General features: G+C 34.9%; 3 protein-coding genes across 7 annotated transcripts; 2 read left to right on the plus strand and 1 right to left on the minus strand.

Annotated features, from left to right (window-relative positions):
* The first annotated feature begins 28,372 nt into the window (after positions 1–28,372).
* On the plus strand, positions 28,373–39,197 carry LOC131050790 (large ribosomal subunit protein uL22y). Of its 2 annotated transcripts, XM_057985056.2 has the most exons (8): positions 28,417–28,568; positions 28,675–28,711; positions 37,212–37,252; positions 37,634–37,864; positions 37,960–38,062; positions 38,200–38,267; positions 38,586–38,655; positions 38,737–39,197. In XM_057985056.2, exons 1-7 carry the CDS (start codon positions 28,566–28,568, stop codon positions 38,652–38,654), a joined length of 552 nt encoding a protein of 183 aa, XP_057841039.1. In that variant the 5' UTR covers positions 28,417–28,565; the 3' UTR covers position 38,655; positions 38,737–39,197. The 2 variants fall into 2 exon arrangements, with proteins under 2 accessions (XP_057841038.1, XP_057841039.1); XM_057985055.2 differs by having other exon boundaries at positions 28,373–28,568; positions 38,586–39,197.
* A 7,361-nt stretch (positions 39,198–46,558) lies between these two features.
* LOC131859340 (serine/arginine-rich splicing factor RS2Z32-like) lies at positions 46,559–54,629 on the plus strand. The gene is made up of 3 exons (XM_059212966.1): positions 46,559–46,588; positions 53,937–54,196; positions 54,443–54,629. The coding sequence occupies exons 1-3, from the start codon at positions 46,559–46,561 to the stop codon at positions 54,627–54,629; spliced, it is 477 nt and encodes a 158-aa protein (XP_059068949.1).
* A 12,496-nt stretch (positions 54,630–67,125) lies between these two features.
* On the minus strand, positions 67,126–70,529 carry LOC131050800 (putative leucine-rich repeat receptor-like serine/threonine-protein kinase At2g24130). Of its 4 annotated transcripts, none has more exons than XM_057985073.2 (2): positions 68,128–70,529; positions 67,126–68,030 (listed from the first exon to the last, which is right to left on the minus strand). In XM_057985073.2, exons 1-2 carry the CDS (start codon positions 70,376–70,378, stop codon positions 67,570–67,572), a joined length of 2,712 nt encoding a protein of 903 aa, XP_057841056.2. In that variant the 5' UTR covers positions 70,379–70,529; the 3' UTR covers positions 67,126–67,569. The 4 variants fall into 4 exon arrangements, with proteins under 4 accessions (XP_057841056.2, XP_057841055.2, XP_057841057.2 ...); XM_057985072.2 differs by having other exon boundaries at positions 67,126–68,041; positions 68,109–70,529; XM_057985074.2 differs by having other exon boundaries at positions 67,733–68,041.
* Between the last annotated feature and the right edge of the window lie 1,560 nt (positions 70,530–72,089).

Raw genomic sequence — 72,089 nt, forward strand, 5'->3', positions numbered from 1 at the left:
ATTTTGAGAAGTGACCCTTTTCTTAAGGAATGTGCAAATGTTTAAGGGGTAATTAGGCAAATAGGAAGTGATTAGAAGAATCTAGAAGGGGTTTAGGCATGCAAGTGGATTTTGTAGGAGAATGCAAGTGGGAAGGATTTTAGGATTTTAAATAAATATTTATTTATTTAAATGTGATAGATAGGAATTTATGGATTTAAATAAATGTTGATTTATTTGAATGTGGAGAGGGGTTAATTAAACAAATATGTTTTATTTTATTAATTAATTGTCAAGACATGGTTTAATGATTTAAATCAAATAAATTAAATAATTTATTTAATTAATAGGAGAAGAGGGTTGGGGTAAATTAATTAAATATTAATTTAATTAATTATCGATCGAATAATCAAATAAATGCTAAGTATTCATTTAATTAAGTGGACACATTTGGGTGTCTACACTATGTATGTGTATGTGTATGTGTATGTGTATGTGTATGTATATGTATATGTATATGTATATGTATATGTATATGTATATGTATATGTATATGTATATGTATATGTCTGTGTGTGTGTGTGTGTGTACATGTACATGTATGTATATATGTATATATGTATATGTGTGTGTGTGTGTATCTATATGTATATGTATGTATATGTATATTTTTACATGCATACATACATATAGATACATATATATACATACATATATGTATATGTATATGTTAATGTATATTATGTATATGTATATGTATATGTATATGTATATGTATATGTATATGTATGTATGTATGTATATGTATGTATGTATATATATGTATGTATGCATGTATGTATGTATGTATGTATGTATGTATGTATACACACACAAACACACACACATTTTACATATACGTTGAATTATGTTTTTAATAATAAACAAATTACTTCAAGAAAATTCCAAAATTATAGGGGACATATAGAGTTAAGACAAAGATCTCAAAATGGTTTGGGCAAAAGAAATGAATATTAAATCCAAGACCAGGATGGTAGAAATCCTAATCACCTACACTGATCGGTAGAGATGCCTAACATGACACTGGCTGACAATAACAAGCTAAACACAACTTTGCATGTTTCAACTTGCATATAGGATTACAGATGGCATTGCATCATTCCTTTGTACCTCTGGACCTAATGATACTTCCCCTCCCTTCTCGAAGGATGACAATCTCCTGTACACACTAGGTCAAATTCATGTAATTAGTCTAAAATCCCGACATATCTCTATTATTGCATTTATTGATAGAAGCAAACATCTCATATTCCATAATGATTAAAGCTAAATCATCAACATATATTTTGTGAATCATCATTCCACAATACTGAGCAAAAAGTATCAATGCATAAAATAACATCAAAATATAGGGGCACAAGTGAGATGTAACATACTTGCTAGTAAAGGATGATAAAATTGGGTGTATTCACAAAATGCAAAAAATGTTAGATTTGAGAGATGTAAAGAAAATAAGTTTATAGAATGATATGAAGAATTGATGTAAGAGAAAAAATCTCTTGCTACCAAAATTCAAAAATACAAAAACACAAAACACTACAAAGACTCTCTGCACTAAATTTGAATTATCTATTAGACTGAGACTGCAGCACAAATAAATTTTTTATATTTCACATCAAATTTGAAAACATACCTTTCATAATTTGGGCCTTTTCGTTTCCCCCCCTCTCTCTCTCTCTAAAAAAAAACATGCCTCTCAAACTACACTTTGCTCAAACTCTCTATTTCTTCTTCTACACATTTTGCACGTGTCTAGAATTCCTCTTCTCAAAGTGTAGCCATACACCATAATCCTCTTTCTACTTGATTAATGTCCCTGTATTGGGTAGCCCCTTCATTCCTGCGTAGACCCACCACTCACACCTAGGTTGATTCTCCTTACTCTCGACCTCTTCTCCTCTAATGCATAGGCTCCCTTTGCTTACATCACATTATTTGTATTTGTAAGGATAGATTTCTATTTCTCTTATATCATTTTGATTCACCTTTCATTAAAGGCTTGTTCATATATAAAAAAAAATTATCCTTTCACCTTTCGACGTCTGCTCTTATCACTCAAGTCATTTCTCATAATGTTCAAATCATTTCATCTTTTGGCTTCTTCATTTCACTTCATCACTTGGGAGCTAGATGGTTTGTAAACACGTAGAAATTGCATTGGTTTGAAAGTTTTTAAATTCTTTTCAACAAGTTTCTTTTGTGCATACATACGTGTCAGGTCTATGCTACCATATTTTGTGTACATGTCTACATTAAAAGAAAATAAAAGAACCATTAAGATTTGATGAATGTCGTGTTCATAGGCTATGTGGATGTTGACCGGTCGATTGTATTTGCTTGACAAAAACTAAAACTTGTGTGACAAATCCAGTTTTCAAAAAATCTTGCAATCATTGTGTTACATGAGATGATTTCTCTTTAAGGCATTCTGTAAACAATTAAGCATTGTTTATAGTTTCACATATTGCAAACATGTATTCCAAGGTAGTTGCAACTACAACACCTGACAAAATTTGCATCCTTTAGGACTTGATGGATATCCATGCTTTGTTCCAAATCTTATACTTCATAGACAACACCGAATAGTTTATCACAACCAATCGAGCAAACAGATGCCAAACCAAACAAAATTGAGAAAAAAAATAAAATTGACAATTATTGTTGGTTGTGTTGATCGCCTATTCACCTATGTGCACTACACCAGATATAATGAATAAGAAAAATTTTGTGAGTAAGACTCAAAAAATGGAGTTAGGTAGTTTAACTACCCTTTTAGGTTATAGACAACCTCTAGTGAACTCCATAATCAGCGCAGACAGAGATAGCTTCTTCCTCTGCCTCTTCCAGCACTTAGTTGGGATACTTGTTGACCTCCTCCACCAAGTGTGTCCTATTCCCCTCTTCCCTCTCATGGAATAATGTCCATCACAGTCTAACCTCTTCCACCAAAAACTCTCTCCTCTCCTATTTTCCTTTGTGGGATCCAACCCACCACTAATTGACCTCCTCCACCAGATAACCTCTGCACTATTTTCCTATTCATGGATTTCAATCCACAATGAACTGACCGCCTCCACCAAATAACATTGACACCATCCTCTATTATTTCTACACACAAACATATCACAACCACATATAAATTTGCAATATGCTCATATGCAACTAACTCACTTTTGGCTTTCTCTTCTTCACAAAACTTAGAAAAATCAATTGCCTTTGATACAACATCCTCTTCGACCTCTACTACTACAATGCCTTCCCCTTCACCTCTACTACATCTACAACTTCCTCATGTAGATTTGCTACATCTACATCCAAGGCGAACAACTCTTCAATTCTCTCAAATTCCTCTCCAAGCAACACACCATCCTCTTATGGTCCCTGATCAAATATCAGGCCCTCATTAACCTCTTTCACTACCTCAACTTGCAAGGTATTTTCTCTATTGCATTATTGGCTTTCGCTCACCAAATGATGATCCTCTAAAACCATTCTCTCCTCTCTTTTCTCTTCATCCACGTAGGCTGCTCTTTCTTCTTTCACCTTTTGGATACACCTATTCTTCTTCAATGGGTTCCTCTCTATCCCATAGCTCTCTTCCTAATAACATTCTAAAAATAAAATCAACAGGGACCTCTTTATGACCCACCTCATCCTCTTCTTAAAACTCATCATTTATGTTTCAATCTTCCACTCTACAATCTGCAAAATATTGCACGACTTCAAGCTCTCAACCAGTCAGGACTCTACACTCTTGCAACAATCCTTTCAAGCCTCCACAAGGTCCTTTCACACTCTCAAGTGCAAACTGCACAACTCCACTATTCACCTGTAGGTCTTAATGATAGATTGCCTCACATTTGACACTTTGTTTGCACACTCAGGAACTCCAACTCTGATACCATTTGATGTAAGAGCGACAACCTTTTCCTACCAAAATTCAAAATACAAAATGGTGCAGGAGCACCTAGTTTTGAGTGCATTTTCTACATTTTGATGTGTTAGTCTATAGTTTGGTTTTGTATTGTGAATAAGGGACTACTCATAGGTCCACATGTGTTTGTGATATGCATTGGTAGGTTGGATGTCAATGGGATCATGCATTTACTCAATTTTGGCTTATAAGCCCTTATAAGCCTAAAATGGCAAAAACGTGCATTTTGGTGTAAAACATCTTGAAAATCCTTATTTGGCATTGATACATGTCATGTTAGTGGTTTTTAGTCATCCTAGGTGGTTTAGAATGAGAAACAAAGCATGAAATGCAAAAATGCACTTTTTGGCAGAAGTTGTCAATGTTGCTCGACAACATTTTGCAACGTTGAGCAACTTTTTGCAAGTTTGAGCAAATCGGTGGTTAAGAAACTCATGGAGAGTTAGTTAGGATCAAAATGGCATATAAATACCCTGAGTATTAATGTAATGAGGTTGGTGAATGCCTGGAGCATATCATAATACATTTTGAAGACCATTTTCCAAGTTTTACCTTGTGTTTTCTCAAATTTGGAGCAACCATCCGTACTTCATGGATTGATTGCATCGTTGTTATTTGATAATTGATTTGTAAATGTTATTTTAGTGCTCAGGAATCAATTGAGTTAGTCTTGTTGCAGGTTTGAATTGAGTTCTTGATTTTGATAGCTCTCGACCTGAGCAAGGGTTTTAGAGGCCCAAACATGGTTCCACCTTGAAGTTCTTTGAGTTTCTCTCTATAACCCTTTGGAATCGAGCCATGGAACCTTTGTACAATTTAAATAGTACTTTTTTTATTTGGAGGTTATTGAAAGGCTATTGGACATCATTTCCTAGGCGAGCTCAGTCATAGCCTGGTTAGGAAGTGATTGAAATTTTGTAAGTGTTTGCAGGGATGAGCAGGTTTGAAGTTGCCAAGTGTTTTGCATGATAAAGTGGGGTGTGGTAGAGCCTTTGTGATATTTTGGAGGTGTGGCAGGTCAGGGAAGATATTAAACCCTTGGAAGAAGACCAAAAAGACCCAAAAACCCTTTAAAACAAGCTATTTTTGGGTTTTGTACCTGTATGGTCATACCTAGTTTCCTCACTTCGTGGATCTTAAAGTTCTTCCAAAAGGGTACTCAAATCATAAATGATTTTGTCTGGTTCTTTGGGATAATTTTGAGTTATTCCTCAAAAACCGGTTAGGTAGGGCTAATTGGGGCTCTAGGGCTACTAGGCCTAGAAAATAGGAAAAGGAAAGAGCAATGGAGAAATGGATGAAAACCAAACACAAAACTAGTTGATTGGCCTTGGAAAACCTTATGGACACCTAATACAACCCCTGCAAGCATATGTTGGGAGCTTGATAGAGTAAGGTTGGATTTACCCTTGTGAATTTCAACCATGCTAGAGCAACTAGTGAGCACATACTGATTGAGAGCACTCCTAGAGAGTTTGGATGTTTAGTTTGGTTGATAGACTAGTGTATAATGAAGGGAGCCCACTAAGACATCACTTGAATTCCTTTTGGAAAAGGATTGACTCTCTTTGAGTACCCCTCCCCATCACAAAAATACAAAACACTACAAATACTCTTTGCACTAAATTCAAATTCTCTATCAAACTAAGATTGCAACACAAATAAACATATTTACAGTTCACATCAAATCTGCAAACATACATATGATAATTTGGGCCTTTTCATTGACCTTTTTCTCTCTCTATAAGAAAACTTGCCTCTCAAACTACACTTTGCTCAAACTCTCTCTTTCTTCTTCTACACATTCTACACTTCTACAATTCCTCTTCTCAAAGTGTAGCCACACACCATAATCTTCTTTCTACTCGATTGATGCCCTTGTATTGGGCTGACCCTTCATTCTTATGCAAACCCACTACTCACACCTGGGTCAATTCTCCTCACTCTCAACCTCATCTCCTCTACTGCATAGGCTCCCCTTTACTTACATCACAATTTCTCCTTGAGACATTCAATAAACAATGAAGCATTGTTTATAGTTCCACATTTTGCAAACATGTATTCCAAGGTAGATGTGTTCCAAGGCAGTTTCAACTACAACACCTAACAAAACTATGCATCCTTCGGGACTTGATGGATGTCCATGCTCATTTTGAAAGCTCATAGTTCATAAACCAACCACCAAATAGCTTATCACAACCAATTGAACAAAGAGATGCCAAACCAACCAAAATTGAGAAAAACAAAAACAAATTGACAATTGTTGTTGGTGGTGTCGATCGGCTATTTGCATGTGTGCTCGTGCACCAAGAACCAAAATTGTAAATGTATAGAAAATATTGAGATGGAGATAAGAATGACTAAGAGTTGATAGAAATGAGATCTGGTATGAAGGATTAAAACAATTTGTGGAAAATGGCAAGTTGGTATGGAGACAATTCATGTATGAGAATGAGATGATTATTTGTCTAATAAAAATAAATTCAAGATGAAAGACGTGGTAGATATGATCATGAGAAGGTTGTTGAATAAAAGGAAAAGAACACTCGTTGAATGTGAAGAAATTGAGTTTTATATAAAAGTAAAAAATAGAAGAAATAATGAATTCGAAGAACCATGTGGACAAATGAGAAGACAACTTGGAGTTGTAAATACTAAATTCAAAGTAGGAGGCCCAAGAAAATAACTAAAGCTAAAGTTTTATGGTAACACAACTAATATGTTGTACAATGGTCATGGGTAAAAGAAAATAAGATTAGAGTGAATGCTACTAGTGCAAGATAAAAGGGTAAGGAAATTGATAAAAGTACACAAGTAGCACGATGCTCAAAAGTAAAGGAAATTGATGAAAGATAGAGGAATAAAAAGAATACTTGCATGCAGTTAAATTGAAGTCCATAAAATGGTACATGTTTTTTTTGCATAGGAGAAAGATCCAATCCACAAACACGAGAAATGTATCTAAACTTGGAAAAATTGTCTTGGGAGATGAAGGTAACATGGTATATTCTAGATGTAAGATTTATAAAGAATGATGTGAATGACGAGGAGAAAAAATTAATCCCCTACCACCATAGTGAGACATTGTCAATTTGCATTTGGTTGTTAAACACGCTGCCTGGAATATATATTAGAATTGTCAAAAACTTGAGTATGTGGTACCATAGTGAGAAATTGGCAATTACATTTGGGTTGTTAAACATGTTGCCGGGAATATATATTAGTGTTGTCAAAATTATTAGAGTATATGGTGACTTTCATACCACAACCAAATTTGTCTCAAAGATTATTGGAAGAGAAATTGTACTTAGAGATGCAAATTGTTTCCACCAATTCAAACATGGACAATGCTCTTGTGGATATTACTAGTGACAATAAATAAAGAAAATAATCAAGAAGGAAAAGTGGGTAAAAATTATTTGTTCTAGATTCTATAAAGGTCTTTATCTAAGATTTATATATCAAAAGGTGCAAATAATCAACTTAAAGGGGAAGTGAAAAAGGACATAACAAGGTTGTGGATAACAAGGTTGTGGATAACTTAACTAAAAACCAAAATAGTGTCTAGAGGAATGGAGAAATTTATAACTTATTTTATGTTTTCAAGAAAGAAATCTAGTTAAGAATTTTATCTAGAAATTGAAATTAATTAACTACAAGGTAAATAAAAAAGAATAGAAAATGGTTTTGGATAAATTAGCTAAAACCAAAATACTCTACATTAGTGAAGGCGTAGATGACTTCATTTTATTTTTAAAGTGTCAAAGAATGGAGATATCTATAGGCCTACTCATCTTTCTCCATATCAACTTGTTGATGGTTGGAAAATTATTATTAAAACTGATTTATGTATACTAGGGTGATACGAGACTCTTCTGAGTGTGATTCAATCATGATTTCAAAAATGGCTAGTCTAGAGAGAAGAAAGATGGATTGTTAGGACACTAAAACAAAATCTAGACAATCAAAACTCAAGAAGAATCTCAAGATTCCTTTCTTCCATGGATGTTCTTGGAGGAGACTCGAGATACTAAGAAGGCACCATAAAAAACTGAGTGAAAAGGTCTCTATCTACAAAATCATAAAAGGAAACAAACTTACATGATTTGGTCTCTATCATGACTTATTTTCTTCCCTTTTGGGATATTGAAAGTATCTTTCCATACAACCACACTTTTAAATTTAATACATAGGCTTAGATATTCATATTCTCGTAGTATAATAGTAGAGATAATTAGGCGTTGACAAGTTTAATTTAATTTCTTGTTTTCATGTGTTGCAAGAGCGAAGAAGTGTTTTATAATATATTAAATATATTGTACAACTTTTAAGTGATTAGTTAAGCAGTATAATGGTCTGATTTCATTTTCATTTACATAATATTCTTTGCTTTGCCTTTTGATAGTAAGTGTAACTTTTGAAGGTGTATTATGGTTTGAAATATGAAATTTTATGGTCGTTTAGTCAAGGCATTTGACAAGTTTGACAAATGAATTACAATTATGATCTCTATTATGTTACTTCTTATAATTATCCAACAATTTTGGTTTTAATATTTTAATTTACTTTTATTTGAATGTTGTGTAGGTTGCATGGGTTGTTTTCTTTGTGTTTTAGTTATACCAAAGAAGCACTATCAATATTTATAATAACCAAAGTAACATTTTTAAAAGACCTAATGAAAATTCATTTTTAGGGTTAGCTCTAGTTGGAACAATTACTCCTTGAGTGCTATATGATAGTAATGTTGAAAGATTGAGCTTATCTCTTGGGGCTTATGCCAATCACTACTTATCATGCATTAGCCTTTATCTCCTAAAAAATTCTGATTTAGCAAGAATTGTTAATTTTAGAGTGCTTGGAGTGCACAAACACCATCCAATACATTAGCTATTTGAGAATCTTTAGGGAAAATTTTAAAGATAACCAAGATACACAAGATTTATAGGACTAGAAACAAATCACACAAATGCCAAACCTCACATCCTCATAGCACAATAGTAGCTACCAAGCTTCTTATACAAATTTTCCTCTATGGGCTCAAAGCTCTCCCATTGTTGATCTTTCACGTATAGATTCCCTAAAAACTCACCTAAACCATGGCAATTAACTTACCTTAAAATTCTACAAATCAAAAAGGGCATATCACACATCAAAACTTAGATTGAAGAATAATGAAAAAACTAAAAATGCACTACAATCCACTAAATACATATATAGAAATGAGGAAGTTAGGAAGCTTGATTGTCACATTTTGAATTGGCTGGTCCATAATACACTCACTTTCAAGACCACCTTAAAAATCATAGCAAGCCTCAACTTGACTCCATGTACCTTAAACAAAGTTAATGAAAGAAAGGCCAAAAATAACTCATCAAAACCATGGTAGATGACTTACATTAAGATTATGAAATTTTTTTATTGTCTTCTAAACCATGTCGATGAGAAAAAATATACAAAATTTACAAGAAAAATATTATGAAACCCTACCAAAGCATAAATTTTATAAAAACAAGACAAACCCAAACCAATCTTCCTACATCGGTTGCTTCAATCTATTCAAGATAAATAGAAAAGTAGATCTAAAAACAATGAGGTTCTAGAGGTAGTAGATTCTAGAGCTTGAGAGATGATTTTGGCATCCTTATAAATGAAAATATTGGTTGTGATTGAAAGTTTATTTTTAGGAATGGGGAGAGGAATATCTCATCTGCTTGATAATTGTTTGGTCAAACACTAGACAACTTTCCTAAGAACCATGCCTTCATTTAACATATAACAAAAAAACCATTTTAGAATGAAATAAAATACAACAAAAGATGATCTCATCATGTACAAATTTTGAAAAATAACTGATTGAGACCATGAAAAGTGACTCACTTCAAGACTCTTCACAAATTGTGCCTTATTATCAATGATGTTGATGAGTAAAATGGGTAGAGTTTACACAATTTTTTTTATGAAACCCTACTATGAAAGAATTTTTTAAAAATGAGATGAACCAAAAAGTGGACCTAAATATATTAGGGTTTTAGGGTTAACCAAGATTTTAGATGTGAGTCAAAATTTTGTTTTCAAGGGTGAGGGAATGAATGTTTCAGATTTTCCTTAGATTTGGTATCATAAGTTTATCTATGTAAAAGTGATAACTAGTGAAGTTTAACAATAATTGACATTAGTTTGATAGTGTGAGAAAGGTGTTAAATTAAAATCCACACAACATATAACCACTAGCTAATAAACTAAAATTGAACGAAAATCCAAACGTGAAAGGTGCATATTCAATTCAAAAAGCTTGGAGTGCATTCCATAGAGCTTGGAGTGCATCTACACCGCATGTTTGGGCAACTTTACACAATTCTAAAAATAATAATATCTTTGCACATAAAATAAAAAAATAAATAAAATATGCACCTTATGTTAGGCCTAAGTGAGTTCACACACTTAGGCTAAAATATAAACTTAATGTTAATGGTAATATTCAATAAGTAAAAATGAGTGTACACAAATACTCAAAGCAAAGCTCTATAAAATGTTATACCACTTTCATTCTCCATGAAAAAAAGTCACAGTGCGGATAAGCTCCTCCATCCGGTTTCATCAACGAGAGTATAGATTGACACATGATTTTTTGGAAATACCTCAACTCTTAAGTTCTTTGTGGACTTTTGAACTTTCACCCTTAGGACAACAAGAAGATTTTTCAAAGAGTAATTTAGTAAAGTAAACAAAAAAACCAAAGACAAAAAAATCTTAGGGGCTAAGGCAAATAGGGTATCAATCCTTGTAACAAACATGCATAGGGACCTTGTAGCAGATTGAAGATCATCTAGTTGGTGGAACTTCTCTTTAATTTTCAATTACAACTTCTTCAAATCTTCTACAGAACTAGGGGACACCCATTGAACCTTAAAAAGAAGAAGAAAAGAACAAAGATGGCTGGGGAAAATAAAAAGTTTAAGTTGGTGAGGTGAAAAACAATTTTAAAATACTTCTTGCCTATGGTAATGATGATATGGTGAATTATGTACAGAAGTAAAACATGAGTAAAACAAAACCATGTATAAAAGTTAAATAATAAACAATGAAATAGCAAATTACTACAAATATTTGTATAACACTAATATCTACATTTTTCGATGTGTTGTTTGTTGCATTTATTTTGTATTTACTCCACATAATTCATTGCATTTATAGACAACTTTGGCAGTAATGATCTATATTAAAATATAGATGCATTTGACAATTGTAATTGTAGTCACATAAATTTGTCCACTTAATTAAATGAATATTTAGTATTTATTTGATTATTTAACCATCAATCAATAATTAATTAAATTAATATTTAATTAATTCATCTTAACCCTCTTCTCCTATTAATTAAATAAATTATTCAATTTATTTGATTTAATTCACTTAACCAAATTCAAACCATTAATTAATTAAATAAATCATATTTGTTTAATTAAATCTTCTCTCACGTTTAAATAAATTAATATTTATTTAAAACCCCCAAAATCCCATCTCTCACATTTAAATAAATTAACATTTATTTAAATCACCTTTATCCTCTAGCCACTTGCATTTTCCTACAAATGCAAGTTGCACAACCATTTTAAATATATTATTTATTTAAAATCCTATTTATCCTCACCCACTTGAAACCTTTAATGGTTTCCCTTGAAGTCTTCAAACTTAATGGCTTCCCTTAAAGTCTTCTTAAGACTTTAATGGTTTCCCTTAAAGTCTTCAAAATTAATGGCTTCCTTCTAGAGTCTTCTCAAACCTTTAAAGGTTTCCCTTAAAGTCTTCAAGCATTTAATGCTTTATCTTCCTTTTTCTCATTTAAATAAATTAATATTTATTGGAAATGCAAATTACACCATTTAATTGAAATGAATGATTTTATTTTAATTGAAAATCCCAAAATTCCTCCCACCTGCATTCTCCTACAAAATCCACTTGCATGCCTAAATCCCTTCTAGATTCTTCTAACTCCTAATTAGCCTAATCCATCCCCTAAATATTGTCACATTCCTAAGCAATTTGGAGTCACTTCTCAAAGCCCTCAAAGTCTTTGAAAGACATTTAAGGCTTTATGTCTTCAAATGGTTAACCTCTAAAGTCTTCTAAACCATTAAAGGCTCTTACATAACCATTTATGGTTAACTCACCTTTTACCTTTGGTTAGAGACTTTCCTCTAACTTAACTATCCTTTTGACTCATGGGTCTCTTCAAAGCATTTATTTCTTTGACTAAGGTAACCATTTAACCCTTGCACATTCATTTATCCCTTGGATAAAAGGAATATCCATTAACCTAACCCTAACCCAAACCCCTAGGGTAGCCATCATGTCCCCTCAAGCATTTAATGTTCCTTATCTCTCCTCTCAAGGCTCCTCATGGTGACACTTGTCAACATGGGATTGGGTTGAAAGTCTCACATGGATTGAATATCTTTCAATCCTAACCCTTGTTAAGATTTCTCAATCTTAACCCTTCATTTCCCTATTTCTTCTATAAATAGAACACTTCTCCTCAAGCAAATAAGGAAGCATTAGAGTATTGTTGTTATACTAGTATTAGCATAGAGCTTTTTCATAGCATCACTATCTACACTTGCATAGCATTTATTTATCATTTTCAACCATCTTAAATCTTCATATGGCATCCATGGCTAGTGCTAAAAGCTTAGAGCTACATTCATGTGGAACTTGGAGAGGAGAGGAACAAGGGAGGAGCAACTATGAGCATCTTGATTAGCATTTGGAGGAGTATAGTTTATCTATTCTATGTTTGTATGCTTTCTATTTCATGCTTAATATCTCTCTTGATATGCCTGTTTAGGATAATTTTTTGTTGCTAACACTAACGTTTGTTTCTTGTGCTCTTGTGTGTGTTGCCATCAAATAGATTTTCTAATCCTTTTGGCAGAGCATCATTTGGTGAACCCGACGTGAATCCAACACAAGATTTCTCTACAAAACTACTAACTTTTTTTTGTTTAAATTGCCACACAGGTTGCGCTTTAGCACTTTCGTGTTAAATAGTGCTTCTTTGTTTACACAGAGTGGCGCTATTGTAACAGAGAGTTGTAATTTTTTTTTATTGTAACCGAAAATCAAAACCTAGGCTTGTAGAAGCCCACCAATACCTCATTTTATTTTATTTTTTGGATTAACTGTTTGTTTGTTTATGCAGGATTGGAGGAGTTAGATTGGAAAGCATTGAATTATTTCTTTCACTTTGTTTTCAAAGTTGGATTAAAACAAATTCATTGTCTCTTTTGGCTTAAAAATTGAACCTCACATTTTCATTTTGGATCATAAAAAGAATCACATCTTTAGTTTTGGTTTGTAAAAAGAACCCCACTTGCAAATTAAAAAGAACCACAAACTTCAAAGTTTATTTGCAAGTTAGGAACAATCTTTATTTTGGTGCTTAAAATCAACAACACAACTTTCATTTCTTGCATCAACTTAAGGAAAATTACAATCAACATTTCATTTTGGGGCCAACTAAAAAGAACAAGCCATTTTTTTTCTTCAAAGTTCATAAGCGATTTTACTTCAAGCAAAAATGTGTTTTTCAATTCAGTTGACCAGGATTTCAAGTTCCTAGTTTACAACACATTTTGCCTTTGAAAGTTAAAAAGAACACCATGATTGTTGGAGCAACATCTCCAAATAGTTAGATCACATTACAATGAAAATCAGTTAAAAAGAACAAGTGCTTTTCGTGATTGGCACACTTGTGCAAAGTTTGTCAAGTGGTCCTACTTCTAACACCCACTATCCTCTCCCTTGGCTTTTGTGGTCCTAGGTGCAAGAGAAAAGTGTTAGTAACACTCATATTTTATATTTTTAAGAGAGGCCTGCCAAGAGACACATCACTCTTGGGGACGACCTCGCGCGGTAAATCCTTCGAGCTGCTATAGAAATCAGGTGTGAGCGAAAGCCGTAGCCTTGGGTATAGTTGTTCCTACAGTGTAACTTGCCGAAAGGACAAATGGGCCCCACCACAAGTTACAAGGCTCTTAAGTGAGTCACTGCAGAATGAACTTATGTCCAAAAACATCGAAAATTACTAAACACCTTTATGTAGTGGCCCACCCATTCTATTGATTAAGGATATTTGTGATAAATTCAGTGCAAGAGCATAGATGGTTTTGCTCCCAAGATACTCACCATACATATTTCCTTGAGTAGAAACATAGCTTTTTGAAAGGTTACTTGTAGCTCGATAAAAGTGGTGACTCCCCCATCATAGGGATCATCTATTTGTTATGCTCATGCAAGACTTAGTATATCACATCCTTACTTTCCACAACGGGATTCATAAGGTATGTAGTACCAAAGTCGAAGAAATATCAAGATGTGGGCTGAACTTATCGCAACTGGCCATTTGACCTTAGGGATAAAGAGTGTTTGAAGTGTTTTCATTTTGAGTCAAGACCAGTGCAAATTGAGTTGACTTTAGGCTTTGGAAAACACCTAAAATACATTTGAAGGAAAGGGTCATAAAAGTCCAAGGATTGGGTTGATCTAGACCCACACTTATTTGTACCTTTTTTTAGGCGACATTCTTGTGTTTGTGTGCTTGCTTCGTTTTCTTGTCAAAGAAAAATAAAAAATCAATTCCAAAACAAGTATTCATCCAACACAAACATTTTTCAAAAACAAACAAAGGATCAAAATCAAACAGCAAAAATATCAAACTATATGACCATTCTTCACATTTTGAGAAAGAAGAATCTTCATCAACACATCAACTTGAAGAAAAGACCATTGAGCTCAAAGACTCTTATCAAAAGGAGGAAATTCTTCTATCTTAATAGACAAATCTTTGTCTCCAATAGAGCTTTTCTACGTCACATGCGTCTCTATCTTCAAGGGAAATCAAACGAGTTTGATCAAGAGTCATTAAACCACCGAGCTTTTATGCAATATCACGCTTTGAGTTATCACAAAAACAAAAGAGGCAAGATCAATCCTGACTTCTTTCCAGATATTTGCATCACATATAACGTAGCTCGGGAAGAACCACCAACTCCCGAAAGAGAAGAAGAAGAATTTGTCCCATATGTGACACAAAGCTTTTATTGAAGTTAACATTTTATCCATTACCGCATTCACATCTCATCAATCCATTCCAACTCTCAAAACATTAAAGAGGTTTTTGTCCTAAGTTCTATTTCGATATTTCTTGAATCAAACACAATGCATCACTTTTTAGAGTGTCTCTACATCTAGGATAAACTCATCCTAAGAGGCATTTCTACGCAGGTTAAAACTAGTCTATGAGTGAATCCTCTCATTACTAGGTAGTTGAGTTTGTAATACATCTCAGATTTCTCTAAACCTTATCACATCAAACTTTGTCAATCAACACAACAAGCAAATCAAGAAAGAACTTTTGGTAGCATCTACCTTTAGTACTAGAGATTCATATGCAAAACACCCCACCAAACATCAATCTCTCATTTCATCAACAACTCATCATCGTTTTCACCCAACTTCAACAAAAACTTGTAAACAAAATGGCTCAAACCAGATCTAGAACAAGAAAAATAGAAATTGAAGAAGAAGAGGAAGACAATATCAATGAATTCCAAGAAGCCCTGGGAGGAAACATAAATGACGAAAATCCAAGTACTCCTACTCCTGCGGCAATAGAAAGGGCACAACACAACCCTCTCTTTAATAGACTGTTTGATGAAATACTCACGAGCAATGCTGATGCTTAGTTTTTAAAACTTGCTCAAGAAGGAGCCAAACTACCCTCGGACTTTGATATTGCACAACTAAGGCAAGCATCAGAATGACAAAGTCACAATGAGGAAGAAAGAGGTCGAGATCCCATCAAATACAACCTTCATCAAGGTAATCCACCTCCTCCTCCTCCTCCAAATGAAATAGAGATGTTGAGGCAACAAGTTGAAAATCTCACCCAACAACTTCATAGTGGTGTGAAAACTAATCAATTTTCACTCAATGACATTTGTCCCTATCCCTTTGATAGGAATCTTCATATGCCACCTTTTCCACGAGGGTTTGAAACACCCAAGTTCGAAAAGTATAGAGGAAAAGGAGATCCTCGTGATCATGTTCGAGAATTCCATTCAGCTTGCCTCGAAGTGGCATACGAGGATACGTACCTAATGTGGCTTTTTCCCCAAAGCTTGGGAGGAACAACCACATCATGGTTTTCCCGATTACTAGGTGGCATTAGGACATTTGAAGAACTCGTCCATAAATTCCTGGCACATTACTCACACAACATTGAACGTGATATCACCATGGCTGATCTATGTAACACTAAACAAAAATCGGGTGAACTATTTTCAGTCTTTCTGCAATGATGGCGTCAAATGTCTAGCAGACATTCTCTTCACTTACCTAAACAAGAACTAGTGGAAATATTTATTTCCAATTGAAACGAAGAAATAGAATTTCACCTAGACGTAAAAGACACAAATTCTTTCAATGACATGAACACCAAAGGTTTAAAATGTGAGCGGGCTCTCATCAAGAAAGGGCTTATCAAAATCTACAATGAGCCAAAGGATGGCTCTCACCCCCGCTTCAATAGTGACAAGCCTAACTTCTGGAACAAAAAGAAAAATATCATCAATGACGGTGTTGTGGATGCAAGAACTATCAAAAGTGTACAACCTGTGGTTCGATTTGTAGGACAAAACCCCCCACCCAAGAATAACATGGTTGCTCCTCCAAGTCAAGGACACAACACATCTCAAGAGGAACCCAGACAACGTCAACAAAATTTTAAACCAAAATGAACATGCACTCCCTTAGGGGAACCCATCAAAACAGTGTTATGTCAATTGGTTTCTCAAAATTTGGTTACCTTACCCAAAACATCAAATTATGAACCTCAAGTCAAAACTTCATGGTGGAGGGATACTGAACATTGTGATTTCCATCAAGGAAAAGGGCATAAGACAAGCAATTGTCACAGATTGAAAGATCTTATTCAAGATCTTATTGACCGAGGTGATATCGAAATCGAAGGACACGACCCAAAGACAAAAAACAATGATCATCTTCAAAAATCCACTTCCTTCACAAGATCAAAGAGGTCCTTCCACTATAGGGAGAAACACAGATACCACTGATTATACGCAAGCTGTGTATAATTACACTGTGAATCACCTATGCGATGCCAGCGAACAAATTGCAACTATAACCATAAAAAATCCCAGCTCCACTTGCAATGTTGTTACACGTCGTAGCAAGATTACCATAAAAGCAGCTCCACAAGGCACCCCATCTATCCCAAAGAAGTATAAACTTGTGGAACAGTTAGACAAAACGTCCGCACTGATATCTATCTTAGAGCTATTGCGCCTATCTCCATCCCATAAAACAATCTTGGATCAAGCTCTCCAAGAGGCGTCAGTCCCTGCAAACCTAAATACAGATCAGTTCCAAGCCATGGTTGGAAATCTAAGGTCATCACCTTGTCTCACTTTCTCTGAAAGTGACAACTCATCCTTCCAGCAACCTCACAACGCTTCACTCCACATTGAAGGGTTTATCAACCAACATAGGATCAAGCGAGTCTTGATCGATAATGGAGCAGGCCTGAATATCTATACACTACAATTAGTCATAGCTTTCAGATATGCAATTGAATCAATGGATCCCCACAAGAAGATCACAATCAAAGCTTATGATGATGCAGATCATTCATCCAAAGGAGTTGTTGTACTACCAATCTGAGTGGGCCCTATGGTGAAACACATCACCTGTCAAGTCCTGGACCTTCCTCTGCCATACAATTCGTTGTTGGGAAGACCTTGGATACACGCCATGCAAGCCGTTCCATCCACTTACCATCAGTGTATCAAGTTCCCGCATAATGGTGTAGAAATCACAATCTTGGGAGATGCAAATCCCTTTGCATATTGTCATAATATAAGTCATCAACCAAAGATTACCGTTCCCAACAATAGAGAAGCCATCTCCTCCACCTCATACATAAGTCCAACCTCTCTTTCCAGTTCAAACACCACTATACCCAAGCAAGAGAAGCTCAAGATGAAAATAACAGAAGAAGGTCATGGAGATTACAATCTAAGCCAAATCTTTTGTGTTGGACAAATGCACACTTCTCCTAGAACACATGGAAAACATCAACAGGTACTTCAATCACAATTGGTCAAATCAACATGTACTTTGACACCTTTTATCCTCGGAAAGAGTCAAGAAGAGGAAACCAGAGATGAGGACTTAGCAGAATGGATCTATAAAGATCCTATCACCACGAACATCGCACAAGCTAAGCTTCCCATAGATCAATATGAAAAGGGCCTTCTCATTATGAAAAGGATGGGTTATGATGGTCAGAGTGCTTTGGGACCTTACAAGCAAGGATGACATGAGCCTCTGCAGCCAAAATTAAAGCCTAAGGATAACATAGGACTAGGCTTTCAAAAGGAGATCCTGCCTAAGCTCCGATTCAAAGGGAAACCCAGCAAACCTCTATATCAACCTACTATAAAGAGGCCACCTTTGATCATATCAGCAGCACCACACACCATCACAACTGCCCCACTAAGGCTAAAAATCCAAGCAAGATCATCCCCAGCACCCATCATTCCACCAATCAAACCAGCAACCCTATCAGCATCAGCAATAACATCAAAAACACCATTAGCAGCAACAACTATATCAGAATTCCCAGCAGTATCAACAACACTGGTAATTCCAACAGAAGTAGCAGAGTCAACAACACCGATGCTCCCCGTATCGGATTCACTGATCCCCATAATCCTTCCTGTAGCATCGATCATTTCATCTACAATGGTACATTAGCCAATCACACTTACAGTGTTTAACTCAAAAGATATCCCAATATGGTATAGCAATCGGATACTGGAAAACAAATCAGAGACCGACTCACATGAGTGGGAGTTTGATTTAGTACATCTGAATACTTCATATGAGGAAGACACATCACCCCTTCCACCTCACAAAGACATCCCTGTTTATGGAGAAGCGCAAATTAAAACCTCTTGGGTTCCTGAACTAGAAACATCTTCCACAGACCCTACGTCACATCCTACGCCCAATTCTGACAGGGAGAGTACCATCAATGACCTTGACCACAATGTCTTAACCCTCGCTGACACATCTAACAAACTTAACCTAATTGATGAGGTAATGCCCATTATCCATCCTGAACTCATCGAATGGAACCAACCTAATCCCCCATGCCTTGACCACTTCCAAAATGATGAGGCGATCATTGACTTTTTGGAATTACGGGATAACATACCAAGTGGGGATCACAAAGCCGGATTTTCCATAGAACTTAATAGCGCAACATACTTTGGGGCGGATGCCAAACCTTTCAGCTACAAAAATATAACAATAAAACATGGATCTTCCAGTGAAAACCACACTGTGGCACTGTTTGATCCCATAAAAGTAAAAATAAAGAGTGTATCCAATGGTGAAAACCTCTCTGAGGTGCCTGAGGATGAAAGGTTTGACATCCTCCCCTCTAGTACACAGCGGGAACAATCAAAGATTCTCATTGAGGAAACAAAAGAATACAACGTGGGGACTCCTGAAACTCCTCACCACATACATCTGGCATCTCTTTTGACTTCAGAGGAACAACCCAAGTTTGTTGAATTCTTCCAGAAACTCCAGATCAACTTTGCATGGTCATATGCAGACATGCCTGGTCTTGATCTGGATTAGTCATGCATCACCTCACCGTAGCAGAAGGAGCCAAGCCCATTAAACAAAAACTTCGCAAGATGCATCCCCAGATCGCAATACTAGTCAAACCAGAACTTAAGAAACTCCTAGATGTTGGTTTCATTCGACCAATTGATTATGCAGATTGGATATCCAACATTGTGCCCATCGGCAAACCAAATGGGGGCATCCGTATACTGACTTCAGAGATCTGAACAAAGCATGTCCTAAAGATGACTTCCCCCTACCAAACATCGACATAATAGTGGACCTAACAGTAAGACATGCCATGCTTTCTCTCATGGATGGCTTTTCAGGATACAATCAGATAAAGATCGCACCAGAGGATCAACATAAGACAACCTTCACATGTCCATGGGGAACATACTGCTGGAATGTAATGCCTTTCGGTCTAAAGAATGCAGGAGCGACCTATCAACGAGCAATGACCACTATCTTCCATGATACGATGCATACCATAATGGAAGATTATGTTGATGACTTATTGGCAAAATCACTAACAAGAGAAGGTCATCTAGAAATATTAGAGAAAATCTTTGATAGACTGGAACAATATCATGTTCGACTCAACCCAAAGAAATGTGTCTTTGGAGTAACCTCGGGGAAGCTTCTAGGGTACATTGTCTCAAGCAAAGGCATTGAGGTTGATCCTGCAAAGGTCAAAGCAATCATGGACATGCCACCTCCCAAGAATATCAGTCAGCTAAGGACATTACAAGGACGGCTACAATCCATTCGAAGATTCATTGCACAACTGAAAAATATGTGTCACCCATTTACACACCCGCTACACAAAAACATCTGCTTTCAATGGGATACCAGATGCCAGCAAGCATTCCAGATGCTTAAAGACTATCTCATGAATACACCATTGCCGATCCCACCAGATCCGAGCAGACCTCTGTTACTCTATATTTCAGCAACTAATATAGCATTGGGAGTGCTACTGGCTCAACACAATGTAGAAGGGAAAGAGTGCGTTGTTTACTACATCTCTCACACATTGGTTGGCTATGAACTCAATTATACACCTATTGAGTGAGCTTGGCTAGCAGTAACCTTGGTAGCCACTAAATTGAGGCACTATTTGTTGACACATAAAGTATGGCTCATTGCAAAGATTGATCCACTCAAATACTTACTCAACAAAGCAGCATTGACAGGCTACTTGGCCAAATGGGTGATGATTCTAAGTGAATTTGACATCGAGTATGTGGACCGTAAGGCTATTAAGGGTCAAGTTATTGCAGATCAGTTGGCCGATGCTCCACTCATCGGTGATCATCCTCTCATTTCCAATTTTCCAGATGAAGAGATATTCCTGATCACGACATCACAACCATGGAAACTATACTTTGATGGTTCATACACTAGGCATGGCTCAGGGGCAGGCATTCTATTTATCACACCTCAAGGTGACAGCATCTCGAAATCTTACAAACTCACATTTCCATGCACCAACAACATAGCAGAGTATGATGCCTTGATCACAGGACTCAGGCTATCCATACAATGGAAATTACAAGAACTACAAGTATATGGCGACTCCCAACTAGTCATTCGATAAGCAACTGATGAATATCAGACTAAAGATGACAAACTCATGCCATACAAACAAATGGTGGACAAATTAAAGGCATCATTCACTACTATCACCTTTGAACAGATACCCAAAGATCAGAATCGAGCTACTGACGCTATGGCTACCATTGCATCTCTCCTAGATCTTCCACATAATTCAACACGCTATGAGTTCTTGGTAGAACAGCTTTGGATTCCCACTTATGATATCCCTGAATCCGAGATGATATGTCGCCTTATCGGTTCCAAATCCCCATGGTACGGTGAGTTCTACACCTACCTTCGCAATCACACACTTCCTCCTAACCAATCGAATAACCAACGCAAAACTTTCATTCGCCAAACCGCTCGATATACCATTATTGCTAAAACCCTATACCGACACACTCTTGATGGTACTCTCCTTCAATGTCCGAAACATGATGAGATAACAAAGGCCTTGGAAGAGGTACATGAAGGAATTTATGGAACTCATGCAAGCGGTCCGTCACTAGCCAAGAAACTCATGCGCACTGGATACTATTGGCCATCCATGGAAAAAGACTCCTACTACTTTGTCAGAAAGTGCAAGAAATGCCAAGTTCATGGAGACCTAATACATGCACCAGCTCAGGAATTGCAACCAATCACAACACCATGGCCTTTTTGTCAATGGGGACTTGACCTTGTGGGTAAAATCAATCCATCCTCATCCAACGACCACAAATTCATTATTACCGCCACCGAATACTTCACAAAGTGGATCGAAGTTGTTCCACTTACCCAAGTCACCGACAAGCAGATCGCCTCATTCATCCTTAATTACATCATCTGTCAGTATGGTGTACCCATGTCCATCATCATAGATAACGATCTTCCTTTAAAAAACCAGGATGTCCGTGAACTCTGTGAGAAATTTCACATCCAACACCGCTTTTCCACTCCCTATTACCCACAAGGCAATGGTCAGGCCGAAGCATCAAACAAGAACATATTAAGAATCCTCAAGAAAACAATCAATGATACTGGTTGTGATTGGCACGTTCAATTGAATCCAGCACTATGGGCGTATCGAACTAGCATTCGAACCCCTACAGGCGCAACTCCCTACTCACTAGTCTATGGCGCAGAGGCTATCTTACCTATCGAGGTTGAGATACCATCTCTACGGGTTTCCTTGCACAATCTCATCGATGATGAAGCATGCAGAGTATCCCATCTCCAAGACTTAGAGCTACTTGATGAGAAACGACAAGCTGCATACAATCACCTCAAGGCATATCAACAGCGCATGAGCAGAAGCTACAATCACAGAGTTAGACCTCGTACATTTGAGGTAGGTGATCTTGTTCTTCGAGAGAATCCTCGTAACCAACCCAACCAAGAACATCAGGGAAAGTTTGAATCAAACTGGCTGGGTCCATATGTTATCACTGCTGTCTTTGGGTTTGGGGCATATCAGTTGGCTACTTTAGAAGGAGAACCGCTAGCAAATCTGATCAATAGTATGCACCTCAAATGGTTTTATACATAAGCTACACAGAGCATTAGGCTCCCCTACATACCGACAAAAACATCAAAAAACATTTAGATAAATATCCTGAAGAAAATACAACAAAAAAATCAAAATAGTAAAGAGTAAAATCATGCATCCAAGCGGTGAACAAACCACTCCGGTGGCACCTTGGGTAAGTGCAATGGTGAAAACCTGGCAAGTAGGTGCCACTCGTAAAGGCTATGGCTCCATTGTCTTTCAGAATTGTTGTGATCACATTCACTACATTCACACATCCATCCGCCCAAACCATGGCTTGTTATTGATCTGCAATCAAGAAAAGTACTTCATGCATCTTGCATCCTGCTTTTTCATAGTCATGTCTAAACTGGGGGCAAAACCCTTAATCTAGTTTGATGGAAGTGGATACTAAATTCTTTTGTGATTCACTGAGTGCTTCATTCAAAACTGTCTCACAAAATACCAAAAACATTCAAAACTATCTCACAAAATCCAAAAACATGATAAAACATCAAGACAAACAAAAACATGGCAACACACTATACATACGTTTTTTTCAAAACAGATACCAAACAAAACATTGTGAAATACTCCAACGATGACCACTTATCACATCGACCAAACAATCAACATCAAACATGCAAACTGTCTAAACAAGGATACATCCTTCCTTACCAAAACAAAGACAAGATGGCATTTTCTTTGACAAGAAAATTTTGTTTAAGCTATCAAGTACTTGGTTGATTTGTAGGTTATTCATTCGTTTATATATATATATATATATATATATATATATATATATATATATATATATATATATATATATATATATATCAGATTCCTACAACATTGTTTGTGTATCTTCTGCGAATTGTTCCGATGAAATTCTGGGGCATTTACTAATGGTGTCTACGTGGGAAGTTCACTAAGCTACGTGATCATAGGTAAAATATAGTCATAGATCACTACGGCTTGCTAAATACAACGTATACCTCGACCATATGAGCATGAACCATTATCGAGGCTCCATATTCTTTATTCTTTATATATGTTGTTTGCTTACAGATACAATACTCCATCTTTGGTTCCTACTGCCTCGTCCAAGCTCGATAATGGTTTTATCTCTTACTACGGTATGAACTTATCTTAGGATATGATTGGCAAAAGATCAAGGAGCACGTTCCAAGTCATGCATGAAAGGAGATAATCCTTGTCTGTTCTACAAGCAATACTCAGGTCAACTTGATCCATTATATGAAGTTGCTTGTATTAACTTGCTATATCAAAATCCATGAAAGGAATACTCAGGTCATCTTGAATCATTATGTCAAGTTGCTTGTATTTTTCTTACAACATTTTAAAGCTCAATGATGAAAATAAAGAACCATGGATCGTCATTCCATCTCATCTGTATATATTGCATTCTGTTGCATTCCATCCATCCATACATTCATAAATATCTGCATATCATTCATACATAGTAATGATAATGGATACTCTATTTTCCTCTTCTTCCATAGGAATGCGTCATAGGTCCTCCATTTATTTTATCTAACATCAAACCCCACCCTCACCCTCCCCATCTTGGTAATTAGCATCACATACCCTACATCATCTCCCACCAACCCAATCAAGCTAATTACTCTGTCTACACAGGCACATCGACTCACACACACCTAGACTATTAACAGACACTCTGATCAAGTATCTTCGGGTCTCAACAGGTAATCGATTATGGAAAACCTAGACTACAACATACATTTATCATAATGACCTAGTCTCAACGGGGCTGCTATGATTCACCACAACCATCCATCACACACACACACTATCAATTGATCAACCAATCAAACACAATCATAATGGACAATTACATCAATTGTCTAAGTCTCAAAGAGTATTTTGCTTTAAATACCTTGACTTCATCAAGCAAATACATCAATTGTCTAAGTCACAACATGTCACTTTGATTCACTTACTCAAACTTTATCCTGTCCAGGCGAACAACTGACATCAACTGTCATGCTTTGACTCGACCGAGCCAATTAAACTGATTGCACCAGATTGTCCAACAATTTTGATCAATTGTACAGTATCAATCAAAAACGCAACACCACACTTGCACTGTATCTCCTACATAACCTACGGGTACTCACTGGCTTGTCATTTCTCCATATTCACTCTGTTTTCTTCCATTCTTTCACTGTTATTGCTAATTTCTTTTATTCTACCTCCCCTCCACTTCTCGTTCATTTTCGAGAGATCGTCCGATTCTTCAAAAAAAATTGGCCCATCTCTCGAGGGGGGATATCACCCACTAAATTAACATTTATGGGGCATATTTTTTCACACCTATTTTTCTTTCTTTAAAACGACGTGATAAAACTGCACCGTCTCAAAGAGGGGCAAATGTAGTCACATAAATTTGTCCACTTAATTAAATGAATATTTAGTATTTATTTGATTATTTAACCATCAATCAATAATTAATTAAATTAATATTTAATTAATTCATCTTAACCCTCTTCTCCTATTAATTAAATAAATTATTCAATTTATTTGATTTAATTCACTTAACCAAATTCAGACCATTAATTAAATAAATAAATCATATTTGTTTAATTAAATCTTCTCTCACATTTAAATAAATCAATATTTATTTAAAACCCCTAAAATTCCATCTCTCACATTTGAATAAATCAACATTTATTTAAATCACCTTTATCCTCCACCCACTTGCATTTTCCTACAAATGCAAGGTGCACAACCATTTTAAATAAATAAATTATTTAAAATCCTATTTATCCTCACCCACTTGAAACCTTTAATGGTTTCTCTTAAAGTCTTCAAACTTAATGACTTCCCTTAAAGTCTTCTTAAGACTTTAATGGTTTCCCTTAAAGTCTTCAAACTTAATAACTTCCTTCTAGAGTCTTCTCAAACCTTTAAAGGTTTCCCTTAAAGTCTTTAAGCATTTAATGCTTTATCTTCCTTTTTCTCATTTAAATAAATTAATATTTATTTGAAATGCAAATTACACCATTTAATTGAAATGAATGATTTTATTTTAATTGAAAATCCCAAAATTCCTCCCACTTGCATTCTCCTACAAAATCCACTTGCATACCTAAATCCCTTATAGATTCTTCTAACTCCTTCTAATTAGCCTAATCCATCCCCTAAATATTGTCACATTCCTAAGCAATTTGGAGTCACTTCTCAAAGCCCTCAAAGTCTTTGAAAGACATTTAAGGCTTTATGTCTTCAAATGGTTAACCTCTAAAGTCTTCCAAACCATTAAAGGCTCTTACATAACCATTTATGGTTAACTCACCTTTTACCTTTGGTTAGAGAATTTCCTCTAATTTAACTATCTTTTTGACTCATGGGTCTCTTCAAAGCATTTATTTCTTTGACTAAGGTAACCATTTAACCCTTGCACATTCATTTATCCCTTGGATAAAAGGAATATCCATTAACCTAACCCTAACCCAACCCCCTAGGGTAACCATCATGTCCCCTCAAGCATTTAATGCTCCTTATCTCTCCTCTCAAGCCTCCTCATGGTGACACTTGTCAACATGGAATTGGGTTGAAAGTCTCACATGGATTGAATATCTTTCAATCCTAACCCTTGTTAAGATTGCTCAATCTTAACCCTTCATTTCCCTATTTCTTTTATAAATAGAACTCTTCTCCTCAAGTAAGTAGGAAGCATTAGAGTATTGTTGTTATACTGGTATTAGCATAAAACTTTTTCATAGCATCACTATCTACACTTGCATAGCATTTATTTATCATTTTCAACCATCTTGAATCTTCATATGGCATCCATGGCTAGTGCTAAAAGCTGAGAGCTACACTCATGTGGAACTTGGAGATGAGAGGAACAAGGGAGGAACAACTATGAGCATCTTGATTAGCTTTTGGAGGAGTATAGTTTATCTATTCTATGTTTGTATGCTTTCTATTTCATGCTTAATATCTCTCTTGATATGCTTGTTTAGGATAATTTTTTGTTGCTAACACTAACGTTTGTTTCTTGTGCTCTTGTGTGTGTTGCCATCAAACATATTTTCTAATCCTTTTTGCAGAGCATCAGTAATAAAATGCATTTATAACAAATCTAATATTTGATATGAACAATAAACTAAAATGACATTTGATATATGTAGTAGTGACTATCAGCACTGAACGAAAATATTTTGGATTTACTTGAACCTGTTTTGTGATGAAGATTCATAGTTTATGGATAAAGATTTACGGTTTCTCAAAGCAAGACTAGTTTCTAGTGAAAAGCTAACAAAATATGTAGTCTATCAGATAATAAGATCTAAACACAAATCTTATTTGAATCCATTAAACATTGTTTGATCGATTTCAGACTAGTTGGAAGCTGTTTCCAAAGACGAATTTTTGATATGAGATACGTTTGGAGTGAAAAGCCCACACAAAGCCTATCGACTAATAAATTTATTAGATATATAAATAAAACACACTTAACATAAAGAGCAACTTCAATATAAATAAAACACACTTAACATAAAGAGCAACTTCAAATTGATACCTCATGAAATATTTACTTTAAGCCCATTTCTAAATGAAACAAGTGCCACATAGTGGCTAGTACTTGCCTTGTTTTTAGTATAGTTTTAATAATAATTATAAAAATACATATTTTTCTTAAAAGCATAATCCTTATTTAATTCAAAAATATAAAAATTATAATTATAACAATAAAATTAATCTTAAATTTAATTATTAATTATTAATTTAATATTATATTATTTTAGTTATAGTTTTAGAATATTATTTATAATTGATCTTAATAAAATAACAATTAATAATTATTAAATTATATCATATAAATATTTAAATATATATTAAAATATTAAATTAGTTTGTTAAAATTATTAAAGATGAAACTATGGTTTTCAAAATGTATTAAAAAATACAATGATTTTAAAAAATTATACACAATTATAACTATACAGAATACATAAAATAATTGATTTTAAAAATAGAAATAATTAATTTATAATGTAATTTTTTATTTAATTTAAATTTAAAGTGTGAATAGAATCCTTGTAAAATAGTCAATTCATTTAATTATCTATATATATCACTTTATAAACAATATTATAAATAAAAAATATTTAAGATAAATATTTCTTAAAACCAAATTTATTTTGAAAACCATTCCGAAATATTGGTATAAAAGACATTCGAACTATATATTCTTTATATTAGCGGTGATGAAATGAAAATAAAATTTACATATATTTTGGTTATATAGTTGCCACTAAAACTAATTATTTTGGATTTCCTAAAAACCCACTAAATTGTTTTTAACCAATAAGTGTAAAGAAAAATAATGTTAAAAATTATACAATTAGACTTTAGTAAATAAAAAAATTGAAAAAATTAAAAGTTAAAATTTGTTTGTGATTGGTTCAAATTAATTTTTTTAATAACTAGTTAACTGAAAAACGAAAAACTCATTACAATAGTATTGCCTAATAACAAGTATAATAATGAACTACACTAAGAAATATATCCGAAGGGTTTTTTTTTTATTGTTAAAACTTGTGTTTTTTTTTTATTGTTAAAACTTGTGTTTTATATCCACATGACCGTACCTTTTAGGGTTTGACAATTTTTTAGGATTTAGTGAGAAGAGAATCAATCCATAATCCTCTGAATAAACAGGGAGAAAAAGAAGAGGGGTTTATCGCAGAAGAAGAAGAGGGGTTTATCGCAGCAATGGTATGCTTTTGGGTCACCTCATTCTTGTATTAAGCGGCAATATTATTGGCTGTTAATATTCAGTTACAACGTTCTGATCCAGTAGTAGTCTGTTTTCTCTCTGCAGGTGAAGTACTCAAGGGAGCCCGAAAACCAGACAAAAGGTAAGCCAGTGCTCTTTGCAAATGAAATTTCGATCTGTAAATGTTTTATCATTGTCAACACACTTCTCATACTTGGGGGATTTGAAGGATTTAACACCTATGAAAATAGAAACGTATTGAACCCTAATTTATAGAACGCCAACCCGTTAAACCCTAATACAGTAGGAACGAGGCGGAAGCCCTCATAGCGTTGCAGTATGTAGCGCTTCTGCTATAGCTCTCTTTCAGTGTCAGCCAGCTATTTATCAATTCGATTGGTTAAAGTGTTATTTTATTAGCTTTAGATCCTGCACGTTTGTGGCTGATAGTATTTAATGTTTAATTATGTTGTAGATTTGTCGGCAATGGCCTATTTAAATGGCTGAATTTGTTCGAAGGGAAAGATGGGATTTGCTGTATTTTATCAAGATCATTTTCTTAAGGAAATTTTGTTCAGGGTAAAAATGGAATTTTTATTTTAATGTAGTGTTCTATTATAACTTGACCGTCACAAATAAATTATGTTATAATCCTGCTGTTAAGAGATTAGTAACTCAACATTCAAAGTTAGAATTAACAGCTCACTAGCTTTAAACCAGGTCTGCAAGCAGGCATATATATTTTTGTTGTGCTACAACATATGCAAAAATTTATTCAATCATACAGTAAGCAGGTCTGAGTACATCTTTGTGATGTCAACTTACATTTATTAGCAAACTGTATTCAGATCAGATCTAAACCTTACAGCCAAGAAATTAGATCTTACTCACAAACAGCCTATTGTCTTTTGGGAGGAACGAGGAGTGCTGAGATCTGAATATGGGTGACTGTAAACCTTGACACAAGTTTAGTTTTGAAATCAATGACTGCAGATTTTCCATATGCATGTATAGCAGCTGGTATTCTTCTTCCTCTACCCTTAGACTGCCCTGAGTGGCAGATTGCCCAGCGTGGAGGGTCCAAATTGTAGTCGAATGCAAGCTGTGCCTGGGTACTTCTAGCAAACTGAATGAGGGTTAGAAAAATTGAATTTGAGATCAACTTCAGCTCTTTTTCCTTATTGTAACCATGCTCTCCTTCTTTTTGAGTTTTCTTCAGACCCCAGACTGTATGAAAACAGTGATGAACTTGTTGTTTATAACTAGGGATTTATAGGGTTCGGATTGCCTTAAGGCAACATCCGAACCCTTTAGGTCTGGGCCCTAAAGGGTAACGTGACCCCCTATTTCTCCCACGCTAGCTTCAAACACTCATGCCTTAATAAATTTGGCGCCAAAACCTAAAGGAGGCCGACTTGAAATAAAGGTTACAAGTGCATATAAATAAAGAACATTTATCAAGCCATAATCACCAATTCAATTTCAAGAAAACAGCGAATTTAGCTCTGCTGCTAAGGTGCGAACTTTCAAGGAAGGGTGCAAAATTTCCAGACTTGTGCGAAATTGTCCAAGAGGACATAGTGTATTATTGATGCAGTTTTGAAGCATGCAAAGGGACAGATCTGATATGTGAAGATCAGATTTAAGCTAAGTATTTGTACTTATGATTTAGAGGAGAATATACAATCTGACCTGTGGGTCTTTCATGCTGGGTTTTTCCTCCTTGGAGGTTTTCCCAGGGTATGCCTGTTTGTCTACTGTTTTTATTTCTGATTTTACTGAATATTGGCTTATTAGAATACTGCAAATCTGATTACAATCTAGGGCATAATCAATTATATAACTCTGATTAACATACCTAGGGTATAAAATTACAGAACTGGAACTGAATCTGTTTCAGTTAGCTCCCTACAAAAATTCCCTCTTTGGTGCCCACTAAAAATGGTATGGTTCCTTCAGAATGATGGACTCCTGCACAGGCAGTACTTGATTGTAGTCCTGATCTCCCTCAATGCCTGTACTCCTCGAAAGGGCAATTAGAGGTTTCATCCTCAATGCAGAATTAGCTGGAATAAATAATTTTGTTGGTAGCAGACAAGTTTTCTCGTTTTCGTTCATCACCACAGATCTGGAATTAACAAATTCAAATAAGCTCAACTCAATTCCCTGAATGGAAATTGCACCAAGGACCAGTGAGGTTTGCGTCCCACCTATCTAACTGGCTTAATGGTTTCGTCCCAAGCACCAGTATCATGCAAAACTGCAAAGGCCAAAATCGAAACTGGATGATTATAAATGTAACAATGTTAGAAAATTCTCTCTTTTATATCTGTTTGTCCTTTAGCACCAAAGTCTCCAAGTTGGCTCCAAAAGAAAATTCAAATATGCTAGCTGACCCTCAAAACTTAAAAATTTTAAACTTTTATTTTATAATGCTGGTCGACCCAGCTAATTTAGTTTGAAATATTTATTTTTTCTTTATTATTAATATTAATATTATTGTACTATTATATACTGTTGCTAAATTAAAATATTATTGCTCCTATGCAGAGGGGACATGACAGTCCTCCTGTTCCAAATATTGTTTGTCTACAAGCAATGGTAACTCTTGTAGAACTGCTTATTGATCCTGGGCCACACAACAAATAAACTTAACTCTTACCTGCAGATCTGGAACTGCTCATGAATGATATCATTGATCCAAAACGTGAGCTTTGCAAAAAGATCGATTGGAACACTATAACCTGGCTGCTAAACTGAGTTCCTTAATTCAATTTCAAGAAGGTAAAGACTGAAAACTGCCCTGTACTAGCTGATGACCCTTTAGCAATGGACTGGAAGCTTGCTTTGCTTTTTTCTTGTAATTCATTGATAAACTTGAACAAATTTATGTATGTGTATGAAGCCCTCCCTGATGCACCATAAACCATCTCACTTAGAAGTTAGAACACATGCTGCAGTAGCTGCATCACATAGAACATAGCCTGACCCATGACTGCTATACCAAGTTTTCCAATGCTCCTCTCTATCTTTTCTAAGTGCATTTTCTGAAATTCTGTGACACGAAGACTCTAGCAGTGTTTCTATTTGACTTGACAGGGAAAACATATCCGTGCAATCAGCCACAGCAAGCAGACCTTAATTTATGATGATTGCAATCAATTGAAAATGTTTGTGACTGCCAGCATTGATAAAACAAGGAAACATATGGGGAGGTTCATTTATTGGCACATTGTCCAAGATTCTAATTGTTATTAATAAAGTACGCACCCTAGCTAAGCTATTAACTCAGCTACCTGTTGAAACATGAAAACATTCCTGGGCCTGTGGTTTGCCCATAGGTTGGAGTGAATCTCCAGAGAAGGCTGGTTCCTCTTGGCACTCACCTAACTTACCTACTAACTTTGCTGAGAAAAAAGGAGAGAAATGACTAAAACAAGGACTAAGATCTAAAGGGTGATGCACCAAATAGTTTTTGTGACATGTACTGCTGTTTTGGACTTACAATGTATCAATAATCAACTGAGTTTCACACAACTCAAGTGTTTCCATACACTAATACATCAGTATTTTGCAAGGAGGGTTTTCAACAGTTATTGAAGGAGAAGATATTATTTTCACAACTAAATAACTGTTTGCAAATCATTACACAGCTTACAACCTGCATCTAGTATATGTTTTCTGCCTGTAGGTGCTGAAAAGGCAAAAGTTACTGAAATTCTATTGCTTAAAGGAGTCTTACAGTATTTTAAGTTCGAAAATAACTTATCTTATTGCTTTGAAAATCTGAAAATACAAGCTGTTTGCAGTAAAAAATGACTGGTTTGTGTGTTACAAAACAAAACCCTGCTGAGAAAAGAGCCAAGAAGAGCTTCAGATTTTAGCAGAAAGTTAAGAACCCCCTTTAACGCAGCCTTGAGTTCCCCTATATTACATTCTCTCACATGGGAGAGAAAATAGGACTTGTATTAAAAGCAATTGATTGCTTTTCCTTGTTTTGTGCTGCGTGATTTGACTCCATCTTGGCATTGGAAAGGCTGCTTCCTTATTTGACATCTTGACTAAGTAGTGGCATACTTATGCACTGTACCATATTACAGGAAGTGATGGCTCATTTATTGCATGTTAGGCGATTTTGGATGTAGTGGTGCATTTAGTGCATTATGAGTGCCATTTCGAGCAAAGGAAAATTAATGTAAATTGGGCGAGATTCCTCATTTATAACTCTCCCCACTGCTTGGCGCCTTGTATTTAGGAATTTATTGGTCAAACTCTAATTAGGATTTGCATGTTCAATCTTGGCCACTGATTGGTTTGTAATCTAGGCCATCCATTTTCCTCCCGGAGGCCTATAAAAGGGGTTCATCCCTTAATTTGTAAAGTAGGGAGATTTGTATGAAATTGTTGCGATGAGTTATTGAGATAATAATAGTGAAACATTGTTCTCTGATGGTGTTCACTTAAGTTATTTTTCAAAACTTGCATGGTTTCACCTTCCTCACTTAAAGTAGAATTTTATTTTCCAAGCAGTTAGATGAACAAAGTTGATTGTGATATTTTAAGGTGAAGATCGAATGCTCATACCTTTTGTTGGTAGATGATTTCTATCAATAGTGGAAGGTTGGACTGAGCTATTTTTGTGTGTATGCGTAACCTGAATTATTGGATGAACATTGTTCTCTGATGGTGTTCATCATCAGTTTAGAATCTTTCAAACATATCCTCTGAAGATTGCACCCATTTTATGTAGTTGTCTACTAGTGGCGAAGTAAAGCGTGGTTGATCTCATCTGAAGCATTGTTATCTATTGAGTTCTTAGATTTAGCTTAGTCTTTCTAAACCCTTTCCCCTTTAATTAGAGATCATTCCCTTTCCCCTTTAATTGTAGTCCATTCCAATTGGGTTCATTCAAAGCAGAAGCATCGCAAAATTGCTATATCCGATGATGAAGTTCCAGCCACAGCAAAGAAGTGAAAGAATGATTAAACGTAAGTCCCCTTGGATTACCAGCAAACATCAAAGCCAAACAAGTCTATATTGACAGTAAAGTCGCTAGTACACAGTTGGAACCCTGGAGTCAATGTATGATCTTCCTGCAATCTTAGCATACATCTGATTTTGATCAAGAGAGGATAAAGTGACTGTTGACGTGGTCCCAAAACGCACGTCAACACTTCCATTCTATGTATGATTGCTTTTGAGGACAAGGATTACATAAATTAAAACAATAATTTGAGAATCTAGATAGTGTAGTAATTCTCTTTGCTTAACTATATCAAATTACATATGAGAATCTATTTTCAGGCATTAGCATCTTATTAATTTTTTCACTCTCTTGGCTCAAGACTATGATGACTCAAGTACATTGTGATAGACCTCTACTGATCTAGATTCTCATATTTTTACATTGATTTTGTCATCACTGTCATCATAGAAGGCCTATTTTACGAAGTCTGATCTTTGCTTCTTTGATTGATGACAAGTCCTTTTCTCTTTACTTGTTATTGTGTGGTAGGGCTGCCCCTTTGATCTTAGAAAAAATTCTTCCCATCGTAAATTCTGCCCTTAAAAGGATCGTATTTTGATATTCTTTGCATTTTGAAGGTCTCTCTTTGCTGTTTGATATGACTGTCACAATCTTCTAAGTTTCCTCAAACCTTGCATCACTATCATGGTCACTTATTAAACAGTCCTTTATAAGCACCCGAACTGTTTTATTTTCTGTGATAATGACCTCTGTTAAGAGGTCTGCAATCTTCATCTGATTCTGTGAGAACGTCTAACATAGTCCTTCATGAAATGTCATAACTTGCATGATTCCTATCTCTTGTCCGGATGCATAGCTAATATAATGATTATAAGAGAGATGAATAGGCTCACCTAGCAGGCTTGCTGCCACTAATTTTTCAAAACAGCAATATGAATGGCAAAATATGCAATACTAAAAGTTGCAGAGTTATGGGTGATAGTTTAGAGGACAATAATAACAATCCTAGGGTAATAAGACAGGAACTAAATGAAACTCTCTCGTCACAGTCATCCACCTTCTCAATTCAAGTATCTAGTAGCTTGTAGGGCCTGATATTTGGACTCTCACTGTGTAAGGTGACCGCTACTTACCAACAATGTCTCTTTCTAGGTCACTCCTTCACAAAACCTTTTGAGGTTTTCAACTGAAGTTCACCATCGCCTAAGGTTTATTTTACATTAACTCTTTGACCTTTGTTCATATTATGTTTGACTTGCACTTAATTTTTCTTTTAAGAAGAATTGACATGTTTGGCCTCTAAAATTTGCCTTCTAAAATTGTCATGTGCACTAAAATGCTCTCATCCTTACGTTTATCAGCAAACTGTATTCAGATCAGAACTAAACCTTGCATTCATGAAACTTGATCTTACTTGCAAACAGCCTTCTGCCTTTTGGGAGGAACAAGGAGTGCCGAGATCTGAATATGTGTGACTGCAAACCTTGACCCGAAATCAGATTTGAAATTGCTCTCCTTCAGACCTGCCACTATGAAAACAGTGATGAACTGGAACTTGGTCTTGTTCATTCAACTCCCTGCAGAAATTCCCTGGCAGTATGATTCTTTCAGAATAATGGACTACTGTACAGGCAGCGCTTCATTGTAGTTCCAATTTTCCTCAACACCTCTACTCCTTGAAAGGGCAATTGAGGGTTTCGTCCAAAATGCAGAATTAGCTGGAATAACCAAGTTTGTTGGCAGCAGACAAGTTTCCTTGTTTTCCTTTGCCACCGCAGATTGGAATTAACAAATTAAAATAAGCTCAACTCAATTTCCTGAATGGAAATTGCACCAAGGACAAATGAAGTTTGCTTCCCACCTATCCAACTGGCTTGAGGGTTTTGTCCCAAGCACAGGTATTATAGGTATTATGCAAAATTGCAAAGGCCGAAATCAAAACTGGATGGTCATAAATGTCAAAACATTCCCTCTTTTATATCTGTTTGTCCTTTAGCACCAAAGTCTGCAAGTTGGCTACAAAAGAAAATTGCTGGCCGACCCTAAAAAATTTAAACTTGTTTATTTATAATGGTGGCGGACTGAGCTAATTTATTTTATAATATTTATTAATTTATCTTAATTATTAATATTATACTGTTAATAAATTAAAACATTATTGCTCTTGTACGGAGGGAGATTACAGCATAATTTCCTGTTTTCTTTAAAAAATTGCCATGTTAAAAAACTTTTTAAGTTTGATGGTTAAAATACCCACTTACAGATTGAATTTCTTTCTTGCATTCCTATTTGCTTGTTTTGGAAATGTTCTCACTTCTCAAGCAATGCCTTATTTGTTGCAAGGTGTGCGCCCTTGGTCTCCTTGTGCTGTGCAGTGCAGCGCTCGGTTTGTGACATGGCTTAACCGCTTCCTGTGGATTCTATAAGTCTAGTGGTTGTATCGGGCATTAACAGGTCGATCTTTTGGTGCAACGACAACCGCACTTGAAACAAGTGGTATCAGAACTTGGTCACAGGTTCAAACCCCTTGCTTGCGCTTGGGGGGGGGGGATTGTTGCAAGGTGTGCGCCCTTGGTCTCCTTATGCTGTGTAGCGCAGCGCTCGGGTTTGTGACATGCCTTAATCACCTCCTCCTGTGGATTCTAAAAGTATAGTGGTTGTATTGGGCATTAACAAGTCGATCTTTTGGTGCAACGGCAATCACACTTGTAACATTATCAAGCCGATTAAATCTGGAGCTTGCAGGCCTATGCATTTTGTGTGTAATATTTCTTTGCAGTTTTTACTCTTCATGATTGGGTTCCAGTGGTTGGTGGATTTTAGTCAGGTTTTTACAAAATATTGTTCTCAACTGGTTGAGATTTTTTGTTGTTGACCTTTGTATGAAAATGCTTGGTCGCGTGAACCGTCGTGTCAGATACAGAAATGACTTGGATACCTGTTGGATTCTGTATCCACATGTGCCCTAAAAACATTAATCTTTGAGTCATGTCGGCTACCTTGTGATTTGATATTTAGAAAGTTCAACATGAACCTTCCTAAATTTAAAAAACTCATTTGTGCAAATTTTATTTTATTTTTCTGTTTTTTTTTGTGAAATTTAATTCTTTGAGTTCAGACTAGTATTGTTTATTTAGCTTTTAATATTTAAATTTTAATTTTTATTCAATCTAGATATTTTTTCCTATTTAATTAATATTTAAATTTTACTTCATTTTATTTTAATTTAGATTTAAATGACGTTATTGTTAATTTAATTATAGATCTTGGTTTGTATATTATTTGTATATTCAATATTGTAAATTGTTAAATCAACTTATAAGTTATAATTATTTATGTAGCAATTATGTGTCTATGTTGCTTCCAAAGTAATGAAAATCTCTTCTAATAACTTAGAATATTGTGTTAAATGTGTATGTGTTTTCTATGAATGTTGTATCCAGCTGTATCCATATTAGGAGTCTTAAAAAATGGCCGTATTCGTATCAGATACGATATCCGTATTTGAATCCGTATCCTTGTCCATGCAACTTGTTATTTTCGCATTTGCTAGCATCAGGTTTTAGTTCTCATTGAAAACAATTGCCAACAGACTTATCATCTCAGTTTATGTGCTCTTTATTTTGTGCTTAAATTTGTTGTTCATTTATTGCAGCATGCAAGGCTCGGGGCTCAGATCTGCGGGTACATTTTAAGGTATGCTGGTAAAGATTCAATTGTATTTGGTATCAACCTCACATTCTTTTTGCCTTCTTTGTAGCAAATCATGACATATAAACTGTACTGTAAATAAGCATATTTCTTTGTTGTGTAATTTAAGGTATGCTGGTAAAGATTCAATTGTATTTGGCATTAACCTTCCATTCTTTGGCTTCTTCTTTATTGCAAATCATGCCATATAAACTGATACTACATATAAACACATTTCTTCACTGTGTAAATAAGGTAGCATGCTGATAAAGATTCAATTTTATTTAGGATAAATCTTTCATTCATTTTGGCTTCCTTTGTCATGTATCTTGGCATATAAATTGATTCTACAAATAACTTTATTTCTTCTTCGTGTGTTATATGCAGAATACCCGAGAAACAGCCCAGGCCATCAAGAAATTACACCTGTCAAAGGCCAAGAGATATCTGGAGGATGTAATTGCCCACAAGCAAGCAATACCCTTCCGTCGATTTTGTGGAGGTGTGGGCCGTACTGCACAAGCAAAGTCTCGACATTCAAATGGCCAAGGACGTTGGCCTGTAAAGTCTGCTGAGTTTTTGTTGGGATTGCTGAAGAATGCAGAAAGCAATGCAGAGGTTTTTCATTACTCCCAGAATTACTCTTAGGATGTACTTCGCAGTTAGCTGGCATACATATGCTATATAAAATCATTTTTTCATTCCTTTTACAGGTTAAAGGGCTTGATGTTGATGCATTATATATATCTCACATCCAAGTGAACCAAGCACAAAAGCAACGGAGAAGAACCTATCGTGCTCATGGAAGAATCAATCGTATGCTTTCAGTTCCCTCTAATATGTTGTATTTTATTTTGTGGTGAACAATTCTGGTATACTTTCATTTGCTCATTTTTTCATTGTTGTAGCCATTTATTGGATTTAAATTACCTCTGGGTTATTTGGCTTTGCAGCTTACATGTCACATCCATGCCACATTGAGTTAATACTCTCTGAAAAAGAGGCACCTGTTAAAAAAGAGGTATGCTCATTGTTTTCTATTGCTGTACTCGTAAGCGACTCTCTTAAGTATTGGATTCTCGTTTCATATCAAATGAGTGGTACTGTCAATAATGAACATGATGTTTGATGTGAAGCTTTGTAATCTATAAATAACTCCCATCTTTGCATATTGTTAGATTATTATTGCATTTTAGACTAACAAAACTTTTCTGTGGTAACTCTACAAAAAGCAGTATTTGGTAAAAGCATTGTTTTAAATATTCGTCAACACATTTTATTTACATGCTTTATTGTTGTGATACAGATTTTAACTAAAATCTTTATTGTTTACAAGCAGGCTGAATCTCAGATTGCCGCCCCAACTAGACAAAAGAGAGGCCCTCTTCGTAGTGGCACCTCATCATAAGGTGCCAGAGCAGTTTTGATGCAGCACTTCACTACGACAGTTTTTGGAAGCATGTGATTTTGAGACTTGAATTTTTTTGCAGGTTATCTTGCATGAACTATTTTCTCCACGGAATTTATTTGAGGCAGACAACATGTTAAATTATGTTAATCTTCAGTTATTGCAGTGTTTTTTAAAAATTTAATGGCCACTTGGTGGTTTCAAACAGCTAGTTGCAGTAAGATGTAATTGTTTTACTCTGCAATATTTAAGACACTGGGATAGGTTATAGTATTGTTTGTAGGATGTTTTTTGTCAAATAACAGCATAAAAATTATTTTCCATGCATACCATGTGGAAGTGTCTGCAAGGCTGCCTGGGGAATGAAGCTTCAGGTTCAAAGTGTGTGTTGTTTAGATTTTGACAGACATCGTAGGTTGAAGTGTCCTGCATTTTAAAAAAGACAGGCTTTACTTTGGCTCATATGATCTCGTGGTGCTCATATCAGATGTTTGCAAATTAGGCACAAACATAATATTTGAAAGGTCAATCTGTTTATTTAAATTTTTTGACATATTGTGAATGGCATGCTGTGTTAATGGTTCAAAATACCTGAATTGTACTATCAAATGTGGAAAACCAGATGTGTTCTAATATGGTGAGTAGATTAAACATACATTTCAAGCATTTATTGAGAAATGGTTGGGCTGGGGTTGCTTTGGTGGTGGGATTTGTTTCAGATATTATTTTCAGTTTTGCCATTTCATGCTCAATTATGAATATGTTCCTAGTACGTAGATCACATTGGTTGTGATCACTCCATTTTTAAGTTTTACTTGCATTTGATATTCATTTTACATGTCCAACAAGTTCATTGAGATGGCAATGCTGAGCTATTAGTTCAAAATTTGTGATTTTTTTGGCATTCTCCCTGGAATGAACCATTGAGTGCACTGACATACAGTTAGTGGCAATAGGTTCTATTATTCTGAGTTTTGAATATCATCTTATCAAGATAAATAAATTTAGAGATTCAGAAAAATATATGCAAAACTTTTGAATACCGTTATTCTGAATTTAGTTAATACCCACCTATAAAGTGTATTTTAAATACTAGGTCGTGAGGTTCAATAATAATATGATCAAATGTTGTTTGGAGAACAGGGCTTATATGTAATTTGTTAGATCGAGGAGTTAAGTCTGCTGAGTAGCAACGGTTAATGTTTTTCATTTTTTCTTGCGTGTTATTTGTCTTGTTAGTGCAACCATGGTTTTGGGGAATCATTCACAGGAAGGAAATTTGCTACCCTGTCTGCATATGCTAAGAATATACTAGTGATACATTCAAACTTGGTTAATCCCCTTAGCTTTTTGCTCAAACTGTGAAGACCATAACAGTGATCATACCTAGACTGTTTCCAGCTTACTCATCATTAGATCCAGGAAAAAAATCTGACACCTCCCCTAGCTGCACAAACTAAGGTGGTCACAGTAAACACAAACTGAGAAGGCGACACTATTAAACATTTTTCACACTTCAATCTCTTTATTTCTCAAGACAGCAGTTTAAATCATAGGGAGGTCATAATGGTATATAAGTTGTCATAACTCCTTTGTAGCAGGAAAAACATATCTTTGTAAACTGAAACTGATTCAATCTTTCAACTGCAATATCATGCTAATGTTCAACATCAATGGGCTCAATTGTTCTGATTTTGAATACCAATTGAAAGGTTCAAACCATTTATGTGATACTTTTTAATAGACTTTCTGAATGTTGATGAATATCTGTAGGACTAAGGAAAAAAAAATAAATCATTTAGAACTTAAAGGGGTTCAAACAAAATGACTTGGGCAGTTTCAAGATCAGGGCTGATACCTAAATCTACTAGAATTTGGTCCACTGAGCGTACATTGTGAAATGCCATTTTTCAAAATTGACATTTTGACATTTTTTGGAAGGGGATTTTTGGTTTTGGTGATATATTTAGTAAAAAATCTCATTTCCTTTGCCGTATACATTTAGAAGACCATATTAGTGTTCACAACTAAACTGCTCAGAGCTCACAAGTAACATTGAAGTAGGGAAGGGGACTCCCAGTAGTTGAACATCTTAACTCTGCACTTCTCAAATTCCTACATGGAAATTTCAAATCACACTCCCAATTTTTTACAGCAGTTTGCTTTGCAAGTACCCTGCTTATAACTAAGGTTTCAGGCCACATCATCTATGTTGCCGCATTAGCATGCTTTTTGTGAAGGTGTCCAAAATAGCCAAATAAAAAGTGTGATACTTGTGTGCCGATGTAGCATGGGCGCAGCTATTTTAGCTCCCAAAATGCCAAATTGTACACCGTGTCATTAACATGCAAGTCAACCGCAGCCATATGCACACGTACTGCCATTTTGGAGCCAGAATAGGCGTGTCCTTGATTTTTAGTGCTTAGGAATGCATTTCATTCAATTATGGTTAGTCATCATAACAATAACAACTTTGAAGTCTCAACTCTTGGTGCAATGTAAATATTGGGCATTAAATCAACAAATGCTATCACTGCTATTGGAATATTTACAACTATGGGCCCTCTCCCCTATTTCTTTTTTTAAAAGAGCAGTTTGATCATTGAGATGTCATAATAATTTTTTAAAACTTAAATTGACCTTTCATATTAAGAGAATTATATGCACATAAATTATAATGGTGTACTTTTCTGCTGGCTAGAAATGCTTATGCCAAGGGTGGCATCAGTCCTTTTGTACCATTGGTATTTACTTGGTGGTAACTGAAGCTAATGTTTTCGTTTAATGTACCGCTGTCAAGAGTAGCATAGGCATGCAAGAGAACTCCAAATGAACTTTTTAACTTTTTCGCAATTCCCTTTGTAAAACTACAAAACAATGTAGGCTGACAATGTGGTAGAATAGTACATGTTATATGATACAGAAGAGCTTATAAGTACAAATGTATTTTCAGGAGCTCTCAAGTTATTATCAACGGAATTTGGAACTTTTTATATGGAAAGTTTGCAACCTATCATTTAAAAGCGTAGGAGATAATTAAAGTATTAATCGTCCTAGGTCGATGGTGATTTGATTTGTAGCTTGTTCTATACATCTTAATAAATATCTTTACAAATATTTTCTTTTCCTTTTACTAATTATTTTGATTTTTTTGAATTTTTTGAATTTTAAATCTATGACTTGTCGTTTGTTTCCCCTCTCATTCAAATTAATGAGGACTAGGCCCTTCTTCCTTTTTATATATTTAAAGAAAGAAATATAGCATGATAGTTTATTACAAAATTCACAAAACTTGCAAGCCATTACAACAGCTAGAGAGTGTAAACTAAAGTAGTAGCAGGTATTGATATGTATACAATGCATGTTCTAAAGTAGTAGTAGGTATTGATATGTATACGATGCATGTTCACCTTGTTAGTGTGGAGATTTGCAGGCCTCCTAAATTTGGACAAGTGGCTGTATTTTTGTGTCCCTTTCTTGCCATTGCTTTGTTTGGAGTGATCACTCATACTCAATTAGAGAGATTATTAGTGGGCTCTTCATGTTGAAATGCATATTTGTATTGTGCTGCTTTCCTTCTAATACTTAGGTCATTCACTCAAATTGTCAAATTCTAAAATTTGACTAAGGTTTCCTTTTTGTTGTCAAGTGGTAAAAAACCTTAGAAATAAACACATAAAAGTCCTTAGGTCTATGATGGTATAAAATTCACAAGCTTGCAACCTTTGTGGAAAGTTGATAAAGTTTTTGAAAAGACAAAAGATAGAAAAAGGGAAAAAATGAAAAAAGTAAAGAGGTTTTACTTTTCAATGCGAAGTTTGCAATAAGTGCATAAATATGATATGATTTGCCATTTCAGCAAAAAAGTGAAAGATTGAACAAGAAACATGCAAAGTTTATGATGTCGGCAACTTTGTGGATACACAAACTTATTAAACATGTGACATTGTTTGTGTAGAGGGCAAATCTTTGACAAGCAAAGAAAAATAAAATATAAGAAGCTTAAGGTTCAATTACTTCAAGTATGATACTATTTTCAATCAAAGGGGTAAATATTCTGCCACACCATTCCACTCCTCAAGATGTGGATGAAAGAAACACAATCCAAAGTTGGGCTGTTGAAGCCAATTGCTAATTAACACTATCAAAATTTTGCTTGATCAATAAATCAATAAAATTATGAGAATTTGACTCACAAATTACTTTGTGTCAACCAAGTGAATGCTCCTTTTCCTAGCTATAAAGGAGAGCAAGGGCCTTCATAAGATTATTGGGTTGCTTCCCCTTATAGATGAAAAAGAAAAAAAGTATCGCCCTAGAACTATCTCTGCCAACTCCTCTAATGCCAACATGTCCAAAATTTACTTTAGAGCATTAATCTTGAGCACTCACTTGGAAACAAAGCTTGGAAACAAGTCTTCTTCCAAACATGCCACTAAATGTGCCAAATTTCTCTTGAAGAAGAGAGATGGAAAAATAAATGGGAACAACATTCTTTACTATTATTGCAAAGGACACATCTTGATGGTCCTTGAAACTCGTTCTTACACAAATTGACCCAAGTGAGGCACCTATTGCATGTAGCTGGCCAGAGAAAGAAATTACATTTAGGCTAAATGAATTTGTTCCACACAATTTTCCCCATGGGCCATCTTCCCTACCACACATACTTTGATTGGGGCTCTAGGCTAAGGAGTCCCTACCTCTTAAAGAGCTATAGATTCTCCCAACCAAGATTCATGCTAGCTCTTCACTCCACTGAACCCCCTGTGGCCACTCACAGGGCTCCTTCCATTGCATCACCTCCAACTACCCCTCTTTAGAGTGCATTAAAATCCTCCACTCCAGACTACCCTTGCCTTCCTGAATTTGTGATTGAAATCCTACAAGCATGATTACCCATATATGATAGAGGGGAGGCCCTTCCCATGAGTTTAACTAGAAAAGAGCTTCAGAGCCCCTATTGCAGACCCAAAACAAGTGCTACTTAACTAGGATGGCCTCCTTTCTAAGGGTTTCCCAAATCATGATCCTATACCCTCCAAGGGCGCTCTAGAAATATCAACATTATCGACACCTTTCAAGTATTTAGAAGATAGGATCTTGGCCCAAGCTTAACACTGAAAAAGTACACCATCACCAATGAAGCTTAGCAACCAAGGCTTGACCCATGAGGGAAGCCTATATAAGACCAAGACCACCATCTTGCTTTGGTCTATAGATAATATCCCATTTAACCAAACTCTTATTTGATGACCCTAAAGAACCAACCCACATAAATTGCCTAGAAAAAGCATCTAAAGCTCTAATGAAACTTACAGGAGCAATACTCTACATGCAAATGAGAGCCACCTGAGAGTCCAATGATTCACTTTCCCATGAAACTTATCCAAGACATTTTGCCAAGTCTCTCAAACAAGGGGCCTACATAACTAGGAATACCCAAATAGATAAAAGGAAGGATGCGGCCATTCCTAGCTTGAATAAGATGACTGTTGAAGAAATAAATGGATGAATTTTCCTCATTAATCTTTTGACTTGAGGCTGCAAGATAGATATCCAAAGCTAGTTTGAAATTTGTTGCTTCTTTAATTTTGACAACTCCCATCAACACATTACCATCTACAAACCATAGATGAGAATGTGGAGGTAAGTTGCTATCCTAGCTCCATCCATGAATGTGCCCTGTCTCACATGGGATTTTAAAAGCCTTCCCAAATCTTCTGCCATAATAATGAAAAGATAGGGGGATAGAGCATCCCCCTATTGCACGCCTTTTGAAGCATTAAACAAATTAGAAGGCTCACTATTAATTATAATAGAGTAGGAGACAATCATGACACAACTCATCACCCAATTCACCCATTGCAATCCAAATCCAAAGGCCAAGAACACTCTTGGATAAAAAACAATTTTATGCGATCTTTACCCTTTGGCCATGTCCAATTTTTTGGACATAGATGTTTCCTTAGAAGTCTCCATTGAATAAATAACCTTAGAAGCAATGACCACCCCATTTGGAAAATTTTCCAACTAGCCACAAAACCTCTCACTCTTTAGAAATAACCATATTAAGCGATGACTTAAGTCTCTTTGCAATTTTCTTTGAAATATTCTTATAAACAAAATTGCAAAGAGCTATCAACCTTGACAAGTCCAGTGAGTTAGCCCCCTCATTGTTTTGGAATGAGAAGAAGAAATATAGATTTAATTGCCTTTAACATCTTCTTGCTATTTTGAGATTCAAGCACTACTTGCAACAAACCAATTTTATAATCTCCCCAAATTCTTGAAATAACTCAACTGGGAAACATTGGGCCTAGGTTCTTTCCCTTTCTTCACCTAAAACATAATTCTTTCTAATTCATATAAAGAGATAGGATTGATAAGCGTCTTGTTCATTTCAGTAGAGACAACATGAGCAATACACTCCAAAATTTGAATTTTTATCATCCACAACAAGGGGAGAGTTCTCCTTGAATAAAAAAGAGAAGTAACAAATAGCCTCCTTTGAAATATTGCGAAGAGAAGATGAATGATCCCCAAGGGAAGACTAAAGGGAAGAGATCATATTTCCATGCTTTTTGGTCTTAACAAAATTAATGAAGGAAGCAATGTTTTTGTCTCCCACTTGAAGGCAATCAACCCAAAATTTCTACTTGCAAAAAATTCTTCTCCCAGCTCCCATTCACCCAACTCTTTCAAAGCTATATATTCCTCTCTAAGGGAAACCTTAGTAGGAGCAAAATCTCTATTCTACCTAGTAATTGAATCCAACTTGTTATGAGTTTCTCACTTAGCCACAAAGATATTACCAAAACAAAATCGATTTCACTTTTTGAGTCAATATTTAACAAACTGGCAATGCCATTTAGGTTTCCCCTTTCTCCACCACTCAACTACATTCTTGCAACAAAGACTCTCTCAATCACATGTGTTAAAACTTATACGAAGGATTCTTAGAATTACAAAATAGAGAAGTTGACAACTTGATCGACTAGTGATCAAAACCCCTCCATGTTAGGGTTAGATAGATTTGGAGCAAATACAAATTAAAAATTATATATAGATACAAACACAAAAGATGAAGAAAAATACATAAAATAGATAACACAGAGAGTTAACGTAGTTCACCCAAGATGAGCTACATCCACAAAACACAATTGTCCAATCTTTTTATTATCTAGTAAAACAGTACAACACCATTACCATGCCTTTTACATTCCAACCACTTATAACATGCAATTTTTAGGACAACATACAAAGTTGGCTATTTTTAGGGTATTTCAATGTTTTTTTTTTTTTCAACAAAAAATGGTATTTTTTTTTTCCTTGAGGGCTACACCCCCAAACCCTCACTTTCTTGGGGGTTGCGCCCTTGAACCTCTGCTCTCGAGGTTTGTCGCCCCCAAACCCTCATTCGGGGCCCGACCTGACCCCAAACCCCGATGAAGATACATAACGAGTGTGCACAATACTTGCATGATCATTCACCACATATCAACACTCCATTCTAGAATCTCACTGTTGGTATTCCAATTGTTACCAACCCAATAGCTAGATGCTAAAACCTATCCAATCTCTCTGAGATAGAATCTTGCCTAATTAAAGTATGACACTTGAATTGTTAGGGTTCTTACAATTTTCTAAGGCATTCTTTCATGTTATGTTACTTCACATCTAAGTCCACATTAATGTAGAGAACACTCAAGTAGATCTCAAAATAACATTCATCCATGTGTTTCATGTACAACTAGATATCTTAGGTTGCATTTTAGGTGTGATCCAAGGAGAAATTACATTTGATGAGCATGTGCATTCCTTGTTGCATACTGTTTGGAGGATTTGCAAATTTATGTAGATTTCATGCCCCCTTGCATGATATGAAAATGAGATATGAGATAATGTACAATGACCTTGCTTATAAAGACAAGGTATGATGAGGTATGACAACTACCTCTAATACAAATATTAAATACTCAATGCAAAATAATAAATGCTTAAAGAAAATATTAAATGATCTAAGTGACTAAAAGTGAATAATAAGATATGACCCCATTAAAAGCTAACTTCTAGATAATGGCACCTAGGAACAATATTAATAACAAGTTACTTTATGTAACTTTACAACATCCAACTTATGACAACTAATTATCTAGTATGACTAAGTAAACATGTGAATATGCCCCATTCACTAGGAATCAAGATACAAAACCTTATTAGGACATTATATTCAATCTAACACCCCCCCTTAATTGCAACTTAGGGAGAAAAAATATTATGCAAATGATGCAAGACACTAAATGATGATGCAATAAACAAGATGAAATGGGTCTCGACAACTAAGCCATGCAAAACTAATTTCTCATGAAAGGAGAAAAGGAGAAAGCCCAATGAACAAAACTCACCTCCAAAAGAGAGAAATGAAAATCATGTACAAGTGATAAGCTAAGTGATGTATGGTTTTAATATCAATACCCTTAAGAGCTACATCCATGTAATAAAGATATAATGATAAACCCCCCAATAAGAGGGAAATAGAGATACCATGTAGCCCCCCATAATGAAGAATTACTTGAAACAATGGCAAGTGTTTGAAAAAATGATCCAATGCTTACAAACAACTTATCTCCCATTAGAAGAAACAAAACCAAATACAAATGCAAGAATGCTTCCCATTCAATAAATGATGATGGTGTCTTTGAAAAATTGCTCATGTGTCTCCTTATCCAAGAATGTTAATGATGCCACAATCCAATCATGTATAGGTGACACACAGGAACTATGTAGAAATTGATGTAGAACAAGCTTCAAAGATAAATATGATGTGACATCAGGAAAGCAATGAATATCAACAAATAAGAGAGATAATCCCTCAAATGTGTATGTCCTCAAACGAAATTTGAAATCAAGGTACAATGCCTAATTAGGACATTATATTCACTCTAACAATTTTCACATAATAAAAGTGTAGCATGTTTTAGGGTTTCAATTTTTTTAGTTCATTCACCATCTAGACAACACATACCAAATGCAACAGAGGTAGCTATTTGTAATGTTGTCTACTTAGCTATTTGTAGGCATTTTGAAGGATTTTGAGCAAAGAGGTGTGAAAGGTTCTTCTTATTTGAAGTTCTCATGCAAAAAATTTGTAAGTGTAATTGTAATATGAATATAATAAATGTTGCGACATTTTAGTTAGTACAAATTGTATTTGAAACAATCAATTTCTTGTTAGATATGAATGTTCATAAATTTGGAGAATAATCAATAAGATTTGGTTGTTGAATATCATATCTTATTGTCATTCTTGTTTGGGTTTTTTTGATAGCTGAATTTGTTTGTTACCCAAATAAGACACATGTCATGAAACATTGGCCCTTAAAATTAACAAAATATTTCACTAGTAGTATAGGAGTAAAAAGGTGCATTTAATGACCTAGTGTTATATTCAAGGAAACATCTATAGAAAGCCTTAGGAGTTTGTATTCTGGTGAATTATGTTTTGTGTGTCCAAATTAGTTTAATGAAGGTTATAGTACTTGGTTAACCTTTGATTTAGTGAATAGAATTTGGTCAAAGTATTTGGACACTATTGTAATATCTTTAGTTATTGTTAAATCTTGTTAAAGATTACATCTAGGAACACTCTCCTAGGTCTAACAAAGGCTAAAATGAATGAGAGTCTATCCACTCTAAAAAATTGCCTATTTATTTATCACTCTTTTTTGATGAGCACATTTGTTCATCCTCAAGAATGGGATATCCTTGGCCTTGAGTTGGACAAATTCTTCTAGAAGTGGACACATGATTTCTAGATCCATCATTCTTTACTTCTTTCTTTAGTATGATGAAGCTTTTTCTATAGGTATTTTTCAAATATTTGACCAATTTAACATGGTGGAGAAGCAATTTGATTGTTTATTTTCTTTAGCATTGTTTTAACTTTCTTATTTTGTGTTTCTTTGAAAAACACTAGCAATGCCACAATGCCAATTTATAGCTTGTGAAATCCACCTTTGCTTGTAAGGAACTCTTGAACCACTATGACCTCTCTTTGAATATATACACTAAACGAATTGAAATTCCCTCATTGTTCCCATGGAAGAAAGTTTGTGAAACTCATTGTGGTAGAGGTTCATAAGGGGCCCAAATAACAGTGCCTACTATGGCATTAATCTTCTTATGGCGCTTCTCCTAGATGTATCGTTTATCAAGAGCCCTCCTCATTTCCTTGTACCAAGTGTTGAGAGAAAGATAGAGGAAAATTTTGAGTTGAAACGGTGGCATGTAGCTTCCTCCACATAATCCTTTCCAAGAATTACCTTTTCAATATATATAATGTTGTTACACAAAACAAAATACTTTCTTTGTCATTAAATTGACAATGCTCCCCAAGAAAGCCATTTTTTATTGCTTGCAAACAAGCTATTTATTATGTTCATCTTTGTTCTGCTGGGAATTTCAAGGTTAGAATGCAAGATTAGGATTGTAGAAGTGATAATGCTATTTTTGAGAAGGTGAAGTAAAAGTGTCATCTAGTTCCTTGCCATGAATTGTATGAAAAATATTCAATATTGATGACATCACATCAATAGTTTAATGTGTTAGATAAGTATTCCACTACCTAGTTACCTTCTTGATCACAATTTTTATAGAATTTTTTTATTGAGACTTGGATGTCCAAGTTTTCAATAAAATGTTATTTTCTTTCAATTTGCCAATTTTTTGTTCTACATGTTGAGAGTGATAGCAATTGATTATTCTTCAATGTCTACTAAATAAATTTTGCAAGATTGCACTAATTGAACTCAAAGTAGAAAGGTAGAAGATTTTGCTTCATTGTTTTTTGCATGAAGGAGTTCCTTCGAAGTTTCTTTTATTATTTTTCCATCATTATCATCGATTATAGATCTCCCTCTTGAGAGGCCAAGGTTCCTCATTGAGGTTCCATTGAAATTTTTGCTTTTTTCTCCTAGAGCAAGGGAGTAGCTATTCAATGAAATTTTTATGAATGAGAACCTATCTTAACCTTGTTAACCCATCCATGAGAGCATTTTTTTTTCTCTAATTTTAGGAATGTTTTTGTCCCATGTTGTGAACTTTCTCCTAGAATTTTCCTTGGTTCTACTTATAACTACTTTTGAGATGATGATTTCTAATTTTTCTTCCATATTTTTCATAATATGATTGAGGCATTTCAGGTTAGAGACTTGGCACAATAGCCTTTGGTTTTGAGAGTCACTAGTATTTTAAGAGTTGGATAAGCATATCTAAGTGTGTTTTTTAGGCAACACAGGAAAACATTGAGTTTGTTCCAATATATTGTTGCAAAAGGGTAGTGAATAAAGAGATACTCCTTGGTTTCCTTAGCATGTTCCCATAGAATGTAGCTAAAAGGTCTTACAAAACCCACCTTCATTAATATGTAATTATTAAGGACTTTAATTTGGATGATAGCCTAGGAAAACATGCTTGCCTTAGGAAGACAATACTTGTACCAAAACTTGACAACCAATCACTCATTGGATCTAGGTGGTTCCATCATGAATAATTATCCTACTTTGATTTCATAAAAAATTCTTTTGGAGCATGTACATTAGATTTCATCCTTAGCATTTCTTATGAAAACTATCCAATCTTGAAGTATACCTTTAAGGCTCTCAATTCACTCTTTGGGGACATGGTTGAGAATTCTATCTATAAATTTTTATATCTTTCTTGTTCTCTATTCAAACTTAAATATTTGACATTGGTACCCCATTATCTTACATTTTTCATTTAAATATCTTCAATGTCATTCCTTCCTTGAAACATCGTTCCATGAATCTGTCCAAACTTGTTCCTTCCTACCATTTTTGACCTCTAGGTGATGTGATTAGTTTTTTGCACTTAATTGTGAAATTGTAATGTGTGATCGTCTAAATAAATAGGTTGTTAATTATTGATTATGGTAGTCTAGGGAAGGTTGGATGCCACACATTGGTGGCATGGGTGAAATGACCGAACCAATCATCGAATCCAGAGTCAAATTCTTGATATATAGAGCCACTCATTGAATGATGTGATTGTGATTGTGAAAATCACTAACCTTAGTCTACAATAATACTATAAATTTATGTAGTTATAGTTGATTTGAAAGGTTCCTTTCCTTGAGTCAATAAATGACTAGCTCTAGTTTCCAACCCAACCCCCAACCCCCCAACTTTAGAGGGCAACAAGGCTCTCTTCCATCGAGGAGTGTTGACTATAACTAGAGCTAGGTGTTTCCTCCTCCCACCATCCCAGGGTGAGTAAGTCCCTTGGCATCTCCTCCCAATTTTTGCCTCTTAAGATAGTAGGGCTATTCCTAAATACACTTAAAAAAATTTATCATTAACTTCTCTTCATTTAGTCTTTATAAAATTTTCCTTGTGTGCAACCAATGTTCTCTTGTCCTACTAAAAATTAAAATATCATCAATATACACTATCACAAATTTACCAAGAAAAGGTTTTTAGTACCTCATTCATATCAACCTCATGAAGGTACTTGGGGAATTTGTCAAACCGAATAGAATTACTAACCACTTATACAATTTATTTTTTATTTTAAAAGGGCCTTATCTCTTTCTTAAAATCATATTTGGTAGTAACTGTTGTAGGCCAAAAATGTGGTATCAACCTACAAGAGGGGAAAACATCTCAAACATACACATGAAACATTATGTTAGAGGTTAGAAATCAAAATTCAAAACCAAGAAGTTAGCTTGAAAGACTAAACTCTAAGCACGTCCCATGTTCCTCTATCTCTAAAGATCCTTAAGATTCAAGGTGTCCCTCACTTGGAAGAGCACTTGATCTCTTGGATGACAACCTAGAGAAGGAGATTTATGAGAATGATTCTAGGATAAACATGGATGCAACTAAGATCCTAGTGAAATGCTAAGATGAGATGATGAAGATGGAATGCAAAACTAGATGATTAAGATGCTAGATGAGTTCCAAATTGAAAGTTAAGATGACGCTAGATGAGTTAATTAAGCTATGTGAGTATGCAATGCTAGAAAAGATGTGGAATTAAGCTAAAAGATGAGCTAAAATGAATCTAAATGCTATGAGATGGATGCTTGTTGCTAATGCTTGGATGCTTGAAGATGACTTGGATGCTTGAAGATGGCAAGATGAGCTCCTTAACCTACAAATTGACTATAATTTGGATGCACAATATTGTTGTATGATTTGAAGATCTATAAGATTATAACAAAGCTAGCTATGATGAAGATTATGCTATGATAAAGAAACTAAACATGTTACGATGTTGATATTATGCTATGCTAACATGATATATGCTATGATAATAATAAAAATGCTTCTAAATGCTTAAGCTTATGATTGAGACAAAGAGAGCCAAAATCTAGATTCTAAGACTAAGACTTGAAGGCATAAAAACTTGGATGATGATAATGAGAGAAATAAGGTCTATTTATAGAAGAAACGGGCGATTGGATGGTTAAGACTGAGTAATCTTAACAAGGATTAGGATTGAAGGATACTCAATCCGTGTTTAGAATTTTCACCAATGGAATGGTGACAATTGTCAACAAGAGATGGCTTAAGAGGAGAGAGAAGAGGTATTGAATGCCTAAGAAGACATGAGGGTCACCCTACGAGGGTTTAGTTAGGGTTGAGTTAGTGGATAAAGCTTTTATCCAAAGGATAAACTCTTGTGCAAGGGTTAAAGGGATAACTATGGTCAAATCAATGAGTGCTTGAAGAGACTCATGAGTTAAATGATGGTTAAGTTAGAGAGAAAGTCTCTAACCAAGGGTTGAGTTTGAGTTAACCATAAATGGTTATGTAAGAGCCTTTAATGGTTTGGAAGACTTTATAGGTTAACCATTTGAAGACATAAAGCCTTTAATGGTTATTGAAGACTTTGGGTGTTTTTGAGAAGTGACCTTTTTCTTAAGGAATGTGCAAATGTTTATGAGGGGGATTAGACTAAATTGAAAGTGACTAGAAGAATCTAGAAGAGGTTTATGCATGCAAGTGGATTTTGTAGGAGAATGCAAGTGGGAGGATTTTTAGGATTTAATTGAAATAAAATTAATTTATTTCAATTTATTGTGAAACTTGTATTTGAATAGATATTTAAATAAATATTAATTTATTTAAATGTGAATGTGAATTTTGAATTTTATTGAAATAAATCTTAATTTATTTAAATGAGAAAAAGGAGGATAAAGCATTAAATGCTTGAAAACTTTGAGGGAAACCATTAAAGGCTTAAGAAGACCCTAGAAGGAAGCCATTAAAGGCTTAAAGTCTTTAAGGGAAGCCTTTAAAGGCTTAAAGACTTTAAGGGAAACCAATAAAGGCTTAAGAAGACTCTAGAATGAAGCCATTAAAGGTTTGAAGACTTTAAGAGTTAACTTGCAACTTGTATTTTCTAGAAAGTGCAAGTGGGGGAGGGGTTTTAGGAATTTAAATAAATAATTCATTTATTTAAAAGAATGGTACAACTTGCCTTTTGGATAGATATTTAAATGTGAGAGGGATTTAATTAAACGTGGAAAGTGAATTTAATCAAATAAATATGATTTATTTAATTAGTAGTCTGATTTTGGCTAGATGTATTAAATTAAATAAATTATTTAATTAATAGAAGAAAGGGGTGAATTAATTAAATATTAATTTAATTAATAATTGTAAAATGGATGATAGATTAATTAAATGTAAATTTAAATAATAGCTAGATGGAGGATAATTAAATAAATATAAAATTCATATAATTAGGTGGACAGAAATAGGGGTCTTCAGTAACAAGTCTTCGAGGATACTTTCATGTAATACTTATCTTTCTTAAACTAATCCATCATGACAACCATGTGGGGTAACAAGAATCTATAGCTAATTATGATCTTAATTATGGTTTTGAACTCCCTCCTCATTCGCTCCATGTCTTTCTGGAGCGCTTGCACCTGCTTGCCAGCCTCATCGTCGCTGCTGCTTTCCTATGAAGAGTCATCCTCCTCAGACGAGCTATCCTTCTTCTTTTTTCGTCCAACTTGCTTAAGGCATACAATCTCTCTCTCAGGCTCTCTATATCTCCTCGCCTGCTCTTTCTGTTTCTCACACAGTACTAGGAGGAGGAGGAGGAGGAGATAGAAAGGCAAAGGCACTCAAATTAATCAGTCTTTTCAATAAATTTCTTGAAGAATTTGTTCTCACTGTTTATTATAGTTTTCAATCATTTTTCTCTCTCTCCAAGATGTATGGAAGCAGGGAAAATGATTGTTAGACCATATTATATATTGGGTACCTTTCAGCAGACACGAGAGATACTGATCTTCAAATAAAATTTCAACGATTTGGAAGGGTTCGAGACGTGGATGTTAAACGTGGCTTTGCTTTTGTTGAATATTATAATCATGGTGATGTTGAGTTAGCCAGGAGGAGAATGAATGGGTTTCTTCTACATGGGAGTAATTTAAGTGTAGAGTTTGCCAAAAAGGAATTAAGAAGAGCAATTAGAAGAGGTGAGTTACATGAAGAAATGAGGCATGTAGAAGGTGGTGTTCATAGAGATCATTATTATGAACGGAATGATCATTATTATGAAAGGGATGGTACATGTCAGGATGTACGAAGAGGGCTTAAAAGAATAAGAGGTGCTTTAAATAACCCTGATCCACAAAGTTTCTTTATCAATAGAGAAATGGGCTATGGTGGTCACTCCACTTATGCGCACTCTAGTTCTTCACCATCATTTCGTAAAGGTTGATTCCTTGTGCATGATTATAATAGGAGAGAAGTGTGTTATAATTGTGGAAGAGAGGGACACTTTGCAAGGGTATGCAAAGAAGGTGATTGGAGAAATAAGTGTTATGCATGTGGGCAGACTGGTCACATCAGAAGCCAATGCTCCAATGCTGCAAGGTATCATTCAGTAGCTCCTAAAAATGGCTACCACTCAAGGTCTCAATCTCCTTAGATTTATGCCAGAAGAAGAAGAAATCAGGATCCATCTCCTCCTCCATACAAGAGAAGAAACAGGGAAGACAGAAGTCCAAGCCCTCTAGAAAATAGGATTTATAGAAGCCCAAACCTTGTAAGAAACAGGGGTTATAACAGTCCAAGAAGAAATCAGGATCCATCTCCTCCTCCATACAAGAGAAGAAACAGGGAAGACAGAAGTCCAAGCCCTTTAGAAAACAGGATTTATAGAAGCCCAAGCCCTGTAAGAAACAGGGGCTATAGTAGTCCAAGAAGAAATCAGGATCCATCTCCTCCTCCATACAAGAGAAGAAACAGGGAAGATAGAAGTCCAAGCCCTCTAGAAAACAAGATTTATAGAAGCCCAAGAGCTCAGTTTGCGTGTCGTCGGCCTTTGGGTTTATCTCACCAATGGGTAGGCCCATCGTGTCCATGTGCCATCTGTGTCTTCCATTCTCGAGTACGTCTAGGCAACGACGCCAAATGTTTGCCCTCTTGGGTGAATAACTTAAAGCACACAGATAAAACACATAATGGCGAATAATAATGCCATAGATATCAGATGTAATATAAGAGATGTTATTCCATTCCTAATTGTTCTACACAAGTTACATTTAGAAGTATATAAAGATGCCGAGGGGGTGCGAGTGCCAACTGTCGCACCGCAACTGCCACCCCTCGGTTGCCAACTAACCAACACAATTACAACTTAATTAACTAGTTTTATTTATGTGTACAATATTATCACCAACAAATTGCCTGCAACATACACAAGTCAAGAAAATACCACATATAATCAAACAATATTAGACAAGAACATATAAGGAATCCAAAGATCCGGGGTCGATATAAATATGAGATGAATAATGTATATCAATGTAATTGTAATGTCCTCCTTTTGAATTAGGATTTAATAATAAAATACGAAATAATTAAAAAATATAATATAATATTATTAAAATTTAATTAAGTTTAATGAATGGTCAAAAGGCATGAAACAAAGAGTTTTGACTTCCTCAAACATGAGATGTAAAAGGGAGAAGATTTCATTAGAAAGGGGATAAGGAGGAAGGAAGAAAGAAGGGAGCATACAAATCAAGAAAGAGTTTATAGAAGAAAAAAGAAAGGGGAGGAAAATAAGGACGCGACTCCTTCAAAAGGCAAAATTTATGAGGGGTTGCGCTCTTTCAAAGGATATCAATTGTGAAAGGTTGTGACCCTTTTAAAGGGAAAAAATGATGAAGAGTTGTACTCTTTCAAAAGGTAAAATTTGTGCAAGGTCGTGACTCTTTCAAAGGGCAAAAATGGGAAGAGATGTCTCTTTCAAAGGGTAATAATTGTGAAAGGATTTTACTTGCAAAGGGAAAACATGATGAAGAGGTGTGACTTCTCCTTCACATTGGAAGATATAAATGGGAGAAGGTTTCATTTGAGAAGGACATCCAAGTGAGATACATTTGGAAAATAAGTTATTATTCTCAAAAGGCAACAATGGAGGGTGGTGACCCTTTCACCAATGAAATATAAAAGAGATCATTCCAATCATTCAAGGATAACTTATCAATTTTCACTCATGAATCCACAAAAATAAATTATCAATTATCAAATAAAGCAAACAATTAGTCAACAAATCATTGTATCAAATCAACATTCATTTAATTGTCATTCACCAATATATCAAACCAATGTCCATTTTATCATTTCTCATCAATCATCTGATCATGTCAATCTCTTAATCATCACTCAATAATAACTCAAACCATGCAATCAAATGAATTTATTCAATCAAATCATATCATAAATTCTAATATATAATCTGCATTCAGAAAACAACAACCATTTGATTTAGAAAGTAATTGGCATGGAAAATGATTAAGTATATTGTTTAATATGCAATCTCTTATGTATCTTTGATCTAGCTATTAATTGTAATTACCAATCTAGCTATATTTTTATAGTTAGTAAATTATCTATTTAATTCCCTACAAGAAATCATATATGGATTAGTAAGGAAACATGTTAGGGAGAGGTAACAGACCAATTCTCGCAATGTAGGCATACCACACCTCGTTGGATGGGATGAAGGTCCCACCAATTGTCTTGTTTGGATGTTCCATGCCCTTGGGCTCAGTTGTGGCAAGCAATTTTTTAGGCGCTTAATCATGCGTTCCCCTCCAATTCCTAGTATGATTGACTATTGGAAGTAAAATATATATAATGGATCCAAATAGGTGATGTTGTCTATCATCTCATGGATGTTAATTGTTTGTTTACTTTTAAAGTGTTCAATAGATATTATATGAATTAATTATAGAATACTATTTGTAAGCAAGTTATATTGTTGGAATTGTTACTTTTAGGCATAAATTAGGTATTATCCCAATAGGGGACATTGCAATGATTGTTTTGAATTGGCCTCATTCACGAAATATAGTGGAATTGCAAGTACAAAAGAGGAAGAACAGATAAGAAGAAACAAAAGGATTTTCGGTCAAAATAGAAGACCTAAATGCCTCAATACTTTGTATAGTCTTAAAAACAAAGTAAAATTTAATTAATAATAGAAACACATTTATGACACAAGTGTACATTTACAACAACTAGAAGAATGAAGGCACAGATAAAAGAATGTCACAAAACAGTTGGTTCGTTTGTATATTTGTGCCAATGAATAATCGAAGGTCATCCAAAGAGAGCATAACAAACAAAAGACATGCCCACCAACACATCATAAGGAAAAATAGTACATGTAAGTAAACATAAAAAATATAACTTGGGTACCACAATTACGAGTTTGTCTATAACAAATAATCCACTTCTCAATCTTTCTCATCATAAAGAGATGGTAGGAAAGATGCCAATGGAGCTATATAGCTAGTGTACTACTAGAGTATCATAAATTGTTGACCTTTATAATTTCACACTAGGTTTAGAACCCATTTTAGCTTGTGCCCTTGATTTATGAATGAATGTGGTTGATTTTGAGACCATTTTTGCAAACTTGATTTATTCCCCTTTTCCTATCCTTTTTTCTAGCACATTTTTCTAGGACTATGGTGTCCAATGCCCCTATCCCAACAAAATGGGCTCAACGCTTGAAGGATGAAATGCCCTTACAATTTGTGTCAATAATATCGCCTTGTTGGCCTATTCCACAAAGTAATTTTAAAAAGATATAAGATGCATACAGGCAAAACCCCCTTTCTCATTTCAAAATTCTGGCAATCAATTTACATTCTCAAGCATAATCAAACAAGTAATCACAATAAATTAAGCATATTTAAGGAAAAAGTTCAAGCATTCAAGTTTTATACAACAACCCTGATCAAGTACATTATGTCATTTCATGGTGTAAGAATGCACTAACATTTTGTAGGACTTCATGAGCATCACATCAAACCTTGTATGAGATTTCATAAAGGGGTTTGATACTAAAAGTAATATCTTGTCATTTCAACATTTCATCATTTTTTAAACCTTTATCCTTGTAAGGTTACACATCTTATCACATGATTAGTCATTGCAGAAGTGGAAATACCAACATGAGGTTTCACTTAGACAAGCACCTATATAGAAAAACCCTTTTCCCCCATTTTTTGTGTGTGCAAGTGCAAATATGAAAGTTGGAAAGTTACAAACAAGTAAGTCAAATAGTGACAAACATTGCCATACTTTGAATGGATGAAAAATCTTGGGCTAGGGTACTAATTGTCCATGTCCTACTATTTTGACCTAAATTTTTAGGAAACAAAAATGTAGAGATTTCTGATTCCATTTTTGGTCATCTTTCAAAGTCTTTGTCACCTTCATATTAGAGTGTCAAGTTTTTTGGTCCAATATAATCAGTTATAGATTTTAGTGCTAAGTTCCTCTCCATGGCTCTATTTTAGATTTACCTTATTGTTTCTATTTCTCATTTTGTATCTTGCATTCTATTAGATCTAGTTATTTTACCTTTCCTAGTGTATATCATTCACACTCACTTAACTATCTCAATCATTTGCAACAAAGGAATAGGAATCCAAACTACCTATCTCTTCCTTGGGGACAACAATTGGCTCTATTCTTGTGCCTAATGTTATGAGAGGAACTGAGATATTTGGATTTCATGGATTTGCCTAGACATCTATTTCCCCATAATTTCATTTTGGTGAACCTAACATGTCTTATTACTGCATATATTTTTGATTTAGATGCAATCATTTTTTAATTTTTATGCTATTGTAGTTGCACTTAATGAGGTGGTTCATTAATTGCATAATTGTTATTACATATTACAATTTCAATAACTCTTGTGAGATAACATAAAAAACTAAAACTAAAAACAAAAACATTTCCTTTGTCTTCTATCTTTCTTCTTTTCATTGAATTCTATGAGCATGTGTTTGTTTTTGAAGCTTATACTTGTTTACGAGTTTCATAACCCAATGTTGTGAATCTGAGGTTCTTGTAAGATGAAGTTACCAACTTATGGCTTCCCATGCTTTGGCTAGTCCTAGTGTTGAGCCTAGTTGCATGTTCACTTGTTCTCATCAAGAAACTTAGAAGAGCAATTGTCTTTTAATCCTATTGCCACCTTGTCTACAATATCTGAAAATAACTCCCCTCATTATTCTCATGATATGGATAATCCTACAATTCAAGTGTTTGATAAACAATAATTAGAAGCTAGATAACAAATTGAAGGGTTTCCAACAATTGATGAGTACATAACACTTCGTTGGAGAGGTTTTCCCTTTTATTGAGAGTCTAAGGAGGTTTATACATGGTTACTTGCATGGTGTGAATATTCTATTTAGCATAGCTCACATAGCTAATGAAAATATTATGATGATATCTAGTTGCACACAAGTGCTTGGATATGCATCTCCTCAAAACCAAATGAGGATGCTGGTATCGATACCCAAATACCTTATATTCCTACATTCACTTCTTTTGTCATGTCTATTTTTGCACAAAATGGTAATGACACTCATATTAGTCCTAGCCCATTATGTGTGGGAATCTTATTAATAAATATACTTATGTCCCACCTTCCTCTTCTCTTTCCCTTTTGTTTGTAAATTTTTTAACCTTCACTAGAATACCTTGTCATTAACCTATTCCCTCCACCTATTACTTACCATAATGTTCCACCACCTACCATTAATTCCATTCCACCTTTGCAATCTCTCTTTTCACAAATCAATTCACCTTCTGATTTTGTCATAAACCAATTATTGTAAAATATGTCTTTATTACAACAAAAATGTAGCCAACATAAACCAAACTCAATCTTAACCAACCTTTTCATCATATTGTACCTATAGTTTATTGTCATAAAATATTATAAAGAATCTCATTCCAAAAAATATTGAGACACGACATTTTGAGAAATATAATGGGTAAGGAGACCTTAAAACTCATGTGTCGGCTTATAGCACTTTGTTCAACAATTTCATTCTCAAGGATGATCTTATTGCAAATCTCTTTCCTAGGTCATTGAAAGATACAACCTTAGATTGGTTTTATTCATTACCTAACAATTTAATTCACTCCTTTTCATAACTTTCTAATCAATTTTTACAACATTTTCAAAACAATATTAGACCTCAAGTAACACTGATTTGATACATTGTAAACAAGCAATGAAATTAAAAGTGATTGATTTATAGGTAGATATCAAACTCCTTATTCACAAATTTCACTCTCTTTTGGATGTTGATGTGAAAAGGGTTTTTATTGGAAACCTACAACCACAAATTTGAGATAGAATATTGTTCATGATTTTTTTTTCATTTACATATTTGTGCACTACCCTTTGTGATTATCAACTATTAGTTAGTTAGTATGAGGGTTCTTCCTCGATGACTCCAATTGATCAATCCAAGGCCACTCCTTCAACTTATCAATAATTTAAGAAAAAAAGTAATTTTTTTATTAAAGTTAATGCTCATTCTTCTAATAATATCTAAACAAAAGTTGTGGCTACAACTCCTCCTATTGCCACCCACTTTTCCTCTAAACCAAAGAATCAATTATTTTCCTAGCTTTTAGAATCCGTATAGTCCATCATGCTTCAATCACTAAACAAGAACTTAATTAGGCTTCATCCCATCTATCCCGTAGACACTTCCAAACCCCTATCTCATTTGTTTGAGCTGAAGGCTTTTTTTTCTTTCAATTTCATCATACTCCTGGACATGATAATGAGCAATGCATGCATCTAAGAGATGAAGTCGAAGTCCTCATTTTAACTCTAATACCATAGAAGTTTCTTGTGGGAATGATAAATGGAATGATCATGTAGTGCCTCCTAAATAAAACTTAAAACAAAATTTCACCAAACTATTACCTTCACATTCAACTAATTTTGTAGAACCAAATTCCAATTCAATAGACCTTGATTCCCAAACCAATCAACTTGAGAGCTTAGTTAATGTGCAAGAATCTTTCCCTAACCATGAGAAACCTAAACCCTAAACTTTAATCCAACATTACCTTCACTAAAAGTGATAACTCAATGTATGCACTTGAGGGACCATTGTAAATCGTTGCTAGCATTAATGATGAACCCACATGTGGGGTGCTCATAGATCTGGTATGCATGATAAATGTTGTTACAAAAGAATTCCTTTATACATATGAATTATATCAAGACACTTTCGAGAAATTGAAGTCTTGATTAAGGCACATGATGGTTTCACTTGTCCCATTGCTGGTTGCATAACCCTTCATGTCAAGGTTGGACCCAAAATCCTAGATGTGCCCTTTATCTTAATCCCTACCTTAGATCAATTTCATGTGTAGTTGGGTCATTCTTGGCTCATGTTCATGAAAGTAGTCCCTTAAGTAGTCCATAAGTATCTAATTTTTTTGTTTGAATGACAAGTGCATACTGCAAATCATAGTAGGCTTCAACCCTTGTTTGGACATGGAAACTTTTCATTTGACTACTTTTGGCTACAACCACCTGAACCTATTTGATCTTGCGAGGAAAATTTATTCCTCTCTTATTAGAAGTTTAAATCCAAGAGAATAATTGAGTTGTCCTTAGGTAGTTCCTTAGGTTTCACTGTAACTCCTGCCCCTAAGGGTTCTTCGATGTCTATGGAGACGATAGTAGCTCCTCTTCCCGCATAGGAAGCGAGTGAACCACATGTTGAATCATGTATCCTTCCCCTTCCTCAAGAGTCTAGTGTGTATGATACAATTCCAAATACTCCACCCTATAAAGGACACCAAGGAAAACACTTTGCACCATTTGGACCTCCTTGTACTTTGAAGATTGTTTTTGTTCCTTTGTCTCTTCAAAATATGGAGGAAAGTAGTCCATTATGAATTGATCTTCCCCTATTCTTATCTATCAACCTTTCAAGTTTCCTTATCTTCCTCCTCCTATTCCTAGAGAAAATGAAGAAAAGGAATCGATGTTGATTCATGCCCCAACTCCTTCTACAAAAGCTCTAAAATGTAACTGAAAAAATTGTAGTGCGAGAGAACATCGCAAATGACCTTGTGCTAGGGCTCATGAGCTTTCTACGAGAAGTGAATCTTACCCTAAGAAATCAGATGTTGATTTGGCCCCACCTCCTTGACCATCCTTACTTCCACCTACTTATAAGGCTCATTCTTATTTTATCCAATCTAGATGAAAGCTTAAATTGTGGATTCAAATGGCTTCTTTTATTCTTCTTCTTAAAGCTTCTTCTTTTACTATAGACGATAGTGCTTGTAGTAACATTGATAGTACTATTATGTAACCTATTATGATGAACTTGGATGAATTTAGATGTCATGGCCAAAATTGTGGAGAACCATTTCGAGTTATCCTTAATATTTTCTATAGCATTTACTCTAGCTCCTAGTGACACATGTAGTGACCCTTCCTTACAAAATAATCCATGTATTGAGCTAGATATAGCACCTTACATTGCACTTGTTATAACTCCTTTAGCATCTTTCCAACCATCTCTTTGTGATGAGTAAATATTGAGAGGCAAATGATTTACAATAAACTGGCTCGTATGAGTGACACTCTATTTGTCTTTTTGTGTTTGCTTGCATGTAATGTTTTTCCTCATGATGTGATGTTTGGCTTATTTTTTGTTTGTTAAGTTTTTGGATGACCCTTGATGCTCTGTTGGCATAAAGATACAAAGGGACTAACCCTATTGTGACATTATTCTACATGTATCTGTATTCTTCTATTCGGTTTAAATGTGCTTTTGCTTTGTCTTTTGGGGATGATGCATAGCATTGAGGCATTTATGTATCTTCAATGTTGGCCCAAAAGCCTTTTTTTCTTCTTATATGCACTTCTCCTTTGTACTCATAGTTCCATTGTATTTGGGGGATGAGGTCAATTCAAAACAATCATATTGATATATATTATTTATTTCTTATTGACCTCAAATGTTTGGATCCCTTATGTGCTCTTGTATGAGCTTATTTGTACATTGCATTGCCTCAATTTTCCTTTGTTGTAACAACCTTATCTTCAAATATATACTACCTTAAAGGCAATTCCTCTAAATTGGCGTACACAATTACTTTAAGGTAGGGGCATACATTCCTCTATTCATTTCACTTTGTGCACATGCTATGAGACTGGTTGTTCACTTTGATCACACATCATGAAGATTTTTGTGCTACTGCAGCATCCTTTTGTTTATCCTTGGCAATTCTTTATTAGAATTACGTAGCAAATAAAGTGCTTTACTTACTAGTAATCCCTAATATTGGTGTGAAGCTCACCTAGTATATCCAATGATTTTTACTAGCACATGAGGTCTTCACTTATTCATGAGCCACCTAACATAACACAACTTGCTAGTCTACAACATATGAACTCTTATGAACATTGATCCTATGTTAATTTCTTCCTTTAAAGCATGATGCAGGAGCATCTTTGATTAAATGTGATCTGCATTTAAGAAAAATTGGGGAAATGAATATTTTTTTTTCAAATTCTAATCAATTTTGTGTTTGTTATATTGTTTTAGTCCTTGGCATTTTGTCAAACAATTTGCTGTCAACATTTGACGCTTCCATGGACATTCACTGTTGGAAGAACTGTTTGTCATTATTCTTCGAAACTTCAACAGAAGTTTTAGAGAAATCATATGAGTTTCATTAATCTTCGTCAAACACCTGCCATGCAAACTGGGGACGTGACAGTGAAAAGTTAAAATTTTTGGGAAATTTAAAATTTGTATTTATTAACAATAATAGTATTTGTTTATTTATTTATTTTTAACTGGTCTGCTTTTGTGGGAAAAAGAAACAACTGTTTTCTTAATGTCATTTATAATGTTGTATTGGAGTTTTGACTCATTGATTGCCTGCTGTATTTAGGAATGCATTGGTTTAGATTGGAAATTTGGAAAAGAGGAAGGACTTTGAGATCTGTAAATATTTTCTTTGCTAACAGAAACGTGTCTCCTGTATTTTCCTTCTGGTTTTAAGTTTTATCATCTGTGCTCCATGATTCCTTGCTTATAACTTTTCTTGTCTGCTGTGTTTGTTTTAAGTTATGTTCTGAGTTATCTGGTTGGAGATCAGAACTAGCACAACAGAAACAAAAGGAATTTCTGCATTATTTAAGTTTCCTGGAGAGGGAAGAGACTGTATATAATATTTTTTTTCCTAAGAATCAGAGGCCATGAGTAGCATTCCATAGGCTATAGCTTTCATGCATAGTGGAGTACAAGAGAATGGATGTATGTCTATAGTCATGGTAAAATTTCCTTAGCCTGCCATGCCCTTTCCAACAAGATTCCTCCTGCCAGCGTGCACATTATTCTGGAAGATAATAGATATCGATATAGTAGCTTCATGATTTGGTTTCATAGAGGTTTCTATATACTTATGTTGGCCTGTAAAACAATGCATTTTATTGGTGTAGGCATCTCAAAATGGTCAATGCCTATGGTGTCATATTTTAACATGTCTTCGTGATCTTATTTTAGGGTTTTCACATCTTATTAACATTGTTTTTATGTCGTACATTCGTTCTTTATCATTTGTCAACATTGTGTCCTTCTTCTGCATTCCTTTTTATTCGATTTCGATTCATTGGTCGTGATCAACCTATCATGTCAATTGGACATCGTTAACCCTAACTCCTAACTCTCTCTACTATCCTGATGATGGATCACAGATCTGAAACGTTGATGCAAAAAAGAAAACACAATCTAATTCCAGAAAACCTACAACTTATAACCCTACTTGGTGTCAAATTAGGGTTTTGTCCTAGAATTTTATCATTTTCAATCAATTATCAATCATCCTTGATCAATTATCAGTCAATTTGGACCATTTTGGATCCCTTTCAATCTTCAATTTTTCATCATCGTCAATCCTTTATCGATTCGTGATCTATTCACCATCGGTCCTTGTCAATCTCTTCAACCTTCATCAAATTGGCTTTTTATTAATCTTTGATCGATTTGTCATTGATTTCAACCAATCATCAGTCTTAGTCAATTTTGGATCAATTAGTCATTGATCCTTTATCAATTGAATTCTTTGTCATTTGTGACCAATTCGTCATTGGTCTTTGTCAATCAATGATCAAGTCCTTGTCAATTGTCCTTTTTATTGCGACCCTTGCCATTTATTGGTTTTAATCATGTCAAGACCTAATTCTCATCTATCTCATTTCTAATCCATCTCCTAGGGTTTTGTGATTTAATCATTTAATCCTATTAACACTTCCTCTTAGGTTAAATAAATTTATTTATTTATCCTATGCCACAATTAAATTAATTATTTAGTTAGCTAATTTCCCTTTTTCCTCTTGTATGAGTAAATTAATAAATGTGAATTTATTAATTAAATTCCACCCAATTCATGACACCTAATTTACTATTTGAAATTCAAATTTCCACTAATTCCTCACCTCCCACCCCCTAATTTCTCCATTAATTAGCTCCCCTTTTTATGCTCAATTTATCATAATTGAAAAGTTATTTTCCCTCTCCAATTTGTCATAAGTTAATGAGCTCTTTTTGCTCCCAATTTGTCATAAATCAAATGGCACTTTTTCCTCCCCGATTTGTCATAATTGAGGCACAAATTGCTTTCAATTTGTCATCCTCTTGACATAGCAATTTGTCATTTAATTTGTCATAATCATGCCAATTTGTGAATCAATTGCCCTTTTTCAAATTTGGAGACTTTTGTCCTATAAATTGAGTCATTTTCTTCATCAATTTCTAACCACGCTTCTAGTATCCTTATGCTGCGATTTTCATCTCTCAATCCACTTGCTTTTCACTTGCATTTGCACTTGTAGGTGAGATATACAACCATTTGAAGGAGAAAGAGGAACAATGGAATAACATGGAAGGAGCACTCTTGTTTGGTTTGCGTTTCATTTTAGTGCTTTGTTTCTATGCTTTTATTGATTGTATTAGTGGTTATTTTGTAGCATTTTAGTCTTCGTGGTTGACTAATTTAGTGTTATGAACTTTTCCCCCAAATTCCTAGTTACAATTGAAACTATGGTCAGTTAACGATCATGGAATAAGACCTAAATAAATTGTTTTAGACTGTCATTCTATAGAGGTGGAGCTTTTATAAGAAAGGGGTCTCATAGATTTTGTAATAATGGACAAGCAAATTCTTATGATTATTTTTAGTTAAAAAGAAGGCTAAGTTATTATTTAAATCTATAATTATATAGCTAAATCTAAAAGATTATTAGTAAGAAATTGGGAACTCCTATTTTTTGAAGATTCTAAATTATCGTGTAACCCCTACTTCACAAAAATAGTTACTGAAACGGCTTCATTGAACCTTCTAACTGTTTGTTTGTGATTATGCTGACAGCTTGATGTGTTATTTAAGTTTTTCTTCGGAGAAATTACTTTGGGTGGGGTCCCACAGATGGAGGCTTCCTTAAAAATAATGGGTGCTGCTAAGATTTTTTAGGGATAGTTTGGTGAATTTTGTAGTGTAATCTAATCTCTGAAATTTATAAAGGCTGGTGGTCTCATGAATTTTATTATTTTGCATTTTCAATTGAATAGAGTAAATAAATATAAAATAATAAAAAAATTAATTGGTAGGAATTTAGAAACTTCATATGATTGACAAATGACAAAAAAAAAATCTTAAGCTAGTGGGACAATATCTAGCCCCACATCTAATGCAACCGCTTAAAACTTCAAATGAAAAAGTAGGGTCTGCTATCATTCATAAAATGATTCTAATTAATCTTATAGTTTAGGCAGAGGTTTCATGTGGGGAGCCTCAAGATCTAGTTTAAAGGAGCAGAGTCCATGAAGCAAAAAAACAATATGATTAAGAATTAATTAGAACTTGTCAATCATCTAGACTCCAAGTTTTAAAATTCTCATCAACTTTTTTTTTTATTATTTTATATTTATTTATGCTATTGAATTGAATATGCAAAATAATAAAATTCATGAGACCACTAGCTTTCATAAATTTAAGACTGCATAAATTTTTTTATAAGATCATCCACTTTAAATCGTTTTGACAAAATCTCAACAGCACCAACTAAAATTGTTTAGAATTGCCTATGCATGAGATAGGCGGCAAGGATTAAGCATGTATAATTGGGATTGTTTCCTTGCTTACATACACATACAATCCATGTAATGTCAGTCTTATTTTTCTTGGGAGAATTTACTTAGGCTGCAAGGATTAGGTGGTTCAGTTCGAATCCCTTATTTCACATACAATCCATATACTGTCAATCTTGTTTCTTGACTGCATCACATATAATCCATATAAGATCAGTCTTGTTTCTTGCTAAAGGTTGTTGTCAACAAACAGTGCATTTGCACATTTAGCTAGTATTAGTGCTTGCTTGAGAATTTTTTATGATATACAATATGAACAATTTTCAAAAGGAGGCTTGTGCTTGTTTAATGGTTCACAGCTGCAGCTTTCCATTTACTCCACAAGCATTCTAGACTAATAATAATTTAGGAAGTTGACTGCAATGTGGAAGTACTCTGACCCTTAACTACCTTAACAAAATCTCCAGCCCATCTTTTGCTACTTATCATTTGGTATAGATCAGACTGATACTTGGAATCCAATCTACATCCTTCAAACATTTCCTCAATGCATTCCAACAACTCAACCACTTCTGCCATACTTGGTCGGTCTTTAGGTGAATCTTTTGAGCACAGCAAAGCTACTCGAATAAGTTGAATAAGACAATTACATGTAGCATCTGTAACAGCTCCATTGCACAACAGCAGGCTATTATCTACCACCTCTGAAATCCTTTCGGGGAAAGCCATGCTAACCCAGGTCCGCAAGCTGAGTCCATCAACAAACATCTGGTCGGTTGGTCTCTTTCTTGTTAACATCTCCAATAACAGAATTCCATAGCTGTAAACATCTCCCTTAGTTGAAATCCTTGCACCAATTCCATACTCTGCAGTTGCACTAAACCCGAGTTAGTTTTCACCAATTAAAACAGTAATAGTGAAATTGAAGGAACAGGGCAACTCACAGAAAAATAAGTCTTTTACCAGGGGCAATGTAGCCTGGAGCACCTTTCAGTGTTGATGATGAAGATGAATGCATGGAATTTTCAGATAGAATATAGGCATTTCCAAAGTCAGCTACATGTGCTGTCATATAGAAGTCCAGAAGTACATTGTCAGGTTTCAAATCACAGTGAACAACTTGAATTGAACAATCATGATGGAGATAGGCCAAGCCACGGGCAACATCCATGGCTATTTGCAACCGTGTCTGTAAATTCATTTTGCATACACCTCCAATATTACACTTGCCAGCATCACAATGCAAATACTTTTCCAGGTTTCCATTAGACATGAACTCAAAAACCAAACCTTTGAAGTCAAGATTAGAGCATGAGGTTGTGATTTTTATTATATTTCGGTGTCTGGTTTTACCGAGCACTTGGCATTCAATGTTGAAACTTTTATGAGCTGCTTCATTCTCCAGATTGAGAGCCTTAACAGCTATCAATGTTCCATTATCCAGGACTCCTTTATATACAGATCCAACACTACCAACTCCTAGCAAGTTGCCCTTGCCAAATCCATTAGTTGCAGTACTAAGCTCCTTATATGAGATTCTAGGATGTGGAAACTCCATTGGCAATTCCACATCCTCTTTCCCAAAGAAATATTTGTACAGAAATAAAACATATAAGCAATATGCCACTAAAGAAGAGATGGCAGAAGCTATGTATTTAAACAACACTTCACCAGATGAGCCTGCATTTTGACATGCCGATAATGAAAATATCCATTGCCCACAAAGCCCAGGGTTTCCTCTGAATGATGACGCCGTGAGATTCGCAAACAGTCCTGTTTTAGGAACTTCTCCTCTCAGCAAATTGAATGAAACATTAAGAAAGCTCAGCATTGTTAGATTCTGTAGAGAATCTGGTATCATACCAGACAAGTTGTTGTAGGAAAGATCCAATGCTTCGAGATTTTTCAGGTTGAAAACTGAATCTATAATTGGGCCTTCAAACATGTTATGAGAGAGGTTGAGATATTCTAGTGCAACACAACTTCCAATAGCTCTAGGAATTGCACCGGACAATTGATTTCCAGATAGATCTATTCCTTGAACCGACGCCATTTTACCGATTTCAGCCGGCAGGCTTCCTTGTAGCGAATTCCCAGACAGACTGAAGTAAAATTGTAAATTTTGTAGACCTGCAATTTCTGGTGGTATTTTTCCGTTGAGATTATTATGAGATAGGTCAACTAGTTCTAATTTCAGACATTTGCCAAGATTGACAGGTATTCCTCCTTCAAATTGGTTGTTATCAAGTTGAAGGCGCCGTAGCTGAGAAAGATTGCCAATAGTTTCAGGAATTTGTCCAGAAAGTAGATTAAATGACAGAGAAAGCAGCCCTAGATGCTTAAGTGCAACAATCTCGCTGGGAATGGGCCCCTGCAATTTGTTTTGGCCCAGATACAAACGCTCTAACATTTGAATTTGTCCTAGCGTAGATGGAATGAAGCCTGTGAATGCATTAACGGTGAAGTTTATCAGTGTCAAGCTAGTGAGATTGCCAATTTCTTGAGGTATGCTCCCTCCTATGAAGTTTTGTTCCAAGGACAATACAGAGAGTTTGGTAGACAGCTTGCCAACGTAAGGGGACAATTCCCCAACGAGAGAGTTATTACCCAAGTATAATGTTTGCAGGGCAGAGCAATTAGCAAGAGCTCTAAGAAAGGGCAAATTCCTAGAGCTGGTGAGTAAGTTATCAGACAGTAAAAGACGTTGGAGAGAGCTCAACTTACCCAATTGGAGAGGCACTGTGCCAGTGAGACTGTTGAGACTGAGGTCAAGAAGTATCAGTTTGGAACAATTACCTAGAGATGTTGGTATTCGCCCACTAAGCTGATTCCCCGCCAGACGCAGTTCTTGCAGATTGCTGAGCTTGTGACCTATCTCTGGAATAACGCCATGGAAATTGTTATAAGAGACATTCAAGGACTTTAAATAGGAAAGATTTCCCAAGAAGGGAGAAATATGACCCTCTAAACCCTCACTCTCAAGATCAATTGTAGACACCCTCATCAACCTATTACATGAAATGCCTGTCCAATTGCAGACGTTTGTGTTGGAATCCCAAGATGATAACACATTGTATGGATCGTAAGTGATGGAATTCTTTAAGGCAAGGAGAGCCTGCTCATCGTTAAAGGAACCATTGTCACTGGCATGTGCAGAGGAGCAAAGTTGAAGATAAAAGAGAAGCAAATGCACAGTAAAGAAAACAATTTCCATGGCTAAATGATATGTGACTGAAATCTGAATACTCTTTAGACGAATCGAACCTTCAATCACTAAAATGATGAATGGCTGTGTTAACGATATATGTAAGCAGAGCACATCGTAAACTCCAATCTGATCCACAATATTTAAAAACCTCACATTTAAATCTGCTCTGCAATCCCGTGTAAAAATACATATACCACAACGTTATAAACGCGTCTTGGAAAACACGGACGCGTTTTTATGGCTGGCTTGACTTGACCGTAAAGTAGGTGGGCACGATTTAATGAATTCCGTGTAAAAATATATATATATTCGGTAATATTTTAGGGTTTTTAAAAAAAATATATGATATTTTAGGGAATAAATATATATTTTGGTGTGTAAATGATATTTAATGTTTTAATTTAGTGAAAGAGATGTTCTTGATGGATTAAAATTGAATTTAGATTAAGAGTATTTTTTGTTTAATCAATCAAATTGTACCTACAATCTAGTGTAGGATAAGAAATCAAGTTTTATCTACAATCTAGTATAGGATAAGAAAACATATATAAATTGGAACCAGTGTATAGTATTAAATTGATCTTAAGGTTGAAGAGTTTGTCAAATTTAATCAATTTACATTAAAAAATAAGTCGAATTAAATAAATATAAGAATAATATATCTAAAGACAAAAAAAATTAAGTAAATAAATATAAAAGTAGTCAAGGAAAAGACTAAATAGGATTTACCAATTTGAATACTCAATAATTCATATCCACTAAGTTATTGGAATAGTCCACTTAAAATTTGACCATTTGTATATCTTCCAAAAAAGAAGTATTAGATGCTATTTATAAGACCTTTGTTATGAGTAGCAACTAAAATCTCAAATAAGCAATGTGTAATGGTGAAACTTCAATAGTTTTTTTTTGGAAGAAGATACAAATTAAAGAATTAGTTCAGAAGTACATAATCAGCTATAGAAATTAAGTTGTAGCAAAACTATAGCAAATACATAAAGATAGTTGTAGTAAAACATAGAAACAACTATAGCAACCAACAATAGCAATTACATAGAAAATAAATAAAAAGTAGTTGTAGCAGCCCACAAAGGAGCCATAACAAACTAAATCTCAGCAAGAAACATAATATCTGCTCTATGAAACTGTAGGAAGTTAAACACCACCAAATTAAATATGTTGGAGTTGGTAACAGATCGTGCCGAGTCACTGAAAGCAACAAGATGAGCCAAACACCATCCCTCTTCGAGACATCAAGTTTCCATCAATATTGGATGGATTTGGCTACACATAATCTCAAATTTTTGCCTAAGTGCAACCTTGTGCTTGAGCTAAATTAGAAGATCTTTTGCTTGCACCATGATAGCATCATATTTACTTGATTTTTTTAAGAGTTAGCTATAAGCATCATTTGAGTTACGAGGCTAAAACAAATGGTTTGAATTTTGATCTCTAATGGAGAAAAGGAGTGTGATAAGGGTGCCAAGCATCTAAATTTTTAAATATGATTAATTATGGTAAGACAACAAGAGTTGGATATCACATTGTGAGCACATGAGGATCCGAGAAGAGTATCTTTCCAAGACCAAAGAAAATGGAAAAGGGAAGGTAAGGAAGCAAAAAGCTCATTCCAAATAGGTTTAGCATGACAATTTAACCAAAAGCGATGTTTACATGATTCATACCACAAAAAGGACAAGAAGGGAGTGGGTTGAGG

Source organism: Cryptomeria japonica, chromosome 2, assembly GCF_030272615.1.
Source record: "Cryptomeria japonica chromosome 2, Sugi_1.0, whole genome shotgun sequence".
NCBI classification, from domain to species: domain Eukaryota; kingdom Viridiplantae; phylum Streptophyta; class Pinopsida; order Cupressales; family Cupressaceae; genus Cryptomeria; species Cryptomeria japonica.

Bases quoted from the DNA above. Each gene is read 5' to 3' on its own strand.
- LOC131050790 (XM_057985055.2), top strand. The intron at 37,865-37,959 runs GTTTTTCATTAC...TTCCTTTTACAG, and splicing joins ATGCAGAAAGCAATGCAGAG to GTTAAAGGGCTTGATGTTGA. The intron at 38,268-38,585 runs GTATGCTCATTG...GTTTACAAGCAG, and splicing joins AGGCACCTGTTAAAAAAGAG to GCTGAATCTCAGATTGCCGC.
- LOC131859340 (XM_059212966.1), top strand. From the start codon at position 46,559: ATGTACAATGACCTTGCTTATAAAGACAAG. The intron at 46,589-53,936 runs GTATGATGAGGT...AATGATTGTTAG, and splicing joins ACCTTGCTTATAAAGACAAG to ACCATATTATATATTGGGTA. The intron at 54,197-54,442 runs GCATGTAGAAGG...TGATTATAATAG, and splicing joins GAGTTACATGAAGAAATGAG to GAGAGAAGTGTGTTATAATT.
- LOC131050800 (XM_057985072.2), bottom strand. From the start codon at position 70,378: ATGGAAATTGTTTTCTTTACTGTGCATTTGCTTCTCTTTTATCTTCAA. The intron at 68,042-68,108 runs GTGAGTTGCCCT...ACTCGGGTTTAG, and splicing joins GGTAAAAGACTTATTTTTCT to TGCAACTGCAGAGTATGGAA.